At 42.7% G+C, this 72,089-nt stretch overlaps 2 protein-coding genes across 8 annotated transcripts in view; one reads left to right on the forward strand and one right to left on the reverse strand.

Moving 5' to 3' along the window:
- HCFC2 (host cell factor C2) overlaps nt 1-688 on the forward strand; it is a 30,621-nt gene extending 29,933 nt beyond the window's left edge. Inside the window, exon 16 of the mRNA XM_036761434.1 lies at nt 1-688. This exon is cut by the window's left edge and continues 605 nt beyond it. The gene's annotated coding sequence lies outside the window, so the exon portion shown is untranslated.
- Nucleotides 689-16,474: 15,786 nt separating this feature from the next.
- NFYB (nuclear transcription factor Y subunit beta) lies at nt 16,475-39,750 on the reverse strand. Of its 7 annotated transcripts, XM_036761262.1 has the most exons (10): nt 39,618-39,729; nt 38,504-38,574; nt 33,723-33,818; nt 31,595-31,714; nt 28,883-28,973; nt 27,624-27,754; nt 24,260-24,457; nt 20,613-20,694; nt 17,855-17,934; nt 16,475-17,747 (listed from the first exon to the last, which is right to left on the reverse strand). In XM_036761262.1, exons 4-10 carry the CDS (start codon nt 31,619-31,621, stop codon nt 17,715-17,717), a joined length of 642 nt encoding a protein of 213 aa, XP_036617157.1. In that variant the 5' UTR covers nt 31,622-31,714; nt 33,723-33,818; nt 38,504-38,574; nt 39,618-39,729; the 3' UTR covers nt 16,475-17,714. The 7 variants fall into 7 exon arrangements, with proteins under 7 accessions (XP_036617157.1, XP_036617154.1, XP_036617155.1 ...); XM_036761259.1 differs by lacking the exon at nt 33,723-33,818; XM_036761260.1 differs by lacking the exons at nt 33,723-33,818; nt 39,618-39,729 and adding an exon at nt 39,005-39,142.
- Nucleotides 39,751-72,089: the final 32,339 nt, after the last annotated feature.

The following is a 72,089-nucleotide window of genomic DNA, read 5'->3' on the forward strand; positions in this document are numbered from 1 at the left end:
CTAAAGGCAAAATAAATGCACTACTCTTGTGTTTAGGTTACCTTGGCTTTTTTTTTTGGTAGGTGAGATGTATGAATTTTTAAATATGTATCTTAAAAACAATGTTTACAATGAGCTTCTCTGGCCTGCCAGCTCTGCCCCTCTTGGTGAGAGCTGCAGCCACATTTATTTAACCTGTATGCATTGCTTTGGGCATATGCTTGCTTTTTGCACTGGTAGAATTTTAACTTACCTCATTATTATGTTCGTAATCATTTTTGTATGGCTTCCATAACGTGTCTGAAATACTTAGCCTAAATAAATATTTAACCAAAGTTTGAAATAAATGGTAAGCAATTTTGCACATATTAAATGCCAAGGGATCCCATATGTGTATTTTCATGGCTTTTTTTTAAGTTGGGGGATTGGTTATCAAACTGTAAGCAAGTGTTTCAGGCATGGCTAGCTTTAATGGCTCACTTGGATCATTTCAATAATTCTCAGTTAATATCTGCTGTTTTTTTTTTAAAAAAACAACCCTTTTAGTCTGTATAATTATCTGTTAGGTTTATAAAACACCTCTCGCTGATAGGAATTGATTCCTAGCTTAGAATATTTGTTTGACAGCTGTATGTATTTAGTAGCTAACTTCTCTGTTCTAGGCCTAGTGGTGAATTTGAACCTTGATTCTAAAAAAAACAAAAAAACAGGGCTTGGAGATTGGACAAGGAGAGGCAGGCCTTCTGTGCCAAGAGTGCAATATGTGGAATAAGCCTGCTAAATTTTTAAAACATCTAGATAGTCATACTTTCTCTATGATGACCTCAGATGTTCTGGTGATATGACAGCTGCAGAGGGGAAACTTGTAGCTTTGCTATTTTTTTTCATGACAGATCATAGGGCTCTGTTGATAAGCAACTGGGGTGGGGTGATGGGGTAACAGTGGAAAGAGCCCTGGGCCTAGAGTCAGGAAGACCTGAGTTTAAATCCAGCCTCACACACTTACTAGCTGTGTGACTCTGGTCAAATCATTTAACCCTGTTTGCCTCCCTTTCCTCAACTCTCAAATGGGAATACTAGTAGTCCTACCTCCCAGGATTGTTCTGAGGATCAGATGAGATCAGATTTGAAAAGGGCTTAGCACAGTGCCTGGCACATATTGGTGCTATAGAAACATGTACTGTCTTCCGCCTCAACACCTGCGGCTCCTCTCCAATGGAACAGTTCTTGGAAGAAACCCCATGTGTTCCCTTTCAGGGTAACACGAAGACAGAATTTTTTCTAACCATATCTACAGTGAGTTGAGTTGCCTCTTTTTCCCCCTTCCCAGCTCTGTAAGCAAATTTCAGTATGGAGAGCATCACCCCCGTCTTCTCGCCTGGTAATCTCGGCCTGCTGGATTAGGTGGTGAACTCCTGGTGCCATGTGCTCTCAGAGAATACTTTCAGAATACCCCAGTCTTTATGTTGAGGACAATTAGTTTTACAGGGAGTTGTGAAAGGGGCAAATAGAAACTCTGTCTCCATTTTTTAAAAACATAATTCTAGCTTCACATAGGGAATCTCCCATTATTCATTCATTAAACACCTGGAAAAAGAGAAAGCCTAAATCTATTTTTTCAGGTATTGTTAAGAATCTTCTTACGAAGTCATAGGCTCTTCAATGCTGAGGTTCATTTTAATCATTGCAGAATTTTAAATTAAAAGCTATTTATGCCATTAGAAATGGTCTCATTGTTGCTATTGAAAATAACTTATACTCCGGTCATAAACAGCTTTATTTTACTAGTCTCCATCTGTGACTTAATTGACTAGTGGAATTTCCAAGACTATTTTAGGCCATTCCCATGTAATGTGTACTATTGATCTGTAAAATAAAGCACTTTTTTTAAACCATTAAATATTTTAAAACAAACGGTTGCATCATCATTATTTTTATCATCATATGGAATAAACAAGACTCTCCTACCTTTCCGCAAGTGATCATCCAGCTTCTGCTTGAAGACCTCCACATGGGTGGAGCCCATACCTTGTTTAGACATCTTTGCTTACACTTGACTGCTACCTGTGTCGACAGTTCTCCCATTTCTGCCCTCTAAGGCTTTAAAGCAGTTCTAATCCCTTTTTCCCTCTTGCCAGGCATTCACATACTTGTAGAAGGACCATGACTCTAGTCTCGGTCTCCCCACCAAACCTTATGGTATGACCTTGAGACCCTTCACCATTCTTCTTGTCTTCTCATAGATGCCATCCTTAAAATATGGTATTCAGAACTAACCCCACTCTTTCAGATGTGATGAGACTACCAGGGAATATAAGAAGTGCCATCATCTGCCCCTGCTTCTCCCCATACAGCCTCATTTTGAGTTGGCCTCTGGGGCTGCCATAACAGTGTCTCATCAACTGTGCAGTCCAGTTGAAACCTTCACATTCTCCCCCAGATAGACTGATTAGCTATAATTTCCCCTAAGGGTAACACTTTACACTTATCAGATTCAGCTTAACCTTCTGCCCTGGCACAAGCTCTGGATCCTGACTCCTCCAGCTATGTTAGTTATCCCTCTCTCAGCTTTGTGATCTCTGCAAATTTGATAAACATACCATTTATTCAGATCATTTTAAAAATTGCTGAACACAGAATCAAGCCACAGGTCTTAGAGATTATCCCCTCGATGCCTTCTGAGTCGACATTGAATGGTTATTGATGATTCTTTGTGAATGTTCGCTCAACCAGTTCCCACTCCACCTAATGGTACTATGGTACCCATTGGAATGTGACCTCCTTGAGGACAGAGACCATCTTTTTGTCTTCACTTGTATCTCCAGAGCTTATCTTAGTTCCTGGAATGTTATGCTTTTTAAAAAATGCTTGTTAATTGACTATGATCTAGCTCATATCTTTCTATAATTTGCACAAGATTGGCTTGAGATGCTCTGTCAAATGCTTTGCTAACTTCTAGGTATACTTTGGCATTCCCTTGATCTCCCTCAGTAAATCTATAATGTCATCCACATGAGAATTCATTGAGATGGTATACATTGCTACCCACCCGTACCTTCCCATTCCTAGTGACTCCTGTCTGTGTCCTCATGGAACCCATCACCCATCTCTGCTCCCCAGGAGTGCCACCTGGTGTGTTCCTCTTGGCTTCTCATTGCATGGACACCAGTGGCTGTTACCCAGTTAACTAATGCTTTCACTATGATTAGTTCACCTCCTTTTCTACTCGTACATCTCTGATTTTCTTTATAATACTTCCCCCACACAAAGTTCTTCACTGATAATGTACTACAGCTTATCTGTGCCCATCGTGAACCCTTAAGCCTTTTGGATGATATCTACCTTTATTTGGAGATTATGGTATTCTGAACTGAAATGGTAATGCATCAGAAGACTGTTAAAGTTAGCAAGATGTGTGGTTCAGGGAGAACCATGGGGGAATTCAAAGCTCTGTGTAATTTCCCCACGGATAGTCCAGGCTGCTCTTCAATTCTGAGCCTAACTCATTGTACATCTGTCAGTCAATAAACAGTTATGAAGCTCTTACTATGTACTAGGCTCTGCACTAAGTGCTGGGGATACAAAGAAAGGTAAGAGTTTTCGCCCTTGAGGATCTCATAGTCTAATGATGGACAAAACACGTGGTGTCTTTCCAGTATATTTTTGGAATACCCCGTATATTTCTTCCAAAACAGTTACTCCAAAATCTAAGACTGTTAGGATATGCTGTGTAAAAATTGTTGGACCAGTGCTATAGGGTTTCCAACTACATATCATACTCTGGACAATAGATATTCTTTATCCAGTTGACTTTTTTATGCATGGACAAACTTGGAAGTAATTAAAATCTTATTCAGGAGACTGTGCTTTCCTGAGGTTTGATACAGTCAACACAATGTCATTGATAAAACAGGAGCAACTGGAATACCTCACCATTGAAGAGGAAATCTCTCTTGGACTTGGACTTGGACTTGATGCTGGATATTTTCAAAAATGGCAGCTAGTGCCTTTGGTGAACATATGACCCTGTTTTATGTTTTATGGGCAACATTATCCAATTTGTTTTCAAGAAATTTTGTATGGTTTTAAACATACATGATTGGTACTGACTAGAGAACTCAGCAAGGAGGTATTTTCTCTACCAAACACATTGCTTTTTTTTTATAGTTTAGAAAAACCCAATGGGATATTATACTCTATACATCGTTCAGTCAAGTATATGACTTAAAATGTGGCCTGCTATAGGGTACCGTTTGAGAAAGCCTGTTACCTTGTCATACCATCATTAAAGATGCTTTCAGTATAGGTGATATACTTACCCAGAAAAATCGTGATGCAAGAGAACTACACGGTCCACGAAATCCCTTGTTTTCTTGCCTTTGGATGCATGATAAAATCAATGCTGTCACATTCTTTATTTGCCTGTCTCCAAGGGAAACTTATAGTCATCTTCCTATTTAGATCCAATTTCTTTTTGGCTCACAGTACCATATAGAGCAAGACTATCAAGGTGGATTCCATTCCTCCACCAATAGGTGTGCTCATTGATTGCTAGACAGGGTCCTCAAATTTCGAGTGTCAGCAGCCGAGATAATGTTTACACACAGCATAAGAGCTGACCTGCCTTCGTTTCTGCCATTATTTCTGCATAAGTGGAAGGCCAGTCCCACAGGACTGAATGTCACTTTATACATTTCTTTGTGTCATGGGTTGCCATGGCTAGAGACTTCATCAAGTGATTAGACAACTGGGAATGAACCTTTCTGTCCTTCTAGGCTCCTAGGACCATACCCAAAGCTTTCCCAGCATGGTAGAATCTTCCAGATCTTACATGCCACTGGCATACTCTTTGAGACGAGAGTCACTTGCATAGAAGAGGGATTTTCTGAAAGATGTCTAACAACCCAATCAAGAGAAAGAAAGAAGGAAATGAGATTAGTCTATCAGGGCCTATTAGTAAAACCATCCTTTTGTTTACTGCTTCCTTTTCTAAATAGTCACTAACCATACCCTCAATAGTATGTTTTGTCGTTGTAGCAGGAATCAAAATTAAGCAAACTCCAATCTCTTCATTTCTTTTGAAAATTGGGATATTGACCTTTCTCCAGTTCTACTGTACCTTCCCCATTCTCTGTCTTTCCCTAATCACTGAAAATGATCTGGCCATCACGTTTATCAGGCCTCTCAGACTCTGGTCTTGGAGGCACAGATGCACCATGGATGCATCTTCTCTTGGGTATCACCTCTCCATTAGTTATTTTGGTTGTGTACTTTTCAGCCCCACAATTGTTTTTTGTTGGCAGAGTTAAATGATTTTGTCTTTTTTTGGGGGGGGAGGGGAAGGCAGGGCAATTGGGGCTAAGTGACTTGCCCAAGGTCACACAGCTAGTAAATGTGTCAAGTGTCTGAGGTCATATTTGAACTCAGGTCCTCCTGACTCCAGGACCAGTGCTCTATTCACCGCACCACCTAGCTGCTCCCATGATTTTGTCTTTGTCCATTATCATTGTCTCATAGACCCTCTTCCCTGTGTCCTTTGTCTTCATCACCCACTAGGTGTCTTCTTGAGCTTTTATACTCCCATACTCCTCTTGCTAGATCATGCCATGCTTTATAGTCATACCTTGCCTTCATTTTAGACTCACTGGAGATTGGAGAGGCATTCCTCAAGTCCCTTTACCCTCCCCTCTGGAAAGGGGACCAGCTTACCTTTAAATATAGATAAATCACTTGACCATGGCAGAAATACAAACTTTATGCTTGCTATAAAATTCTTCCTGCTTGCCATACGTATTGAAAGTGAGATCCACAGACCACTGCTAGTCATGTTAATAGCTCTATTGGAGAAATACTGTGGCAAATTGCAGCTGGTGGGGAGGGGCAAAGTCTTTAGCTCTGGAATTGTTTTCCCCCACTCAGGCAGCTGGTGGTACAGTGGAGAGTGCATCAGGGAGACCTGAATTCCAATTCAGCCTCAGACCCTAGTTGTGTAACCCTGGGCAAGGCACTTAACTCCTGTTGGCCAAACTATAAAATACAGATGATAATAGCACCTATCTCCCAGCCAATGAAATATTAGTAAAAACCAAAACCCCTAAGTGCCATATGAATGCGTATTCCCCAGCCCTTCTCGTGCTGTTAATATCTCATGCCCTCATTAGCAGTTTGAAAGCCAAACCCAACTCCCTGGGCCTTGGCTGATTGCCTCTGACATTGCTGCATCACTGGTCGTACCCGGTCTTAGTAACTTCCCTGTCCTCCATGCTCTCCTCCTTTCGTGTGAGTTCTTTATGTGGGTGTCTCTTGTTCCTTCTGCTCTTTGCTCTCCTTTGGCTTACGTTCCAGGTCTTTCTTGAGTCTTTCGCTTCTCCCCTCAGCTTCTCAAGTTTTCCCCAATTCAGTCTTGCCTTCTTCATAATTCCCAAGCTAGCCACACAGCCCTTACAATTCTTCTCTCTTTTGCTCATAGTGAATAAGACTGTAATCTAGGAGTTCTTCACCTTTTTTAATGCCATAGATCCCTTTGGCAGTCCAGAGCCTTCTCAGAGTCAGATAGATTACAAAGAAAACAAGTTAGGTTGAAATAAAGAAATAATTGTTTTCCTGCCCACAACTTCACGTACACCTTGCAGGGGTCTGGTTCAGAATCCCTGCCAGAGACAATCCCCAAACTTTGTGTGGTACATATTTAGAGCTTTGGAATTTTCTCTAGAAACAGTGTTTTAAAAGTATGGTGACTCTGGAAGTCTGCCTAAGCCAAAGTAAGAACTATTGAACTGCTCTGGGGGCAACAGGGAAGTGGTAGCAGTGGCCTTTTTTCTAGGTACTTCAGTGACAATTTAAAATACTCCACTAGGCTAAACCATGTGGAGGGTAACCGGCAGGCCTCGAACCCATCAGTGATTTAGGTGGATGCCTACCCCAAGTATGTGTAATGGGTGCATGAGAACAGTTTGTTCCAGTGGCTACGAAGGGGGCTGAAGCAGACACTGTGGAGTGCTTAGAGCTTGGTCAGACACGGTCATCCAATTCATCTGTAGCCATCTCCTGCCATCCTGACTTTTGTCTTGCCACTGGACTTCAATGACTGGAAGAGTGAGGCTTTGTGCAACTCAGTCTCACTTAAATCTGATTCACATGCAAGTCAAGATATCACCCCGTGATGTTGCTGGTCCTCTTCAAAAAATGAAGGATGAACAACAAACTACTCTGCTGATGGAGATTACTATAGCCCCAGAACCCAACTGAAAAGTAGATACCCGATGAAAGTTTAGAGCCATTTCTAGTGGTAGGGGGGAGGTGGTAGGAGAAAGACCCATCTCTACTCGCTTTCAGCTAACATTAACAGCAGACCAGTGGAGCACACATGTTGCCCACCAGTGGCCTGTCACTCTTGTCATGCAACCGAGGCATTTTTGAAATTAAATTTTTAAATTGAAAAGCAAATCATGATCTGGACAACACAGATTTTCATCTACTTGGCTTTTCCTGTGTGGATGGTTAGGTCATGATCTTTGGAGTGGCAACAGATCTCTTCTAGGAGACTCTTCAATATCCTTAGGTCTGATCTGTAAAAAGGAGCATCTGGAGGACAAAAAGCAAAATGAAATCCAGTCCCTGCCTTCAAGGAGTTTATGTTGTATTATGAGTCATATCATGTAAAGTAGATAAATATATACAAGGTGATTTGAGTGCTCTTTCCCTATGGAGCATGAACAACTAGGGGATTAAGAAAGGAGTTGGCCCCTGAGCTGAGCTTTGAAGGAAACTAAAGATCCTGGAAGTTTTATGTGAGGAGAAATTGCTTTCCAGGCACAGAAGATGGCTTCTGCAAAGCTGAACAGAGAGGGGAGAGAGAATGCTGAGTTTGAAGAATAGCAAGTGAGTCATTTTGCCTAAGAAGGAGAGTAGATGAAAGAGATGAGGCTGAAGCCAGCTTATGAAGGAAGAGCCTCTAAAACCAGGCTAAGGAGTTTGGTTTTTACCTAGAGGCAACAGAGAACCATCTGGTTGACTTCAGAAAAGTCACTTAACCTCTCTGGGCCTCAGTTGGACAAGATAATCTCTGAGGTCCCTTTCCAGCTCTTCTGATCCTAAGACATTTGAGCTGGAGAGCGACGTTATTATTAGGACTACTGGTTAAAGCCTTGCTTGTCTGTCCCAAGGCACTGCATGACATATGCCGGACTCAAAGTTTCCTAGGAAAGATTGGAACATGTTTACTTAGGGGAAGGGTGGATTGGAATATTACACCGTTGCCTTGAACAAACTGCATTAAATTCCTACTCCTTGTGAAGCCCCAACTCCTTCCCTCCACCAAAGCCTTATCTACTTCTGCTGACTTCCCTATTTCTCTTGAGGGCAGCATGGGCTTTCTAACTGCCCAGAATGAGAAACTGAGTCATCTTTGACTTTTTCCTTCTTCCTCATCCAACCCATGGATGGCCAAGTGTTGTAGATTCTACCGAGATACGTCTTCTTCTCTCCGCCCACTACCACCACCCTATTAGGTCTCTGGACTAAATTTTATGAATAGCCTCCTGACTGGTCTACTTAACTCTTTTCCCTCTTCATTCCAGTCCCTCCTTCATCTAGCTGCCAAAATAAAATATGTGTGTAATTTTGTCACTCTGCTCAGAGACCTTCAGATTTCTAGGAAATAGGAGGACCAAGCCAGAAAATTCAGATGCCTCTCCTACTTATTAAGGTAAAGGCAAGTCCATATGGCATCCCTATGAGTCAACAGAGTGATAAAGGCAGTTCTCACCCTCCCCTTCCCCTGCCTTCCCCCATGATCTCAGGTAGAACTCAGTCATAGTGTTCAGAATGAGGTGGTGATATTCTGCCTGAACTAGGCTTTGTTCAGATCACACCTATGAGGATTGTGTTAGCTCCAGGGGCCTGCCACATTTTAGGGAGGATTTTGACAAGCCTTGGAGTGAGTCCAGAGGAAGTCAGCCAAGAGGGATGAGATGCCTCAAAACCATGCTGAGAACTGGTTCCCCAACCTGAGGGTATTTAGATTTCAGACTTGGAGGGGGTTGGAACTAGCTGAGGTCAAGTGTTCAGTCATTCAGCTTATTCTGCCTGGCTCCAATCGACAAAACAATGAGCAGTGAGTGGGGGTGGGGGAGGGGGGTAAAAATCCCAATAACCATGTGTTATTAGGTATTTCCCATGCTCCTCCAGATATCTAGACTTGGCATGGGCTGCCTCTGGAAGGACTGGGTCCCCCCTCATTAAAGGTCATCAGAGTAAAGGTGGATGACCACAGATGGTCTGCAGGGTTTTTTGACAGTGCTGAGAATCTAATTCTGGAATAGGCCAGCCTATCCCAGTCCCAGGGTAGAAAGACCTTAAAGTGGAAAGTCATGGTTGCCAATAAGATGAACAGAGCTGCCAGACTGGAATTTCTAACCCTGGGTGGTCAGGAAAAAGAGTTTAAAAAGTCCTCCTCCCCAAGGTTAATATTCATCAGGGCTTTCAGATTTCCACAGCTTTCTAACCCCAGATTACACAAGTGCAATTATCACAGACAGACTGAGCATTTCAGTGTACAAGTCACTCCATGGATGACCAGCATTAACACTGTCCTGGATGTAAAAGTCAAGTCCAATGTCATCGCCTCTGAGTTTGCCATGTGGAAATCTAGGGAGTATAGTATGCTTTAGCTAGACACTGTTGACAAACATTGGAGAAGAGCCAAGGAAACCAGTTGGGAGGGGAAGTCACCATGGAGACGAATTCCTTTAGAACTCCAGAAATGCTTGTTTTGTCTATGCCTAGAACTTCATGTTTCTAGAAAAAAAAAAAGCTAGATATCTTATATAGTGAGGGTTCTCAGCCTGTCTGGTGTCCTAACTCCCTTGGGCAGTGGGTCTGGGGAAGCAGGTTTTGAAACACATGGAATAAAATACAGCCCCACATTTAGTCTGGGGAAATAAAATGACTCGTCCAGTTAAACCAGGTATTAAGTAGTAAAGCCAAGATTCAAACCCACATCCTCTGGCCTCTCCTGCTTCATCCTCTGCTCCTTCTCCAGCTTGCCACCCTGCCACCACCACCCCTTTTAAGGATTCACCCTCTTCCCTTGGTTTTGCTGCCAACATCTCCCATACTGGGGTTCTCTCATGCAGCTCTTACTCTGGGGAAAGGGAGGATGTTCTTGTCCAACAATCCCCCTGGGGTCTCTGTTCTGCACACACAGTATAGAAAAAAAAAGAACATTGATAGGTTTTAGCCCTGGCATTCTAGCTACATTTACAGCGGAGGCAACTGAGAGGCTCAGAGAGGTTAGTCAAGCTGCTGATGGTCACACCGCTAATTGTATCAGAGGTGGTATTTGAACCCAGGCTGGTCTTTCTGATTCCAGAATGCTGTAGGTTTAGATTTCTCTCTTTTATTGTCTAGCACAATTTTTTTTTGGTGGGGAGTGGGAGGAAACAACCTTTCACAGCTAAAGCCAGGGTTTGTTCACAGCTTCCACACAGCTGAAGGGAATATCAGAGCATTCTCCAAGTCTGCCTATGGGGTGGCCAAGGCAGGCAACAGCCTCAAAGGGGTGAGGAGAGCAGATGGAGAGTGGAGCAGGTAGGCTCAGTAGTGGTTTGGTGTGGAGTGAACATGTTGAGTTTGGCAGTGGGGCTCCTACTGGCCAGTGTCTCCTACAGCTGCTGGCTCCTGTTATCAATCAGTCATCGAGACTGAAGAGGGCAACAGCTGGCCTGCACAACAGAGATAACTTCTGAGGAGTCTCATCTGGAATTCTCGATTTGTAAAAGTTTCACTGGGCAACTGTTCCAAAATGAATTGGGGCATTTATCCCCACCCCCAAGTTAACAAATGGCAGCCCAAACTCCTTTCTGTAGAGGCAGCATCTTCCTAACCCAAATTTGCACATCTTCCCCTTTAGTCCTTGCTTTATCCAAGTTATTGTTTGCATGAGGCCCTTGGAGACTTGGAACCAACTTGGAGGAGTTGAAATGTTTGCTTGTTCTGAGCTGCCACTCCTCAACCAAATAATTTGCATGGCACTGTATGGGGAAGTGTTGGCAAGGGATCTCCTTCCTTCTGAGGGACACAGATGTTAATGGCTGTTAAAGAATAAATTTTAAATGAAAGGTTGCCTTTGAAATGACATAACGAACAAATACAGGGTTAGCTCCATTTAGGTACAAGATTCAGAGAGATGGGTGGTACAGTGGACAGAGGGCTGGACATATGAAGACCTAGATTATTTAAGATCTTTCTCTGGTATTTCCTGAGCTATGTGATCCTAGGCAAATTACATAACCCCTTGTACTCAACTGCCAAATGAGATCTGTACCGTCTTGCCTTCCTCACAGGGCTGGGGACTTAAACCTGATGACGTTTGTAAAGTCCCTTGCAAACTCAACAGGGCCATGTCAATAAAATCACAATGATTGGTATTTCTTCATTTTTACCTTCTACTTATCCTGAAGGGTAACTTTTGCAAGGCTTAGAGAATACAGCTGTAAGGGTTGGGAGCCTGGATGAAAAACATTTAAAATGTATTTTACTGACAATTTTGTAAGACTTGAGAACTCGGATCAACACAATAACCAAAAAAGCTTCTAGAGTGCTGGGGAGAGGTAGTGGGCTCAGGCCTCAGAATGAAACATATATGGTTTGGATGTGACTGATAGAGAAATAGAGAGATATTTGTAAAAAGGGCTTAGGATGGAGCCTGGCACACAGCAAGTGATAAAAATGCATATGCCCATCCCTTTGGTGATGCATCTTTTACAAAGACTTTTTTCTTTCTTTTCCCAATTGTGGGCGTGGAGGTGAGAGGGAGAGAAAATCAATTTTTGATCATTGAAAAATTTTTTTTTAAATATAAGCAGGTTAAATATATATGCTTATGATGTGTGTGTGTGTGTGTGTTTGGGGAGAGAGACAGACAGACAGAGACAGAGAGACAGAGAGAGACAGACAGAGAGAGATATTCACAATGTCTAGATACGGGGATGGCAGTTTTACTGTTGCCTACTGTTTGCATATTACCGGGATCTGTGAAATGTCTTGGGTTCAGTTTCTTATAAAGGTAACCCTGGGGATTCTAAGTGCATGATTGCCATCTTTGGTCTGCCTGCCTGACCCAGAAACCATCCTGCTCTAACTCACCTGAGCCCAGGTATCTCTTTGGAACCAAACGTCTGGTGACCCAACCATGACATTTTAGAGAAATAAACCTTTCACTTAGTGCCTCGGTCTTTGGAGAAGGCTGACCTCAAAAAGCACAGTAAGGAAAAGCATCAGTGCTCATCCTTGGGTGTTGGCATGGTTGGAGAAAGTGCCAATAGCATAAAATGCGGCATTCAGGATGTTGCCTCGTTTTCCACCTACAGGACCAGGGCTCCTTCCACTATACCTCATTACTTCATGTGGGGTTTGAAATCAAGGGCACCTGGGTTTGAATCCCAGCTCTGTTACTTACTCCTTTTGTGTGATGCTGAATAAGACTTATTTCCCTCTCAGTGGGCCCGCTTCCTCCTCTGTAAAACAAGGGGGTTGGTCCCTTCCAGCTCTGCTTTTCAAACATCCATACAGGCTGGTATGGTGCAAGGGAAAAAATACTGGATGTAGGAGTTAGAAGGCCTGGGTTCTAGGAATCCTGGCTCTGTCATTTACTAGCTACATGACCTGGGGCCAAGAAGTCACCTAATCTCTCTGACTAATCAAAATTTACATCATGCCCACAATAATCTAAAGTGAAAGACCTTAAGATTCTGACTAATGAAATGACCAATCCTAGTTTCATAGTACTGATGGTGAAGCACACCTCCTACCTCTCAACCAAAAGATGGTGGACTAGTGGTGAGGAATGTGAAATAAGAGGACAGTTAGGAAGCATAGTGGATAAAGCCCTGGAGATGGAGTCAGGAATACCCGAATTCAGTTCCAGCCTCCAACACTTCCTAGCTGTGTGCCCCTGGGCAAGTCACTTCACCCTGCTTGCCTCAGTTTCCTCACCTGTAAAACGAGCTGGAGACGGAAATGGCAAACCGCTCCAGGATCTCTACCAAGAAAACTCCACATGGGGTCTTAGAGTCAGACACGACTGAAAAAGCAACTAAACAGCAGAATCTCTCTGAGTCTGTCTCCTCATCTGGAAAGTGGGAATCATTGTGCACTGCTTCTGTCATCACATGGTTATTGATCATCAAAATAATCCACATGAAGTGATTTGGAAGCCCCTAAAACACTGTCATCAGTACTGCTATCCATAGCATTTACTGAACAAATACTAGGTACTTAAGATAGATTCAGAACTTCAGTCTGAAAAATTATCAAAGCATTTTTGGTTAATGAATACACACTATCTACAGGGTAGAAAACTCTGACTGTTCAGTGAGTCAGTGAATTCTGAGGGAGGTGGGTGTGCCCATCCAAATCCGAGTGCCCACCCAAAAAGTGTCCATGGCCATAACCCCCAAGGGCAGGGCCAATCGATGGCCATGCGTGGGCACAGCACTGAAGACACAGCCACAGCAACGAGAGGACCTTTAAGGCCTGCCTCAGGCACAGCTATTTGGCCTTCCAGCTTTTCTCAATCTCAAGTTTCCTCATCTGTAAAAACAGGATGAACAGGGGCCCTTAGCCCCCAGGACTGGTGTGAGCATCGTTGAGGTGCTTTCCTGACTTTTAAAGCACTAGATCGACACTGGCCCGTCATTAGTAGCCAAGCTTGGGACGGCGGCTGATACTGGACAAGGAAGGCAGGTTGAAAGGGGATGGCCAGAAGCCAGGTGGGGGAATCCAATCTCACCACTGTCTCTACTGTGTATCATATGGAAGGACTGAGGTGGGGAAAAGAAGGGAGGGGAGGCCCTTATATAGGATTAATGCAGCGCCTCTTCCTCAATCTGACTCCGGTCTTAACCTAAGCTTGTCGGGTAGATTGGGGCCAGAACCACTGAACACTACACCTCCCTCCAAGAGAAATAAGTCTAGCTTGGACTGGTGAAAGGCATTTTTCTTGTGCTTTAACAGGCTCACAAAGTGCATTCCTTGCAACAATCCTGTCAGGTCATCTTGAATTCCCAACCCAGGCCGACTCTAAGGCACGTGGGGCTGACCTGCCCGGGGGAGGTCATAAGGATTGTATCTGAGGTGGAATTCAAACCCAGGTCTTCCCAACTCCGAGGCCAGCATTCTATTTACTATGCCATGGTGTCCCTACATACATTGTTACTTGAGGTAACTCTCGATTTCATTCAGATTCCTAATTGGCTCTGGAAGGAAAAAGATTAGAGGGATCAAGCCATTTATTAGGGCAATGGTAGAAACTATGTAGTCTATAATTAAAATGTAAATTGTTTTAATAACTCCTAATGTTAACCCCCAGATCTTCCCTTCACCCACTGGACTGTTCATATATATGAACTTAACTGTACTCGATATATGTAGAACATATTAAGAGCAGTCCTATTATCTATTCGTCAGTCTATCAATCATCTCTCATTATCCATCAATTCATCTATTAATCTAGTCACCTATTATCTATCTACTGATACTTCTGAACAGCATTATCTGCAGCCATCACGGTACTCTAAGACTGCCACTTTTATTTCCCAAAAGAGCAGAAAATTATATCCTGAAAACTGGATTATCATGGCAGTCCCTAAATCTAGTGTGTCATCCAAGCTGACACAACCATCATGTTATTCCCATTTAATATCCTGCATTTAGCAGAAAGCAGTAATGACGCCTTGATTTTAGTCTGTATATAAAATAATAATGGTCAAATATAACCAGCTACACCCCACTGGAATGTATTGGCTAAGGTTCAGTCCGTGGCAAGTGGTGATTTGACATTGGATTTTATATATACGCATATGTTTTCATTATATATAATGCATATTCCTAAAGATTGAATTCCAAATTTTCATGCTAATTTTGCTTAGACATTGTCCCACTAACTTATCCTGGTTTCTGTTGCATATACATGTATATGTGTGTGTGTGTACGCACAAATCTAAAACTTTTAAATATAAATATGAACATACATACATATATATGTATATATGTGTATATATATACATATATATATATATAAAACACGTTTATATTTAAGAGCTATTTACGTGGAAATATTTCTAGTTGGGAGCTTGCTTATTTTCCAAAAGAATAACTATAAAAGCTGTCTCTAATGTCTTTTTAATGTAGTTTTGAGATGGAATAAAAAAATCAAATCACCCATAAGGCAGGGCTGAGAAGATTCAACATAACATTTGTGTACAGGCAGCATGATGTAGTGGCTAGAATGCTGGAAATCTTCCTGACCTGGATTCAAATGCTGTATCAGAAAGACACTTACTACCCTTGTGACCTTCAAGTCATTTTCCTTCCTGGGTCTGTTTCCTCATCTGTAAAATGAGGGGAGCTGGGTAGACTGGATGTTAGCAACTCCAAGGCTGACAGTGGTCACGGGTAAATGACCTTTGGTCAAATAACAAGGCAATGGTGGCTACTTTTCAATGAAGATTTTGCTTTGGGGAGGATTATGCGATTGTCACAGATCAGGTGGCAATTCCCACCACAGATGGACATAGATCCTCTGTTACTGGCTAGGTGACCCTGGACAAGTCACCTAACTTTCCCAAAGCTCTTGTCAGTATCTGAGCTCCAAACATTAATGAAATCCCAGCCATACCCCAGTGTTAAGGAGGCAACCAGTTCCCTAGGACTGACGTTAGAGAGAGGGCACCAGTCTGCACTGAGAGGAGGCTATCAGTGACCTACCCTAAGGTTACAAGCACTCCCACCCAGGTTTTCTCCTGCCACTGTGGCCAAGGACAAAAAGGGGGAAAAGTCTCTGTTCAACAAGAATGAGGCACCGTAGCTAGCTTTTAATGATCATCTACCATCTTACAATCAAGTGGTGGCCATGTGGGCCATTTCCTTACATTAAGAGATGAGGACCCAGGCCCAGAAGTTAGTGCTCTGACCAGGGATGAGAACCTAGTCTCCTGGCACGGGTCAGTGATCCATGTCACCCCATGGAGAGTAAGTCGAGATGCCTCACAAGTTTCATTTTGGGGATGTCATGAGATGGAATGGGCACACGTGTAGAGCACACACAAAGATGGTGACCACAGATAGATTGAAATGGTAAACATGACTCAAAGGGCACTGTGAACCACGGGTAAGCAAACCATTCCCTGCAGGCTCCCAAGCAGGGCAGGTGGTGTGAAATCCCTTCTCCCACATGTGTGAATCCCCTTCTTCAAAGATCTGTTAACTTGTGAAACATCCATTAGCCAGAGTAAATGCCTGCTCTGTTCTAATAAAAGCAGTTCTGCTGACACCATGAAAACAGGAGCTACAATTAATCCCTATCAAATAAAACAAGGCAGAAAATAGAAATCCCCATTAGAAACACATAGTCATTGTCCCAGATGCCAACACCCCTCCCCCACCCCAAAAGAAAAGAAAGCTAAGACCAAGCAGTTGGCTAAGTTGTACCAAGTTCCGTTATCTGATGAGAGTTTATTGCAAAGACAGAGACAACAAACCCAAGCCTGAGCCTTCTCTTTCCCACTTGGCACTCACCTGCCACCAGTACATTCATTCATCCATTCACTTGCTCGCTCACTCACACGTGCACCAAATATATCTGTACACAGGGTGTGGGTTAACAGTTCTTAAAGTTCCCCTCGTATAACAGGAAACTTGAACATTTCAATTGAAAAGTAAAAAAGAGCTCATTGGCCATCAGATTATAAAACTTCTCTTCTTGAAGAGGACATAGTTGTATTTTAAGATTTTGCTTTGAAAAAAACCACACACAAAACGAAAAGGATGTCACTTCAAATAGCACTACGACCAAATTAAATTCCACATATTAATGAGATTAAAATAATATTCATAAATTAAGGAAACTCAAAGATAAGGCTGGCCAAATGAAGGCTTTCAATAACTAACTCAAAATAACATATTCTATTAACAGGCACAATAAACAGTGTTGCTCATAGTGGTAAACACTGTTAATGGGCACAGGAGATCTTTAAATTTAATAGGTTGGACAACGCTTGGTTAGAGATTAACATTTAGTTTTCAGAATTACACAAAAAGGCTCTCAACTCCCTCCCCGCAAACATCTGTAGCCACTTAAGTTGTAAATGGCTTACACCTCCCCCCCAAAAAAGAGAAAAAAATCCTTTAAAAATTTAGTTTCAATAAATATGTCAACAGCTAAAAGCCTTGCTAAGGTTACCATGCAGGACATTACATAACCAAGACTAACTCAATTTTATAATAAAGGCAACTTGCATTCAAAACGAACTCTACCCTCATATTTTATTAAAAGGGCAAACATCATGAATTAACCCAGCTGTTTACTTGAATTATACAAAAGTAACATGATTCAATATGAAAATAAGAAACTGTCTACAAATCTCCGACAGTAATAAATCGCAATATACAATGCATACAGGAGTCATACAGAGCAACAAACTCTTGTACAAAACAAAAATATTTTAATACCTTTAAAATTCAAATTTTTTTTTCATTGAAATCATTCATGAAAAAAGAGTCTCCAGTCGGAATTCACACCTCAATTAGTCAAGCATCAGGGAAGCTACATTACAGCTATTTAATATACAAAGAGACATTTCTCTTCCCCAAGGTGTTGTGTGTAATGTCTCCACTTTAGAACTATCCGCTTCTCTCCCATCTTTTTATATTCTCAGTTCCAACTTTTCTTAAAATCATGAGAATTGAATCTGCTGAACACCAGAAATCTAAAAAAGAGAATTCATTTTTTTAAATAATCTCCTTTCATAGCAAGGCCTTTTTTTTTGCCAAAAAGGATCAATAAAATATAAAGTTTTAGAAAGAGATACTACACCTGTTGATACGATGTTGTATAGACCATCACATTCTGTTGCTGGCCATCTGTGGTTATTAAACCGGCTGGTAACTGATTGGCTATGAAAGACAAAACACATTCTCTCAGGTGGTTTTCTAGTCAAGTTCCAAGATCCCACAAGGTTCTACTTCCAATCCCGTCAATGGTTAGCTATGTAATCTTCAACAAGAAAATGAACCCCCCATTCGAGATGCTTGACCCCTCCTTTCTTCCTATCTCAGATCAGGTAATCCATCAACAAACACTCATTAAGCACCTACCATGTACCTAATGAAAAGTGTCTGCACTTTGCAAGGATCTAGGCAGAGAAAGCTGAAAATGAAATGTCCTAAAAGTGCTGACATTCTTTCAGAGAAGACAACAAATACATAGATATGGAAATATAAGTGCCATCAGCCCCCCACAATATAAGCTCCTTGAGGACAGGGACTGTTTTGCTAAAGAAGGACTTTATATTCCAAATAAGCATTTGTATTTTTTCCTAGGGGTATACCAGTAAACCTATTACCCTTAGAATAAAATACAATTGCCTCTAGAGATGCTTAATCTGAGGTCTCTAAGCGATTTTAAAAATATTTTGATAACTATTTTGATATAAGTGGTTTCCTGCACAACCCTATGTACTTTATTCTATACATTTAAAAACATTAATCTGAGGAGCGATCCATAGGCCTCAGACTGTCAAAAGGGTCCAAAGTCCTCATACCTGCATTAAGGTAGCAAGTAGAAAACATGATCCAAAATGCTGAGAACCCCTGCTCTAGACTTCTTTTGGAGGGTGGGGGATGGTGACACGGTCTGGCATATACTTTGGCAGTAAGTATAGATGGCTGGAGAGGAAGCCTTGAGCCAGGGAGCCCAAGCAAGAGGCTGTGTCTAGAGAGGAGGAAGACCTTCACCAGGCAGGTGAGAGAGGAAGGAATGGATGCCCAAGGTGGTGTGGGGAAGAACTCAACAGCTGTGGTAGGGAGCAACCGGACCCATGGGGGAAGGAGAACGAGGAGGGGAAAAGATGCCAAGGCCGAGGCCGCCAACATGAACGACCAGAGGAGCAGCAGTACCCTGGCAGATAGAAACAAAGAGAGGAGGAGGTGGGGTGGGGGAAGGGGAGAGAGAGATGAGTTTTCTTTTGTTTAGATGGAGTTTGAGACGTCCAGTTCAAAGTGATCAGGCTGCTGTTGACATGAGACTGGAGCTCAGGAGAGAGATGAGGACTAGATATGTGGTTCATTAAACCCATGAGAACAGAAAAAGCTGCTGAGAGAGAAAGAGGGCCCAGGACAGAATCCTGAGGTACAGCCCACACACAGTGCTCACAGACACATATATGATGATCCAGAAAAGGAAACTGAGGAATCATCAGAGGTAGGGGAGGACCAAGAGAGCACAGAGAAGCCTTGGGAGGGATGCAGAGGACTCCGCCAGGCCAAATGATGCCAGGTGAGAGGGTCCGGCCTAAAAGAGCCATCAGACATGGCAACAAAAGATCCCCTTATCTCTGGAGAGGATAGTTTCATTTGATTAATGAGGCAGGAGGCAAGGTAGCAAGGATAAAAACACACTTTACTTTACAAACACTAAAGTATTAGATAAATATCAGGGGTTTTTATTCTCTTTCATTCTAAGGAAATTATGATCCTAGTTTGGAGGGTGGGCAGTTTTTCTCCCTAAAATTTTCTTTAAGAAAAATGCCACCGCTAAGTCTTCAGCCCTGTTTCTGCAGGTCCAGTTTGAAGGCACTGCATTCAGACTCCAAGCTTCACTCACTGCAGGATGCATAGCGCAACATGTGGTGGGGAAGAATTAGCTATGCAGCATCTTTATAACAGAGCCATCACAACAAACTTTAAGATACAAAAAATGTGCCCTCAAATTACACATGATGGGCACGTTAAAACATCTCAGTTCCATTTACTACGCTCAAACTTGAGGGATGATGAAGTGAGCTTTAAATCTCCCAGTAAAGATAGATTAAGAGCAGATTAGATTAGCCAATTAGATGAAATTTTCTTATGCCAAGGGTCATGTGGCAACCTAGTAAAGTTTTGGGCTGCTAGGTGGCGCCACAGTGCATAAAGCGCTGGGCCTGGAGTCAGGAAGGCTTATCTCCCCAAGTTCAAATCTGGCCTCAGACTCTTCCTAGTTGTATGACCTTGGGCAAGTCCCTTAATGCATTTGCCTCAGTTTCCTCATCTGTACAGTGAGTGGAGATGGATTTGGCAACCACTCCAGTATCTTTGCCAAGAAAACCCCAAATGGGGTCACAGAGGGTTGGACACAACTGAAACAAGCTCAACGATGGGAAAGTCTGGTAAATCCTTCTTAGAACGTTATTAAATGTCTGTTATTAAATACGTTAAGATTAGATAGGAAACCAATTAACGTTGAAATACAATTGACAAAATATTTTTTAAGTTGAAAAAAAAGTTCTTAGCCCCAGGTAAAGAACCCCTGGGTGAGGGTCTATGTGACTGAATATCCACAGAGCCAGCACGTGAAATGCCAGGCATACAGCTAGTGCTCAAAAAGGAATGTTCCCCATCAACACCCTTCTCAAGGTTTCCCCAAGGACCGGGGCATACATGATGCGCTGACTGAATAAGGCCATGTGAGAACATGCATTCAAAATGACTTAGTTCCATCCAGTTCTGTCTGAACAAGAGCCTCTGGCACTTTCCACTGTCTCAAGAGCAGGGCTCCAATAACCACCATCAGACCAAGCCCTGCGGGCACTTACTAAAAGCTTCTTCAGTGAGTTCCTCACTCAGTCCATCTGTGGTCGTGACTGCTCCTCCAATGCCCTTCTCTCCTTTCATCGCCTGGGAGAAAAGCCAAATGTAATTAGAAGAAAAGACCCTTTCCAAAGGCACTCCTCCCCTGACTTCTTCCTTAAAACTGGGGACGCTGTGGTTTCACCAGGATAGAGCATGGAACATTTCCTGGTAACCGACTGATTACAAGACTTAGGCCATTTTTAACGCAAGCATATAATCATTAAAAGATCATTCTAACAATACTTTGTGGCTTTTTCAGTTACTTTTGAAAATGACAAAATTTTGCTTCCAGACCAGGCCATAAATATTGACTTTATTCAATAATCAAGAAGCTCTTTAATTCATTCACTATCACCCAGAGGCTAAATGTGAGCCTTGGAATGTGTTCCCTATGTCCACATGCTACGGTGATCCACGTCAGAAACAGAAAATTCAAAGTGTGAGTTCCTGATTCTCTCTCCAGAAACAGAAAAGCTGGAAGCTTGGGCAGTTACTGGCAGTTTCATTTCTCAATCAACCAGCAGCACAGCAACAAGCTGCAAGTCCCAGCTCCGCATTCTAAATGGTGGGCTGAGCACCACATGCCTCTCTAAGGGCCCTGCCAGGTCCGATGGGTGCTCCTCAAGCGCTGGGGAATCTCTTTTTCTCTTTACATTTAATAACAAGGACCTATTTCTGTGCCCAAGTAGCGTAAAAGTCATCAGCAATTTCTAACCAAAAGGTCACTGGAATCATGCATGAAGCTAGAATGAAAGGCAGCGGGGTATCTCTGCCAAGGAAGACTAATGGGCAGAGGGGGCCAGGAGTCCTGTAGGATGGGAAGGCTGTGAGCAGCGCTTGGAGGGGAGCACGCCCCACTAAGAAGTCAATCACTGTCCCTACGACTCATCAGCTCCTGGCTGCCTTAAACAGGAGGGACTGAGGAGGGTGCCGAGGGATTGCTACATTAGAGATAACCAAACATTTGGGGTTTTTTCCCTTCTCAATTTTTAATGATTAACTTTAACCTCCAGGGACAAATACCAGTAACCAAAACAAAAGCATGAGAAAATTACACAAATTCAAACCACAAAGACTGCTAATGATCATTTGTCTTTTCTTCTCTCAACTCCCAAGATGCCTCCACTACACTGTGGAGGAATATCAATGCTTGCTACTCCCAGGTCCCGCCAAAGATCCTTCCTTGTTTTCTGAGGATTAACTAATTGGGCTATTTTGTGGCAAAAGTTGGTCAATCTTGGCATTTTTCACTTTTTCTGAGCTTTGGTGCAACTGATCCTGTTACACTGTGGACCTGAATGTTCTTCTTGAAACACCTGGGTCCTCCCTACTCTCCAGGAGCTGCTGCAATACTTCTAACAGTCACTGAAGGGTGCTCCTCTTTAATGGCTACAACTTTTGCATGTATCTATTCTTTAAAATCCACAGAATTTAAAATAAAACAAAAAAGAGCAAGGAAATATGTAAGGCGTATGGCACTCGACAGACAGAACTAACTTTACTCCACCTGGCTTCACCTGGTCGAGGTCAGATGTTTGGAGTCAGTCAACTGTCAGAAGACATAGAGCCACCCGAACACGCTGTCATAAAATGAAACCTCAGTGAACTTCAATTTGTTTATACCACTGAGGCTGGCCAGCGAAGGTCACATGACTTACACAAGATCCCAGAGGCTTGGCATTCAACTCTGGTCCCGTGGCTCCAAATCCGGCACACTTCCATGGCCTACACTGTTAATAACCTTCTGGGGCAAAGGGCAGGTGCACATTGTTGAAGCTCTGAAAGCATAATTATTCTAAGGAACTTTCTAAAAGGAAAGACTAACACAGTGCCACTGGAAGCATCACAGAGGGCATGCCTATTTTATCATGGCTACATCTTGACTGAATTTTGTTCTCTTTTATCTTTGCAAATTTGATGGGTGCCAAGTGGATCTCAGAGTTGTTTTAATTTCCGTTTGTCTGATTCAATAAGGTTCCTTCCTTTGAGACTTGCTTATTCATATCCTTTTCATCACTTAACCTCTGGTGAATGGCTCTTCTAAAAGTGTATTCTTTATAAACTCCGTATATAAGACTTTTATTGAAAGTTTAATGCAAAGATTTTCTCCTTTCCTCCCAACACCCAAGTGTTTTGAGACCAGATTTATTCTACATTAGGCAGTTATTGTATATGCAAATGGTTTTAGCTCACAATCTAGTTCACTGATCTCCATCTTTTTATCCAGTATCAAGAGTTTTTATAATTATTGCTTCATATTATGATTTGAGACTCTACTATAAAGGTATACAAAGTCCTTTCCTCTTTTCTTTTTCCTACTCGCCCTTTCTATTCTTGACCTTTTAAAAGTTCTTCTGTATCAATTTTGTAATTACTTTATCTAATTCTGCAAAGCATATCCAGACAATGTTTTGATCATGCAGCATTAAATTTATAGATTAATTTGGGAAGGATGATGTCATGTGTACATACACATATACAGAAGTATACATTATGCCAAATCTCTCAAATTATCTGGTAATTATTTTAGTAGTACTTATTTGAAAGTTGATTTTATTTATGAATCCTATGTTTACACAAGGTAAGTTTAATTTGTAGGTACTTACAGTCATGATTTTAAATAGTATGTCCCTATCTTTTTAAAATATGTTTTGGTGATATGGAAATACTGATACTGACACTAGGCTCTTTCTTTCCTCCTACGGCACCTAATTCAAAGACCTCCAATTTTCTCTCTGAATATTTAGCCCTTCTAAGTATGTGGTCTTTGATCTTTGCCTGTAAAGAGCTTTTCAAGTCTTATTTTGGGTCATTTCACTTTGTGGCACATTCAGTTGTTCCTGCCAGGCTGTTTCCAGCACCTTTGACTGATCCCACCCTTCTATTTAAATTTACTACCACTCTCTCCATCATGCTTTTTTGTTGTCAATGTGTCTCTTGTCCCACTTTTACTAATGCAGATCTCTCATAGCAAACATGATGTCTCCTGACCAGAAGCCAGGCCTCCTCTCTTTCATTTCCTCTAAAGCATTTTAAAAATCTGACTGTGCTGTCTCCGGCTAAATCCAGCTTCATTTCTGGAATCAGTTGAAATCTGTCGTCTTTTTCTGTCAGACATTCTCTTTAAATCTCACTCTGCCACCTTGTCAGAACCACACAAATACATTTTCACATAAAAGATAATGTTGTAAGAGAAGAGACTACCCTCAAGGGAAAACCTGAAGCATCCGACTCCCTTTCTAGAGCTGGAGAAAGGTACACAATCTCTGTCTTGAGTCAGGCTTATTCTCACCAGTCCAACTGTGTGTATTGTTAACGAAAACTACTCACAGGACAAGCAACACAAAAACTCAACTTGCAAGGCAGACCATATCTAGGTTACAACTTCCCTTTCTTCCTGTCACAGAAAGAAATGAATGACCAGAGGCAGACGCTGTGCCTGAACAAGTGAAGATAAGAGGAAACCTCAATGAAAAGACCATGTCCAAAAAAATGCTATGTATCCTTTTGATTATGCAAATTGGACTTCTTGATACGCATGTGATAAACAGAAATGTCAAGGCTGTACTAACTTTCTTTGATGGCAACATTTAGGAAACACTTTACCCACCTCTCTGAATTTCTGAAGGTAAAGCTTCAAAGGTTCCACGTAACTGTCAAAACCCAAAGTGGACATTGCAAACAGAATGTCTTCTCCATTAATGGTCTTCCGCTTCTCCTGGTGACACCTTTCACTGGCTTCCGACGTGATAAAGCTGATGAACTCACTCACACACTCCTGTACGCACTCTTTCGCATCCTTAGCAATCTGACAACAAGAGAAATCTGGAGTAAATCCCTGAATAGATCCCAATCTGCAAAAATAAAAGGCTATGTAGTACACAGACACATTATTCAAATTACAGCTATTGCCCTTTGAATTCAATTTTATTAATGTGTGCTCCCTGCTATTTTCAAGGCCAGGGGTATATAACATCTAAATGCAAACGGGGAGAGAGTCTTAACAGTCCTATTTACAGAAACAGCTGTGAACACAAGAATTTACTATCAGATAGCAATGATAACACGTCACCAACTGCCCCTCTAGGAGGTAAACCTATTTTCTAAAGAGGCAAAAAGAGTCCCACTTATCTTAGGAGTAGAACCATTCTTTCACGTACCCTATAATTCAAAATGTTGGGTGCTGGAATCTAAAATCTCTTTAAAAACCTAAATCTCTTCTTTTTACCAGTTTTATGAGAAATAGAGACTAAAATGTGAATTCACTGACATTTATGGTAAAATTACCTCCTTTGACATTAGTGAATTCACATTTTGGTCAGTGTTAATGATAATCTAGAGAGATTCATCTATCTAGAGATGAGTTTAACTTGAGGTTCATGAACTTGAGTGGGGAAAAAAAAATCACTTTTATTTCCACTAACCTCTAACTGAAATTTAGCATTATTTAAGGTCACAACAATCCCCAAAGGGCTTATAAAACCATGTATAGTCTGTATTCCAAAAAGATAAAGAAACAAAAAGAAAAAAGACTCATACTTCTAGCAGCTCTTTTTGTGGTGGCAAAGAATTAGATTGGCTGAGCAAGTTGTGGCATGTGATTGTGATGAAATACTAGTATGCTGTGAGGCATGATGAGCAGACGCTCTCAGAAAAACCTGGAAAGATATGCACTGATCCAAAGTGAAGTGAACAGAACCAGAACATCGCTCACAATTCAAAGCAATACTGTAGGATGACCAACTGCAAAGAACTCAGTTCTTCTCAACAACACGATGAGCCAGGACAATTCCAAATCCCCTGAGGAAAAAGGCTCTCCATCCCCAGAGAAAGAACTGTGGAATCTGAATGCAAATCGAAGCATAGGTTTTTTAATAGTATTTTTTTCCCAATTACATGTAAAGACCATATGAAACACTAATTTAAAAAAAATTTTGAGTTCCAAAGTTTCTCCTTCCCCTCCCCAAAATGGTGAGCAATTTCACATAGGTTATAAATTGCAATCAGAAGCGTACTGTTTTTGTTAAACTTTATTTTCTTGGGGGTTTTTTACTCTGTGTTCTCTTTCACAACATGACTAACATGGAAATATGTTTTGCATGACTACACATGTACAACTTATATGCAAATCGCTTGCCTTCTCAATGAGGGGGGAGGGGAAGGAAAGAGAATTTGGAACTCAAGATCTTAAAGAACAAATGTTAAAAATTGTCTTTACATGTAATTAGGAAAAAATTAAATATTAAATTTTTTTTAAAAAGCACGTAAGTCGTCGACATTATGCTGAGAAGGGGTTCACAGGTTTGAACGGCCAGAGTGTACAATGCTAAAAAAGTTACGAGTCCTTGATTTGGAGCCAGAAGGGCATCAGAGGTCATTTAGAGTCTGACAGATGAGCAAGCTGATCCAGAAACCTTAAGTGGTTTTGCCCAATGTTACACAAGTAAGGCACCAGGGGTAGGATTTGAACCAGGTCCTCTGACTTTAGCAACAATGCACTCTCATTCCCCTCCCCTCTGCATTGCTAGCCGCCCAGCCCAAGGGAGACATTTCTGAGTACAAATACAGAGGCACGGTTAGATATGGGGTTTTCGAATTTAAAGCACAACCAAAATGAAATGCCCTGCTTCTCCTACCAGACACATACACATGCTAGTAAAAGAAAAAAAAAAACCTAAACCACACAAGGAAAAGAGCTGGTACTATCTCACGACCTATTTAAAACTGGAGCTTTTCTCTCTTTTTCAGGGCTCACCAAGTGACTGAAGGATGCACTTTAAGAGAAGAGAATTTTCTGCATGGATCAGGGATGATAAGAGGCAAGCTGGTGATTGGGAATAGATGAGCTGAACTTGACACGATTCTTCTAGGAAGCCCTGGGCTCTGCCATGGGCAGCATTGCTCATGGGTCCTCACCTGGCTTGGCTCTGAATGGTGAAGGGTGGTCCTCCATGAACAGATCACAAGGGGTCCTCAACACATACCTATCTGACCACAAATGACAAGAACTCTTGCCCACATACAACTTTTTCAAGTGTACACCTCTATATGCGACTGAGAGCTTCTCTTTAATAAAGTAAATAAGCATTGCATAAGCACAGAATTGGCAAAAGAAAATCCCAGGAAAAATGGAGGTTTGGAAAACAAACCACCAAATCAAAGACTGGAACCACCTGAGTCTCCCCCCCCTCCCCCAACACACACACATAACATAACCAAGTGTATTCAAAACTTGGGATGCTCTGGCTCGCAACAGCAGCTGAGCACTCATGTAAGATGGGTTGTAGCATAAGCATGAGACATGTTCTTTCAAGTAGGGACCTGCAACCACAGGCTTCATGCTCCCTTTTCAATCAGGAGAGACGTTCTTTGAAATTTATTAATCTCACACAAAAGCAGTAGAACAAAATTACTGAGCCATAATTTGGCAACTGTATGAAAAAAATGTATGCAGTCAGAATCGTGGGTAGCTGCTACTGGGAGTTCAGAGAGGTAAGCTTTTTGACAAAGAAAAGCCAGTTCAAAGACATCCTCCCCACTGTAGATAAGCAAGGTCTGTCTCAAAGTTTAGTCCTGTCAGAATCAGAAGTACATCTCTGTCCACACTACAGTCTACCAAACAAGACTCAGAACTGTGTCACTGATGTCATGACCATTCGCTGTACTCAAGGTACTGAAATTGTATCAGGCCTTCCCATTTTCCTAGCAACTCACCTATTTTTTAGAATACTTTTTATTTCAAAAAAGAACTTTGCTGGGTTTGAAAAAAAATCTCTTCCCAATACTTGAACCAAAAGCACTTAAGGGAAAAAAGCATAACTAGAACAGAATAAAACAAAAGGATATAGTGTGCTGTTTCAGGGAGACCAAGTAATCCTAGCTTTAAAAAATGGTTTTGTTCCACATAGGGCTGAGTAACTAAACAAGTGACTGCAGCTCTAACAAGGCAAAGCCAGGTCCCCTGCCTCGATTACCTTCCCCGTCTGAGGGATGGCGTTCTTCATTATCCTTGCGACGTTGGCGATGGGAAGATAGATATCTTGTTCTCGAAAGCTCTCTTTGGAACCATTGGTGTCTTCGTGATCATTCATACTGTCTTCTGTATCTAAAAAATAAGATGATTTAGAACCAAAGGTCATTTCAGTGTCTGATACAGCAGAAAAAGAAAGTCTTTGAAGGGTTTCAATAACTAAGTCAGGAACTGTGGTGGGTTAGTTCTTGACCCTTGGGGTAGAGCTAAAGATAAGTAACCATCCATTCCATTTTCTCAGCCACACAAAGTTCATGCCATTTTCCTTCCCCAGAATCCCTGCCTCCCTCCACTGCCATCTCTGCCTATTCAAAGTCCAGGCAACCTTGCAAACCCAGCTCAAGCATCAAGTGCCCTAACACCACACTCCCTCTTCATACCAATTGGCAGTAATCTCCCTCAACTCTGAACTGTCGTGGTGCCTACTGACCATACCATTTCTAGAGTGGACAGAATAATACTTGCATTGTCTACCTCACTAGGTTGTCATGAGGGATGTGCTCTGTGAATTGCCAAGTGTTGTATAAAGCTGAGTTCTCATTATCACTCCCTTGGACTGGACTCATTTTTAAAGGTCTCCCTCACCCCTCTTCAACTGCAGCACCTTGACTCGTGCCTTTACATATCCATTCAATTCTTATTTTTGGAAAGGATCCGTTAGCTAATGCCACATGCAAATAATCCCATCACAAGATGACTTGGACATTAAAACTAACAGATTAGGGGCTTACAGATCTGTCTGAGGGCAGATACCAGATCTAATGGTAAAGATGCAGGACAATGGCTTGAGATGTTACTGATTCAGTCTTCCATCTTTTCTCAATGTACCAGCCTGATTTGGGGGCAGAGAATGAATTTTACAACAATAAGATCAACCATTTTCACAAAGAAGACACACAAGTCAGAAAGGAAGAGTATTTCAGTGGGTTTGGGTTCTCCCCGCTCCTTGGCAGCAGGGACTGTTTGATCATCTTTGCACACCCAGTGCTTAGCACACAGGAGGCGCTTCATTCTAACTGACTAGAGGAAACTTGATAAAGTGCTACTGAGGCTGTAAAGAGCCTGTGACAGACACCACACGGGCAGCTGCCAGAGATCCCTGGGTTTTGTTAACTAGAAAGAAAAAATAAAGAAAAAGCAAGGCAGAAGAGAGAGGACAACATCATGTCAATGAAATGGGATTTGAACCGGCAGTCTTCTTACCATCATGAGGCTGTATCACATAGTGGCTGCTACCAATGTAGTCTGAAATTCCTAATTGCGATGCATCTGTGGTCGAACTATCTCCATCCATCTATTTGAAAAAAGCAGCAACAAAAAGCCCTTTCAATACTCTACAGAAGGAGAGATTACTTTCCAAAGCACAAGGTGGGGGCCGTGCTCTTAAACTGGACAAGTTCACGGCTTTAAGCCTAACTAAACAGAAATAGTGGTGGTTTTCCACCGGGAGGCCTTTTATTTATTTCCTTACCAACTAGAGACTTTCTGATATTGGGAAGTAAGTGACAGGAATGAGATCGAGAGAACAAGTAACCTCTTTGGTCCTCTGTACTGCCACACCTGCCTCCCCCCCTCCCCAATGTGAATACCCCACTAAGGTGATGTGCTAGTAGGCACATCTGGGGCAGCTAGGTGGTAACCTTGAATAAGAACTCTATGCCTGGAGTCAGGACAGCCTGGGTTCAAATCCAGTCTCAGACACTTAGTAGCTGTGTGGCCCTGGGCAAGCCTGTCTGCCTCAGTTTCCTCAATCATAAAACAGGGATAATAACAGCAGTTGTGAGGATCAGATGAACTATCTATAAAGTGCTTAGGACAGTGCCTGGCACAGGCACACAATAGGAACTTAATAAATGCTCATTCCCTTCCCTGCTGCCTTCCCCCCTCCCCCCACCCTGCCCCCAGTACCTTTTCACTTAAGACAAAATGATTCCCTTTATGCAGACTCACAAGTGCTACTAGAGGCAAACATTCTCAGCAGATTTTGCCCCTCCGGCTCTAACACCGTCAATAGGCACCTACTTTTGATTTCTTTCCTGGGGGTGACCCCTGACATGATCAACAGCTAAGCAGAAATTTAGTGAAAGATAGAATATCAGTATCTAAAGTTTTTAAATAAAGGATTTCTATAGAAACAAGGTTTTGTGAGCCATTAAGAGGCTCTATGCATTTTGCAAAGGGCCTTCCAGATCAGCATAGCCTAGTTCTAAGCTTCTTGAGAGCAAGAACAATGTCTGATTTGGCTTTCTATTTCCTCCAGAACCTTATAAAGAATCAATGTTTATTGAAGGAATCAAGGTTATGGAAAATGCTTCCGAGGTGAGCCTAAGACCTGGGTCACAGAACTATCTGTCTCCCAGGATTCACAGTGCATTTTATTGCCTTCTATTTCCTAATCAAAAGTGAATTTCTCCTGGGAAGCAAGGGCTAACAAAATTAAGGACCAGAAAGAAAACTATTTGTAGAGATTACAGGAAACTGAATTACTTAGCTATTTCCGCTCTACCTTTAAATACTGCTCACCCCTATCATCAGTATGTCTCAAACAGACATTTAGTTGAATAGTATGATTCCACGGAAAAAAATACCATCAAGAAAACTGGGAGAAACCTTTCAAAGTCATCTAGTTTAAGCCCATCATTTTGGAGATGAAGAAAGTGAGTCCCAGAAGGGAAAAGGCTATACAAGTGGTACTGAGCAGAGCAAGAATTCAAACTCAGTACTCAGTCAAAACAGTACTGCCTGGAGTTTAAAACAAACCAACCAACCAACCTCCAAAACAACCAGAAAAAAACAACCTCATAGCCTAGAAGGAAAAAAATAACTGCTAGAGACAAATCTACTAAAAAGAGAGAAGCCTCTTTAATTTGGTTTTTGGCTAACTTCAGTCAGAAAGTAGATTATTTCCTGGTCTTGTGGTCTCATACAAGAGAGCCCCCTAAATTCACTTTCAAGGGACACCCTTAACGTAAGTCAACAGATATGTGACGTCTGCCACAGCTACAGCATTCGAGAACCCTACCAACATCTTTGTACCTTACCTGCTCAGCTGTTTAAAATAATATTAACAATAACGATGCCTACTACACTGGATTGCTATGATGATTAATGAAAAAGTCTGGGAAACACTTTCACCTTATTAAAAGGCCCCTTTAAGTTAGGCAAATCACTGGTGGTTCAGGTCTAGCTCTTCCACTAGCCCAGTGTAGGGCCCTATGTCACCCAATAAATATATCACCAAAGAACCATAGATTTGCAGCTGAAAAGGGACCTTAGAGTTCTTCAGTTAGTCTGATACTTTCATTTTACAAATGAGGAAACAGGAGGCCCAGAGAGATAAACTAATTTGCCCACAGTCATACCAGTGATAAGTGGCAGGACAGGATTTGAATCCGGGTCCTGATTCCCAAGCCAGTCCTCCCAGTCTCCTTATCCTAGTTCCAATTTCTTTATCAGAAAAATCACCATGGTGAAATGACACAAAAGTCAAAACTCTTTGGGACTAAAATATTAATGCTTTTGGACATGTCTAACAAATACACATAAAGAAACAAAGTAACATACAGTAACATGATACACAGGATTACATTTTAAAGCTATGGGCATCAGAACCTTAAACTGGTTTTATTGGAGTAGTCAAAGGAATGATGATGACAAGGCGATCCTTTTCGTATATTTGTATATTTCCCCATATTTCATTAAATGCAGATTCTTTAAAGAAATGGTAGAGAGTACTGTACTTTACTGAAGCCTTCCCAAAGGCTTGAACTATGCAAGCATGATGATTTTATTACTTCACTCCTTTGTTAAATATGTGGCCTGGGTCTCAGAACTGTACCAATAACCCAAGGCCGGCACTGTTTCCTTCGTTAACTCCAAATGCTTGATGGAAGGTATAATCAAAAACAAACTGACCTTTAACACAGGCATAAATGAGCTCATCTGTGATCTACACAGTGACCGGAGCAATCTTCTAGGTGTTCCTAGCTGGAAAGGCTGCAGCTGGCAGCTCACTTAGAGGGATAAAAGGCAAACCTGCAGGTATGCAGCAAAGTAAAGAATTACTTCAGACAACAGAAAAAGAAAGTCAAACTCTTCCTCGTTCTAGGAGGAGGCTTTCTTGAACAAGGAGCCGCCTGAGTGTCCCCCTTCGGCCACCATGGGGCCCTTCCAGCTGCCCTAATTGAGTGATTCCTTCCATCTCTAATAAATCCATCCACAGGGACATTAAAGGTGTAACTCTTCGAGGATCTCAAGGATATTTTTCAGGATCTGAAATTAGTATTTTAAACTGGAAACACACTTTACAAATTATTAATTATTCCTTGGAATTGTTCTACAACATACACTTGAATCACTGCTATTTCTATTTGGTAAACCTCATCCAAAAGGTCCCCAACCTTACACAGCTTCAAAGATCCCAGTGGTAAAGTCAGAATTGAGACTCAGTGACCTTTCTTGGTTTTGTTGTTTATCCGCAACCACCACTGGAATGTGCCAACGCCTGGCAGAACTGCTGTACCCCCAGAGTCTAGCACCGTGCCTGGCATCCAGCAGACACCGAAGAAGTACAAACTGAACAGAATCTTCGAGGCAACGCTGAAAAGTGTCATTACACCTTCCAGTATCAAATGTGAACTTAAAGGTCAAGATTACTCCTTGTACCAGCTCATAACTTCAGGGAAAATTAAGCTGAGTATCAGAAAACCTTCTTTAATTGCCTAATCTATCTATTCTTTCTACAGTCATTAACTGTTTATCAAAGCTCACTAAAACTATTTAAGAAATGTCATTTATGGACATTAGAGGTTTGAAATGTAGCCAGCTTTAAAAGATAAAAAGCCTTATAGATAATAATAGAAGATATGTGCTGCACACAGTAGAATAAAACATTAATATGAGAAATAACATTAGGCACCATGCTGGGTCTAGAGCCTTAAGCCTTATGTCTTCATGAAAATATTTTCTGATTCTCATTTACTCCATCATCTCCCTCAGCCTAAAGCAGTCTATATTCTTTGTGAAGGGCACAGAGGCTTATTACATCAGGGACTTTAGGCCCTTTTTGTGTCAGGGACCCCTTCAGAATAAGGTTTTAAATGCATGGGATTATAAAAGAAACTGATTACAGTTACCAACGTTTTTCAAAAGTGCACAGACCCCAAGTGGGGAAGGTAAGAAGGTAAGCTCCTCCTCTGGATCGCTGACACATGGCTTTGCTCATAGTAGACACCTAACAAAAACGTGTCACATTACTCAGGGAATGATGGGTTAAAAATCTGAAGTTAATGAAAAGATAATTCATATAGATCTACTACTTTGAAAAAATGTACAAAACAGGCTGTGCTGAATCTTTACTCCGATCAATTTAAATCACTAAATCTTATTCAAATTTTCATTCAAATGATTTTTTTGCTAAAAAAAATCCCTTCAAATAAACAGATCACAAGCTGAGGCTGGAAAAATCTCTTTAGTTCTGTGGCAACAACATTTAATCTGTTATAGAAATAACTTCTTTGAGGACTTCAAATTTCCTCCTAGACTGTGGGGTAGCATAACTCCTGGTTCTCTCTCCTTTAGTCAGCATATGGAAAACAAGTTGAATACTAGGACATGTTCCATTTTAGCCTCATTCATCCATCACTTGCTCCAACCTCTCTCCTCTCATCCTTTCCTCCACTCATAGAGGAAGAGTTCTCAAATCTGGCCTCAGACACTTGACACACTTACTAGCTGTGTGACCTTGGGCAAGTCACTTAACCCTTCTCCCCTGCAAAAAAAAAAAGAGTTCTCTTATCCTACCCACCTGAACCTACCAACAGGACAACTGCACCTCTTCTCCTTCAGGGCCTCAGCTCCACAATAACCTGCCCTTTCTATGTTCTTAATAATAGCTGAGATTCCTATAACTCTTTAGAGTTTGCAAAATTTCTCTCCTAAGGCTCCAGCCTTTCTTCCTTCAAATGTGTGATTCTAGTGGAAAGACCACTGTTCTCAGAGGCAGACAACCTTCATGTGAAGGTCAGACATAACTAATGCTTACCACAAGCAAGAAAGTCATTTCACTGCTGAGTTCTTCAAATTCCTTATCAGTAAAATGGGGATAGGAAGACTTCACTGGGTTGTCTGAAGAACAGCACTTGGTAAAAAAACAAAACAAAACACAAACCAAGCTCAAGTAGTGGATGAACATAAATTGTTTCTTTTTTCTAAGTAAGTTCTTTCTGCTGTTCTTATGACTCCTTCCTGTCCCCTGGAACATGAAGGCTCACTCCCTGCCCCACTTCTGACCTTCATCCTGGCTCAATTCAGTGGACAGTAGCCACAGTGCTCATCCTCAAGGTCTTCTGCAAAACCTCCCTGGCCTGCCATGAGGCTCTCCCTGGCCAGCACCTTTCCTGTTTGTCCCTAAACGTGGCCATTCCTTCCCTTCTTCCCTTCTCACCTTGACCTTCCTTGGCGGATTCATCCAATTTCATGGCCTCAGCAATACTAAATCTACAATGCCCTCCCCAGTCGCTGCAAACTCACAAGCTCAAATTGAATTCATCGTCCCTAACAAAACCAGCTTCTTTTGTTCCACTGTCCTTTCTGTGAGTTGCACATGATACAGCTTTCTCTAGTCTCCATCTTGACATCAAGCTTTTTTTGTGTGTGTCCTTTGAAATTTCTCTTGGTTTCAAGGGAGGATTCAACTGGGAGAGTGATCAAACAAGTGGGATGTACAAACAAAAGGCATCCAAAAGAGGCTGTTGGCTTTTCCTCTTCATTCCTGAGAATCGCATCAACGTTGCCCTGCATCACTATGGCCAACGTTATTTCGATGTTCTTCTAGCTGGTCTTAGCCGTTCTAGTCACTTCCTCCTGCAATCCACCTTCCTTACCATTGAGAGGCACCTTCCTACAACTACTCATCATGTCACTTCCTGGTTCTCAAGAACCTGTAGCAGCCCTGCTGTTGCTCTCCTCTGTCCCCCATCCTGTGCCCCCACCCTAGCCAGCCATCAGCATTCCCCAATCCAGAGCTGTTCTAGTGAAGAAGATCTATTCATTAACTTCCCACCCTTCCCCCCCAAACAAAACAGCATCTCCTTCCCTACCTTTGCTTACAGCCTCACAATTACCTGGTGAAGTAGGTGGCTTAAGCTTTGTACTAGATTAGGGGGTCAGGGAGTTGACAGTGCTGTTAAGTGTGGAAGTGGGGATTGGAACCCAGATCTCACCCTTCTGTCTGCTTCGACTCTGAGCCTCTAGCTAGCAAATACTTATATAGATTTACATGAAAACAAAATCTTTTATGAACTAACCTTATCTTCATAAACAACTTTAGGAACCAAGGATGGTGAGCTCAAGAGTAGCTGGGCCTTGAGCCAGATATGAACCAAAGTTTCTCCAGCATCTATTAATAACAAAAAGCATGAAGCCATACTAAGGATGGATTTTATTTTTGCTTTCTGTTCTTCCTCAACTGTGCTGCATGTTGAGAATGCTACCAGTGCCCAGATCAGTATTCAAATGTTTGCTGAATAAAGACACTTTCAGAAAAAATGACACCCATAAACTTGTACCACTGTGCCAATAAACCTCTGGATGTTCTTCTTGTCCTCACCAGCGGCAAAGAGCAAACAGTGAGAGGGCAATGACACAAAGTCATAAGGGAACCTGGAGAGGCAGAAAGATACCCAGCCTGAGACACAGGAGTTCTAGGCCCCTTCTCTTCTCTGGGCTTCAGTTTCATCAAATGAAAAATGAGGTGGTTGGCACAACTTTCTCTTAGGCCCTTTCCATCTCTTAAGATTCTGCTTGGACTGCAGCTGTTTACAAATAACATTGAAGACATCAATTCTTCAACATTCAGAGGGTCTAGTAATTTTCTTTATACCCTTCAAGTGAGACTCAGTGCAAGAAAACTTAAAAAGAAAAAACTGTTTTTAACCTCAGAATGTGAAGATTTGAAGTTAGATAAACTCTTACAAATGAGAAGATTATTTTGCTCAAAGAATAAAACAAAATAACAGAAAAGGAAATTAAGCTTATAATTTAAACGTAACACTTTACTGTACTACGGACAGAAGCGAAATCACCAGCCCCTTGATCTCAGTTAGCACAAAGAGCAGAAAGATTAGAATTAGAACTGGATCTTCTCCACTTTTCACTCCCACTTCAAATGTAAAACTAGCTGCAAACTCCCTTCTCTCCAACACACAAAGCTTCAAGCTACATCTCTTACTGTAATATGGAATTCTTCAGTCTCTATTTTTTTTTAGCATGCATTCATCAAAGAAGCAAAAATCAGACAATTTTTCTCTTACCAAATGATCTAACAAAGGGCTAGGCAGCAACGCGTGGCATTTTGAAATGTGCTACATAGGCAAAGGTAATTTCCTAATTGCTTCTAGAGTAATGCTCTTTTCATACCTAATTGACCAGTAAAGATCGTTCCCCTTACTCTCCCCCTCACCCCCAACTTCATCTGCTTGCCAAAACATTCCCAGAACAAAGACCTTCAAACTAGTGGAAAGGGTCTGAAATTTAAAATCAAAAGACTTGGGTTCAAATTATGGCTGATTCCACTTGCTAGCTTGTGACCTTGGGCAAGTCATGCTACTTTTTCTGGGCCTGTTTCCTCCACTGTAAAATGTGGGGGCTGGATTCTTTGACCATTAGAAGTCCCCTTTTTCTCTATACTTGAATAAAAAGGCCAAACCACACCAAGTTCTCCTGCCTTATACAGTAGTTTGCATTAAAACACACACACACACACACACACACACACACACATACACAAATGTATATTTTTGTGAAACTATATTTTGTCCTTTTTTAAAAAGGAAGCTATGAGTTCTATATAAAGGAATTCACACATCTGTTTGATGTTTGAAGAAATGCAAATTTTTATCTAAGAAAAGCACTAGCCTAGCAACCTTCCTTGGCACCAACAACTAGGATTTTGCAACAAGATAATCCTTAAATTAAGGTACAAGGGCTACAGGGAAGGCATAACTGCCTCTTATGACATTTGGATCAAAGTTTCAGCACCACAAAGAGGCAACAATCTAGCTCAGGACTCCTTGATGATTGTTACTTTCCACATTAGGATGCTGGTCATACCACAGTGTCAGTGGGCTAGACTTTCAACAGCATTTGCATTTTGAAAATTTCTGGGAATATTCTTATTGTCTGCTGGGCTTCTGGGTCTGCCCCCCTTCTCATTTTTCTTTTAAATGGTCAGATGTTGCCAAACCCTTTCCCAGCAACTGGTTTTTCTTCCAACAATATTTTATTTGAAAGTACCATTTGTAGATAGTAGGGATTGCTCTGTTCTCTCCTGCCCAGAGCCTCAACTAAGTCTACTTGTTTGTCAAAGTCCATCTCTAAAACCTTTCACATTCTAGGGACCACAGCAGGGCCCTCCAGCCAGGATTTCTTCTTCACAGTAAGAGAGGGGGAAAGGGGTATCCAACCAGTGTATAAATGGAAGAGTGTATACATGGCCACAAGTGGAACACGCTGACACTCTGTCCTTGGGAAGAATTTTAGGAGTGTTGGAGGCAATTCCTGCCTGGCTAGATACAAACCAGCACCTGAAGGGCTGGACAGTAGTAAGAGCTAAAGCGAAGTAAATGAAAGAATATGGGGGGAGACATGGAGAAAGAGAGGGAAAGTGTCCTGACTGCACAGACCACCAAGCAATGGGCTCATCCTTTTAACCCCTCTCTCCTAGAGGCACCGGAAAAGGAAAGGAAGGATCTACTTCCTGCCCCGCTCTATCCAAGACCTCCCTTTCCCCTTTCTCTAGCACTCTAGGTTTGGGGAGCAGGTAAGAGCTCTCCTGCTCCCCGCTCACACAGCAGGGCTGTCCAATGCCAGAAGAGCAGGATTTGGGGAAATCCAAGTTCTCATTACAAGCACTTTAGTCAAGAGACCTCTTTGGCCTGTATTCCTTCTCTGTAAAATGGGGTGGGGGTGGGCTTCTATGATCCTATGTCCCCAGTCTCTCTCAGTGTATTTTCACCCCCTTGACCCTGGCTGCCCTCAGTAACCACATCCTAAACGCTAAGAGTACTTTGCACATATTAAAGCATCCAATAAATGCTTATTGGATCGATGTGGGAGGCAGAGAAGGCAGTGCTGGTCTCTATCACCACCCTCCAAAAGGACTCATCCTTTTAACCCCAATTTCTCACCAAGTGTTCTTAACCTAAGTCTGATAAGGCCTATGGATTCCTCAGAATAATGTGTTTAAAGGTGTAAATTAAAATACACAGGATTACAAAGGAAGCCAATTATACTGAAATACCTAACCAATTCCAGACCTCCAGGTTAAAAACTCCTAATCAGAACTCACTCTCAGCACAGGGCTAACACTGGGTTAGGAAGCATCCTGAACATTAGTAGGAAAAGGAGGGAGTGGCTCTCCCCAACAGCACCCCCAACCAGAACACTCCTCTCTTTGATCCTGCTTCTCCTAAAGCACCCTCCCCACCTCCTGCAGTAGAGGTCCCTCACTTCCTCTGGCAGTCTGGTGAAGCTTATGGAACTCTCCTCGGAATGTTACAACCAGGAAAGCATAAAATAAAACCCACAGGATTACAAAGGAAACAAATTATGTAATTTCTTTCCCATCTAAATTCACCGATTCTTGAAATCTTGGGGGTCCGTGAACCCCAGGTTCCTGGAGAGTTAAGAAATTGGGAATGCCTTTCACAGAGCCCCCGATTAATGGTTTGGCAAAGTGGGTAAGAGGCTGCTCCCTCGGGCTGGCTCCCTAATCTCACCCAAGCAGACGCTCAGCGCCTTCAACCCCGACTCCCTGAAACTTACCCAAACACCCTAGAAAGCTGACAAAGGAGTGCTCTGCAAACAGGAGGCACTGGATGACTTGCTGGACTGGACTGGAGATGAGTTAAGAAAAGGAGAGAAAGGTTTCTCTCCCACCCCCCCTCACCCCCCAATATTCTAAGCTACCCAAACCTACCCCACCCCCAAAAGGTTAAAGAAATGTCCTGGGAGGAGAGGGAGTCGGCAAATTCGGGGAGGGGGCGGACGAGGAAGGAGCTTACAACACTTACGACCCCCCCCAATATTCTAAGGTACCCAAACCTACCCCTCCCCCAAAGGGAGGTTAAAGAAATGTCCCGGGGGGTGAGGGAGCTGGCAAATTCCGGGAAGGAGCTTACAACACTTAAAGACTCCCCCCCAATATTCCAAGCTACCCAAACCTACCCGTCACCCAAGAGTATGTCAAAAAGGAGTCCTGGGGGGAGAGGGAGCGGGCAAATTCCGGGGTGGGGGTGGACGGGGGAAGGAACTCACAACACTTACTACCCCCCTCCATGACAAGGAGCAAGGGCTTCCTGAGGTCCCCACCGGCAGACAAGCACTGATTAAGCTATTACTGTGTGCCAGGCACTGTGCCAAGGTTGGGAATCCAGATGCAAGCAGACTGGGCGGTGGGCAAGGAAGGGGGCGGGCGGGGGCGGTGGGAGCCTCCCCCGCCGGAGCCCCCTTCCCACATTGGCCGGGGTCCTCGGGGTAGGAGGAGGCGCTGCTTCTCTGACCCCCACCTAAGAGGACAGGGGTCTGGCCCGGGCTGTTGCCCCCTCCCACCAGAGCCGCCGGGCCCCTCCCCCATTCCTCCCCCCCGCTCCCCGCGCTCATCCCTTTAACCCCGCAGACAAAGCTGCCCCTCCCCCCCGGCCCGGTAGCGCCGCGGGGGGTCGCTCCCCGTTGGGCGGGGGAGGGGCGGCCGGCCCGCGCCCCCTCCCCCCCGGGCCGCGCCAGGCCCCGCCAGGCCCCGGCGCCCGGGCCTCTCCGGCGGGCGGCCGGCACAAAGGGCGGCCCCGGCGCTGTGAGGGGCCCGCGGCGGGCGGACAGCTCATTCGAGCGGCGGCGGAGTGGCTCGAGCCGCGATCATTGGCCGAAGGCAGGCACCAACCTCCGCTGCAGCCCTGGTTGGCTCCCGTCTCCAATCGGCTGTTTGGTTGGACGGAAAATGGCTGCGAAGGAACCAGTCCCAGCGCGGAGCCCCGCTTCCAGGGCCCGGCCTCCCCTCCCGCCGCCGTCGCGCCGCCGCGCCGCCGCCGCCGCCGCCGCCGCCTCCGCCGCGCCCGCGCCCGCGCTCTTCCCGGGGCCCGGCCACCCGCCCTCCGCGCGCGCGGGCGCGAAGCCGCGGGGGCGCGCGCGGGCCCCGCTGCAGGCCCCGCCCCCTGCCCGGCCTGGGCTGCGCGCGCCGCCGTGCCGGAGCGCGAGTCGGAGCTGAAGGCTGAGCAGAGCCTGCTTCCTCCGCTGCCGCTGCTACCGCTGCTGCCGCTGAGCCTCTCCGCTCCCGCCTCCAAGCCATCCTGCTGCAGGACGGAGGAAGTCCCGCGGAGACTCTCTGCCCTGGGCTCGCGAGGGCTGCGTGTGTGCCCTGCGGCGAGTCCTGGGATGGAGTCTCCCCTGTTTCCTTCCTTCTACCGGACCAAAGAAAGCACGGGCGGGCTCGCGGGCATCCCTTCTGTGCCCTCTGTGTCAAGCGCTTTGGGCACCTGCTGCTAATGCCCCCATTGTACACTCGGGAGACGAGGCAGACGAGTCAAATGACTCGTGCAAGCTCGCATAACTACTAAGTGTTTGAAGCCAGTTTCGAACTTAGGTCTGGCTATGTTTATACTTTCTGACTCTCCTTTCGTCCAGCCCTTTGTGAAATACCTTGGAAGCCGGACACTTTTATTTATCTCTTAGACATAGTAGGTATGTAATGAAGGCTTTTTGATGGATACGTCCCGTTTCCTGCTTCCCGGCCTTTGCACAGGCCGTGTACCCCCAAACCCGGCTCGCCTCTCCATTTCTTCAAAGCTCACCAAGTTGGGCCACTTTCTGCAGAAGGCCTTTCCGAAGTGCCTCCTCTCCTTTGCTAGAAATTACCTTGTTTGGCCAGGGACCAACAGGGTTAGGGAGCCTAGATAAGTAAATAGACACCTTCTGCAGGTACATTTGTGTGACCTAAGTCCTGCGCTTGCACAGAGTATCCTGAGACTCGTCCATGGTCACATAGACTTGAACCCTGGTCTACCTGACTCGAAGACCAGCTTTCTATCCACACACTGACTATGTTTTATATCTATTTATCTATGTATATGTTGGTGCACTAACCATTAGGCTTTCACCGTGCCTACCACACAGAAGACCCTTCATGTCTGTTGATTGTTGTTATATCTACCTTAGGTTGTTGTGAGACTCAAAATGAGATAATGTCACTTTTTTCAAAAGCTTCAAAGTCAGTTATTCCTGCAGACTTGAAGCGATCTGTCCACTACTAAGTAGCAGAGGAGAGATCTGAAGTAATTTTGCCTGATTCAAAATTCAGCACAATCTCTGGGCTCTTCCACACTTCCACAGTTGCTTGAACTTGTCACTTCAGGGTCCTGACCTTCCCGTTTGTGTCTCCTTCTTGTTCAATTGTATCCGACTCTTCATGACCACATTTGGGGTTGTCTTGGCAAAGATACTGGAGTGGTTCACCATTTTCTTGTCCAGCTCCTTTTACAGATGAGGAAACTGAGGCAAACAAGGTGAAGTGCCCAGGGTCACACAGCTAGTTAGTGTTTGAGGCCACATTTGAACTCAGAAACTGAGTCTTCCTGATTCTAGGTTGGGCACTTCTGCCCCCAATAGCCCAAATGTGTCTTATATACACCTAAATGTAAATACCTTCTCCCATCCTTTGAAATGGAAGCTCCTTGAGGGAAAGAACCCATTTTGTCTCTGTCTCAGTAGGTCCAGCAGCTAGTCTGTCAGTCAATAAACATTTATTAAGCACCTACTATGTATGTACCAGGCACTATGGATACAAAGAAAGGCAAAAAAGAAACTCAAAGTTTATCGGAGGAGATAGCATGTTAACAATTGTACAAACAAGATACAGGCAATAAAGATTTATTAAGCACCTACAATGTACCAGGCACTGCAGATACAAAGAAAGGCAAAAAAGGAACTCAAAGTCTGTTGGGGGAGACAGTATGTCAACAATTGTGCACACAAGATACAGGCATAAAGGACAAACTGGAGGTAATTAATGGAGAGAGCCCTAGAATTAAAGGGTGTCGGGGAAAGGCTTCTCGTAGAAGATAGGAGGTTAGCTTGGACTTCAAGGAAGCCAGGGAAGCTGGCAGACCCATAAGCAAAGATGAGAAGGCAGAGAATTCCCCGTCAGTGAAAATGCCCAGAGTCGGGAAATGGGAATATCTTGTTCTGGGAGGCCTGTATACCTGGGTTGCAGAGTGATGAGGGCCTGCACCAGGGTGGTGGCAGTGTCAGAGGCCTTGGGCTCATTCGTCATGGAGAGGTGTGAGATAGTGAGGAGTTGAGGATGACATTTAGGTTTCCAGCCTAGGTAATATAGAGAAGTTAGGAAGGGGGGAGGTTTTGGGAGGAAGATGAGTTCCGTTTAAAATGTCTATGAGACATAGGGCAGTATCATGAAAAGCTAGAGAGAAGAAAGAAACCCAATAGGCAGTGTCAGGGACTTCAGAGAGACCAAGGAGGCTGACGACTGAGAAAAAGTTAGTAGAATTGGCGATTCATTGGTAACTTTGGAAAGACGTTCTTCAGTTGAATGGTGGGGTTCAGATGCCAGACTACAAAGGGCTAAGAAGAAAATGGGAGGAAGGAAAGGGGAGACAGATACAGAACAAATAGTTAGTGAGGAAAGACAGAGGAAGTGAGGGTTGGGGAGGGAAGGGGGGGACACAGGTAGGTTGGTAGACAGTAGGGAAGTAGCCATCAGAAAGGGAGAGACTGAAGATAAGTGAGAGAAAGGGGGTGGGAGAGGGGGGCAACCTGCTGAGGAAGAGAATAGAATGGGACCACTTGTGCAGGTAGAGACGTTTGCCTTGGTCATCTCTTCATGTGAGACAGGGGCAAAGGAGGACACAGTTGTGGAAGGCATCTGAGTGATTGGAGGAGGAGGAAGAAGGGGAGGAGGAGGAGGAAAGAAGAGGAAACTCTTCCCAATCAGAGACCAATGAGGCAATGTTCTCAGCCGAAAGGATGGCAGAGTGGAAAGAACTCAACTCTGTGGAGTCCTTGGGGGTTTCAAGCAGAATTCCTGGGTTTAGCACTTTATTAACTGTGTGGTAACCCACAAAGGATGATAATTAAGTGTGCCTTTGTTTTTTCGTCCGTAAAATAGGGATAAAAATAGTGCTTACCTTCCAGAGCCACAGTGAAGAGAGTACTTGGTAAACCTCAAAGTGTTATACAAATGGGAACTGGTCCCCTCCACCTTTGTTTAGGACCCTGATTTCATCAGAATAGGGAGCTCCAAGTATAGACAGATACTTCCCCCACTGATTCAAGTATAGACACTCCCCCCCACACTCCCACTGATTAATGTCTGTTCAATTTGATTCTACAAGCATATATTAAGCAACTACAGAGGCAGAATTGTAAGTGGAAATTGGCTTTTGAGTTGGAGGACACAATTTCGAGTTTTTTCTCTGACATTACCTGTGTGAATTTGAGTGGGTCTGAGTGCCTCAGTTTCCACATCAGTAAAATGATGAGGTTGGACCAAATGACTTCTAAAGGACCTATCAACTTGATCCTACGATCATACTCACTATAAGTCCATCACTTAAGTCTCAAAGAGATGCTCAGGCCAATGAGAAATCAAGTTGATTTGTCCAAGGGCATACTGTCAGCAAGAGGCCAAGGAAGAATTGGAGCCTAGATTTTCCTGACTCCAAGGCCACTCCTCTTTACATTTACATCAGATGGCAAGTTTCACTAATGAAAACTATCAAAACAAACCCAGTCTCAAATCTAATCTTATCAGTTCTGCTCACTTTAAGAAGCCAGATTTGGAGGCTTCTGACCTCTACTGTTCTTTCTTCTTTCAGTAAAAACTCAAATCCCAGTAACTGCTGCTCCTCCCCCTTCCTTCCCTTCTACCAGGTGAGCATAGGTAAAACTCTTTTCTTCTTATCTAAACTAAGAGGGGGGAGGAGTAAGGAATGCAGACTGCAATTTCTAACCTCCTTACTCAAAAATCCAGAATAAGACATTGAATGGGCCTTTAACCACCCTCTGCCAAGGCTTCTATAGATAAGCATTAATTCCCCAAGTAAAAGGTTCTCACCCAGAAACTCCAAAAACTCATAGTAGGTTAGAACTGCAACCAATTAGCTCACAAGTGGAAATTCAGCAGGCCTTCTAAGAATTATACAAAAAGATTTTACAGAACATTTTTCAAAAGTATTTTTCCTTCTTTAAAACAGTTTAAAATTGATCCTGATATAAACAGGGATTGTCATTAAACTTTCATGAAGAAAAATTATTTGGACAGCTCTAAAATGAGATGTATCTCCTTCTTAAATCAAAATAACCTTTAAACATTGGGATTCGTTCACAAATTCCCAAAGTGCCATCACAAATTAGTCCATAAACCTCCAGATTAACACACATAAATACATCTTTAGATGATACAAGCCTGAAAATCACACCCCTATACCTTTCAAAGTATTATAACAACTCAGTTCTTTGTTATTACAGAATTTCTGGATATCACAAAAATTCTTTAGTCAAAAAGGTGTTGTAATTGGGAGAACATTTAGTTTCTGTACATTACATACCCAATTAAATTAGCTTTATCCCAATAACAAAGTCTACCAGGACTTTAAAAGTTTTGTCCATAGGAATCCCTCTACCCTGAAAACTTTTACACAAGACTGAATATCCAAACATCCTTGGTTCAGTTAACAACCTCAATTTCTTAATTAAGTACAATTCTTAATCTAACAACATCTAGATTACGAGAGGAATTATTTTAATCACTAGTGGTAACATTTTAATTTTTAAGGCCCAATACTTTTAGCATTGTAAAAGAAAAGATTACTGTTTATAAAACCATATTTTTAACAGTTCACAATGTATCCTGAATTGACAGAGATTACAAGAGGACCCAACAAGGCCTTTGTATAAATACTTGATTTATAGCAAAAACAATTTCAACTGAACTTCCAGACAAAACTTGGAAGTTATGATTTCTTAGGTTACAGCCAATTGTCCAACTTCTTTAACCTAATGCAACTCTAACAAAATTTATACTGTAGAAATGTAATAATATTATGTATGTGAAATTTGAACTACTGATTTCAGTCTAGGTACATACATTTCTAAACCAAATATGACAGTTTAAAATTATCAAATTTTCATCACATCCTTTAAAAACGCCCAATTCACATATATCAAACTCAGATTAAAATCACATAATGGTCTTCTCAAATTTCACAATCTAAGAGAATTTTAGAAATACAGAAACAATAAATTTCAGATGACATCAATTGCATTTCCAGATTACCACATATAGGAAGTGTTGATCCTATTACTTCTGGTATATATAAAAATTGAGCAAAAATCTGTTAATCCTTCCAATAGATAGGGGTCCATTCTAAGATCGGTACCCGGAAATCCTCACACTTAACTCCCGTAACCTTTAGGGTTTGTTTTTCTCCCAATTTTTACCCCAATGGGTAGTGTACAAAGGGAAGATCTCTCTGCCCCTCTGTCTACCAAGAATATTATGTCTTCTTTATGATCCCCAAACTTTAGGTTTACCAGGGGGTCTCAGCTGGGTCTAGAGAGAAAGAACCCCAGACCCCAATAGTCTTCTTCCTCAAAAGTGAGGAGGGGAGTTACCTGTTCTTCCTTTCTTAACTCAGGACACTCCCTCTACCTGCCCATTTACCCACGTCTCTCTTATGTCCTGAAGCCCTGTGCCCTTTGAGATTCTCCCTTAAGGATTGTTTATGATCGCCTCTTCCTTCTTGCTTCCTTATAACTTCCCTCGTAGTATTGGCCATGACCTGAGCTTTCTGTTTCTGTCTTTCATCCTCCAACCTTACATATACTTTCTGAGCCTCTCAATAATTTATCTATTGGTCTCTCTAATTTTTGCAATTTCTTATTTATATCTGGCCATGCCCTAGTGACAAAGTTTACTTTTAGCATCCCTTGGGCCACAGTGATGAGGGCACAGTCTCTGGGAACCCCCTTCAATCTGGAATACAGTCTCTAGGAGCCCCCTTGAACTGTCCTTGAATCTTCCAACTAGATTTGGCCTTCCCCTAAGGCCATAAGCCTTACATTATCATTAGACCCAAATCTCTACCTAGCCTTGCTCTTTATTGTCCAGCTACTTCCCACCCTTGATACTATCAATATCCATGCCTTCAGCTACTTCCCACCCTTAATTCCATTCTCTTGGTTGCTGGAGTCTGACCTCATCTTGTCCTCCTTAGACTCCTCCTCAAGACCCTTCCTAAAGCCCTCCTCTAGTCACCCCAGACAACCCCTCAATCCCTCCTACAATCTTTGTGTATATAATCTCCATCTTGCCTCCATGAAGGTGCTCCGATTCAATCTAGCTCAGCCCAGACTAAATCTGGCCCTCCTGTGAAAACAGGGGTCACAAAGGGTAAGACCTCCCAAGACAACCCATCATGGTGAACCCCCAACAAACCCCATCCCTTCCCTTAGCTGAAAAGGCCTGAGTCGAACTCCTTTGGCAGGACCCAGCATGTAGGCACCTTGGGGTCTTGAGCACCCCCAGAAACTGATGGTTCACTAACAGCCATCATTTTGATTTAACCTCTTCGACAGGATCCTGAATATCTCCTCATCTTTTCTAGGAACTGAGAAGAAGATTCATTTTTTTTTCTGATTTCAAAAGCCTTATATTCTGTGATTTTGGCACAGCTACCCTTTTTTTCCTTTAGAATCTAACCAACCTTTAATTCAGAGCCCCCAGTCCTCCCAGCTGGCAGCTTCAGCTCTGATTCCTTATCTAACTATTTTCATACCAAAGGAGCCCATTTCAGTCTCCCTAGACTTAAACATTTTTACCTGAACATAGAACAAAAACACAGACAAAACATTAGACAGACATTTCACATGAACAATTTAGAATTTGACTCACTTCCAACATTAAAACAAATCACTTCCCCTGGGTCTACCCATGAGTGCTTTTCTTCCAAGCACTAGGAGAAATCCATTCTCCCTACCTAGGTGCACTTTCCCCGGGTTGGCTTATTGTCTTCCCAGAGAGCCAACATTCTTCCTAACAGGCGGAGGAATGTTAAGAGGATCCCTTCCATCCTCCCCAGGTACCCTTTTCTTAGAGCTCTTATTTCCCGTTCTAGACAAACCTTACTTCTCAACCTAGAACCCCCAGACTTGACAAGGCAGTACTACCCGTTTGTTCCTACCTTGCTCAGGTGATCTGAATTGCGCAGTCTCCGGTCATTCCCTTTTGCGTTCATCTGCACACTCTTCTTGTTCAAACAAGGTCTCTGGTCCTTCAGAGCATCCAGGGGGTTTTCAGCTTGGACAGTGGGACCACTCTAACAGTGAGCGGGAGCGCTCGTCCCTCTGCCCTAACTTACTCACTCTTCCTGGTGTCTTCAGAATCCCGGACAAGCCCACAAACTGTGAGAAACATGGTTTTGGGGATCACTGGACTTACCCAAATTGTGAGAACACGTGGCTTTGGGGATCACTGGACTTCCTAGGCAGGGCCAAAGTCCTGAGGAAGAACCCTGTGATAATCCCTAGGGAAGGCTGTACAGACCACAGGACTCCCAGAGGAAGACCAGGTGGTAGCTCCCCCCCCCTTAATCTGTGGGGATCACAGGGCCTTCTAGGGGTCAGACCCTAAGGAGGACCCAAGCGATGGCCCCTTAGGATGGTGGTAAGATCATAAGGCTCCCAAGACAGGGCTGGAAGTCCCAAGTGATGTCCCCTTAAGAAGGCTGTGAAGACCACAGGGTTCCCCAAGGGAATTCAGAGTGGTAGCCCTCTTAACACCGCAGTGGGGATCACAGGACACCCCAAGGCAAGATCTGGGAGTAAGCCCAGAACGAGCTTCCGCTGCCCATTTCTTCCCTTCACTTGACCCACGTGATTTGCCCATTCTCACCCAAAGAACTCAAGACCAGCGTGGGCAGGGGAAGGCATTTTATTACACTCCTCAAGAGAGCGGGTGTAGTGCTTACTGGAACACTCACCTATGGAAGATTTTTTTAAGTTGACCACCATCCATTTGAGTCTTACAGGATTTATTGTAAAATAAAGAGAAAAATTAAGAAAAGAAGGCCCCCATTGAGTGTAGAAGTTGTCTCTGCCTTCCCAACTCAAGGGTTTTGGGTCAGGTTTTTCCTCTGGTTGAAATCAGAAAAGCTTCCTTGGGCTTTATTTTTGGAAAGTTGGTCAGCCTTTTCATTTCCTGATTTTTTTTTTGCATATGGCCATTTGGCAGGTGGTTTTCAAATACTAGGAGTGAATGAAGTGATAACAAAATCTCAACAATAATTTCCTAAGAGTCTTTGTGTCTTTTGTCACTTGCTAACAGGCTGGTGAAAGCCATGGCTGCTGTTAACAAGATCTTCTTTTCATAAATATTTCTATTCAATGAACACAAATGAAGCAACTTTTATTTAAAGCTCTTCACGACCTGGCTCCTTCAGTCTTTCTTCAAGACTCAGCCCTGACATTACCTCCTTCTGGGGACCTTTCCTAATTTTCCCCAGCCTTCCCATCCAAAATTACTTGTTTTTGTATGTGGTTTTGTATGTGTCCTGTATGCCTAATTGTACACATTTTGTCTTCTCCCAACCCTTAGGATATAAGCTCCTTGAGGGCAGGAACTGGGTTTTTATTTTTCTTCTGTTCTGTCTCTTTAACCCTGACAATTAGCACAGGGCTGAGTATGTAGTGAGAACAATGAAACATGCTCACCTGATGGATTCAGACCTGAGTGAGTATTTTATTTCCTCTCAAGGGCAATCAATCAATTAGCATTTATTATAGTATCAGGTGCTTTGCTGGTTGCTACAGCTACATTGTTACCAATGATCTTTTAAATCACTAGAAGGATCAGGCTATCAATTAACAGAATTTTAAAATAACTCAAAAAAATAATTTTACTATACAATAATTTCTGCCATCTGCGCAAATACATTTTGAATAAAAATAATTAAGGCAAATACCGTGAAATAAACATTTTTATCCTATCTCTGATATGTTGCAAATGTACTGTACCAATTGATGCAACTTGGTCCTTCTGGATATTCTTGAATTTCTTCTATTATTTGCCAAATCTAATCCTCATTCTTCTTGACCTCTGCAAAGACTTTAATCTTGTTATCTCCCCCTTCTTGATACTTCCCTCCTCTTTCTACATTTTTTTTTCCTCATCACTGCTCTCTCCCCAGAATCTCTTCCTACATGCCTGACTTCTTCCTCCCGGTCTTTGCTGGATCTTCACCCAGGTCATGCCACATAACCATGAGTATCTCCCGAGGCTCTTTCCTGGGCCCTCTTCTGTCCTCCCTCTACGCTATCTCTATCCGGCTTCCATGGATTCAATGATCATCTCTCTGAAGATGTTGCTTGGATCTGTTTGTCCTGCCCTAACTTCTCTCCTGACCTCTGGTCTCACATCTCTAACTGCAAAGAGAATATCTTGGATCGGATGTCCCACAGGCATCTTCAACAGCTCTCATCCAAACCTTCCCCTCTTTTGAACTTTCATATTTTTGTCAAGGCACCACCATCTCAATCACCTAGACTGGCGGCCTATTCCTCACTCTCTCTTACCTCCCCCCCCTCCACCCCACTCTATAGTCTAGAAACCCTTGACTTTCTTGCTGTTCCATGGATATAGTGTTCCATCTCCTCACTCCATGTCTTTTTGATGGTTGCTCCCCATGCTAGGAATGGGGTGCTTCTTCATCTCTGCCTCCTGGCTTTCATGGCCTCCAAGTCTCAGCTCACATTTTACTTTCTGCAAGATGCCTTTGTACCTCCCTTAATGCTTGTGCTTTCCTTTGGAGATTACTTCCCATTTACCATCTATCCATCCATCCATCCATCCATCCATCCATCCATCCATCCATCCATCCATTCAACCATCCATTCAACCATCTATCCATTCATCAACATCTATCCATCCATCATCTATCTTTCTATCTCTTTGTCTGTCTGATTATCCATCCATCCATCTTTCTGTCTCTCTGTCTATCCATCCATTCATCTATTTATGACTATCTACCTATCCATCCATCCATCTATTTATGTCTATCTACCTATCCATCCATCCATCTATTTATGTCTATCTACCTATCCATCCATCCATCCATCTATCCATCCATCTATCTCTGCCAAGAAAACCCCAAATGGTGTCTTGAGGAGTTAGACACAACTGAAAATGACTAAACAAAATCTTCCAAATTCCAAGTCTTGTGTTCTTAACCACCACATCCAACTGCCTCTCATAAGATCATAGGAACATAGATAGAAGGAAACCTAGAGATCAACTAGTCTAACTATCCCACTTTGCAGATGAAGAAACTGAGGCTTAGAGACGTCATAGGATCATTGTGTTGCCGTTTCGTGGTGTGTTGTGGTGGCACTGTATCAGAGATTCTGCTCCATGTGAAATGGAGGGTCAGATTCAGAGACTTGGCCCACCCAGGGATGCCAAAACCTCTTGTAGTTTCATGGTGTGTTGTGGTGGCACCACCTCAAAGAATTCAGAGTCAAACCATATCTAATCCCAGTATAGGCATTTATTGAGACTGACACCTCTGATGAGATGGTCTAGGTTCCAAGAGGAACCAGCAACTTCAGAGAAAGAAAGATGGATTTTTATAGGGTTAAGGTGCTGATTACACAAGAGAAATTATGAGTATTAAAAAGGCAGGAGGAATTTGTTGAGGGATTAGGTAATAGGAGAGGGGTCCCTTCTATGGTTCAGTGGTCAAACATCCTGGTTGTGCTGCCCTCCGATTGGCTAGCTATTGTGTTCTTGCCTGGTCAAGATGGATAGTTAGGCATTGTGGTCCTGTCTTGGGCTAAATGGATGATGTGATTATGGTTGAGTACAGGAACACACCTGTTCAAATATGTGAATTGGATCTGGGGGCAGTGGTTGGCTAGGAGCAGTGGCTGTATTAAGTCTGGGGGCATGTGGTGTGGTTAAAGCCTGCTTATGTGGTTAAATCAGGACCTGCCTGCTGTTCAATGAAGCTCATAAGGAAGTTAGAATATTCCATCAATTGGATCATAGATGTAGAACTAGAAGGAGATTTAAAGGCCAGCTAGTCCTACCCTTTCATATTACAGATGAGGAAACAGAGGCCAAGAGGGAAATTGACTTAACCAAGGTCACACAGGTAGGAAAATCAAAATTCGGTTCTATGACTCCCAATTCAGTGATCTTTCCTGTACTGTCACCTATGAAGAGTATTATGCCAGAGGTTGAAGGGAAACAATCAGGATCCTGTTAGGATCCTATTGAAACAGTCCCAAGCAGGTAACATTAAGAGCCTTTGGGTGAATAAGGTCAGCAAGGTGTGGGAGGAGGGAGAAGAGGTGGGGAGAGAAGAGACTGGCTAAGAGAGGAAGAAGGAAGGGTCAAAGCTGGCCACTCCCAGCGTTAGAAAGCTGGAGAGTCAATGCAACACTGTCAGACTTAGCAAAGTCAAAAGGAAGGATGGGTCGAGGGGAGAGTCAGCACATTTAGTTTGGTGGATATCCTGAAGACAATTAAAAGTGAAAGTCTGGACCTCAGAAGAGAAGTCAGGGCTAGAAATACAGATCTGGGAGTCACCTATGGATATTTCTCTTTTTCCAACCTCCTTTCAATCTTTATTTAGAACTTACTGTTGTTAGTCATTGTGGGAGAAAGAAGGTTAGTTGCCTTCCCACCTACTTCCCACATACTTCGTTCGTATCTAAGTTATTTACAGATTTTTCCCCAAATAAAATATAAGTCCTTCCAGGGCAGGGCCTGGTTTTTTTTTTTTCCTTTCTTCTCCAGCACTGAGCACAGAGCTTGGCACTTAATAAAATGCTTATTGGCTTGTTGACTGATTGGCTGTTGAAGACACTCCTTGACCTCATCTGACAGAAGAAAGTAATTCTGGTGATACAATCAGAAAACAATTGAATACAAAATGATGTAAAAACTATAAATGCAGCTAGAACTCCTGGAGGAACAGCATGGGCTGGATTTCACAGAGGGGGCTGGGCTCAATCTTGTCCTGGAATATAAATAAAATTTAGGAGAAGAGGTAGCATCGTTTAACTGAAAAAGAGCAGAATAGGAGAGGTGAAACCAGGTAAAATGCATGAAATGGAAATTTAGAGGGGGAAGGAGCTTAGGGATTATCTTGGCCAACCTGCCATTTCTCTGTACCTGTCATATATGGGTCCCCAGAAAGCTGCCCCAAACCTGAGGCCAGTTAGAGCTTCAGACCATACAAAACCAGTGTTTGGAAGTCATAGAAGAGATGCTCCTTGAGGGCATGGGCAGTGGTTGTGTAAGCTGATAGAGAGCTGACCCCGAATTGTGGAAGACAAAACTCAAGTCAGCTTGGACAAATCCTGGCTGAGTCACCCTGGGCTAATCACTTACCTTCTTAATGTCCTAGGCAGTTCTGTAGGTTTCAGAGAAAATGCTGACCTGCACTGGTAATGGAGTTCCCTCATCAGAGAGTTCCCTTAAACCAAGGCCTAGAACAGGGCTGTCCAACCTTAGGATTTAATTGAAACAATAGACAATATATTTTGATTTGCCATTTTAGTGAGAGCTCTGCAGTAGCTTGGCTTCCTTTACTAAATCATTTGTGTAAATTTCTATGCTTGTAGGTTGGCCGCATTTTGGACAGCGCTGGCCTAGAAAATAATAGATACTTAAATGCTTATAGATCGATGTACTAATATAGAGGTGGGAACCTGGGGCCTCGAGGCCACATGTAGCCTTCTAGGTCCTCAAGTGCGGCCCTTTGACTGAATTCAAACTTCACTGAACAAATCCCCTTAATTGTTCTGGATTTGTTCTGTAAAACTTGGACTCAGTCAAAAGGCCACACCCAAGGACCTATGTGGCCTCAAGGCCACAGGTTCCCCAGTTCTTGCGTTCCCTTTTACCCGTCAATCAAAATTAATAAATGAAAAGAATTTGTTAAGGAATTATTATACTCCAGACATCATGCTGAGTGCTGGGGACACAAATACAAAAAGGGGACAAGGTCCTGACCTCAAGAAGCTTACATTCTAATGGGAAAGTGAGAGGGAGGAAAGAGAGAATGAGCATTTATATAATGCTACTGTATGCCACATACTGAACATTTTACAAATACTGTCTCATCTGATTCTCATAAAAACCCTGAGAAATAGGTTCTATTATTATCCCCATTTTACAGTTGTGGAAACTGAGGCCAACAATGGTGATGTGACTTACCCAGAGTCACAAAACTACTAAGTATCTAAAGTCAGGTTTGAACTCCTGTCTTCTTGACTCTAAGCCCGGATCTCTATCCACTGCTTCACCAGATGGCTCTAAAAACAACAGTAGGGCAGTGATGGCAAGGGAAGGGAACTATGGTCTGAAAAGTCATAAAGATAGTAAGTGGAGCAGTCAATCAATCAATTAATACCCTCCCTGCCCCCAGGCTATGTTAATAGTGATTTGATTAGAGGTGGAGAGGGTTGGGGAAGGGAGGTAGTCTGACTAGTACATTTAAAATTAGGTGGGGGGGGGGCAGTGTAGAGCTGAGTAAATGGATTATCCTCTGACAAGCTTGGCCCTTGGTGGCCCAGTTTGTAAGACACATTTTATTTTTTTTATATATGTATATATGTGTATGTGTATATGTGTATGTATACATGTATATTCCAATTACATATAAAAACAATTTTAACATTCATTTTTTTTAAATTTTGAGTTCCAAATTCTCTCTCCCCCCCTGCTCTACCCTCATTGAGAAGGCAAGCAAATTTGATATAAATTATACATGTGCAGTCATGCAAAACACATTTCCATATTAGCCATGTCGCAGAAGAAACCCAAACAACCCCTTCCCCCTAAATAAATAAAGAAGGTTTAAAAAAAAGTGTGCTTCAATCTCCAAAAGAGTATGTTCAGACTCCATCAGTTCTTTCTCTGGAGATGGGTAGCATTTTTTATTATAAGTCTTTCAGAATTGTCTTGGATCATTGTATTGCTGAGATAAACCACATTTGATCATCATACGATATGACTGTTACTGTGTACCGTGTTCTCCTGATTCTGCTTATTTCACTTTGTATCAGTTCATATAAGTCTTCTCAGGTTTTTCTGAAACTGTTTTGCTCATCATTTCTTTAGCACAACTTGTTCAGCCATTCCCCAATTGATGAGCATCCCCTCAATTTCCAATTCTTTGCCACCACAAAAAGAGCTGCTATAAATATTTTTGTACATTTGGGTCCTTCTTGCCTTTTTTTTAAAAAACATCTCTTTAGTACCACCTAGTAGTGGTACTGCTGGGTCAATGGCTATGCACAGTTTTATAGCCCTTTGGGCATAGTTCCAAATTATTCTCCAGAATGGTTGAATCAGTTCCCAATTTCTCCACTAGTACATTAGTGTCCCAATTTTCCCTCATACCCTCCAATATTTGTCATTTTCCTTTTCTGTCATATTAGCCAATCTGATAGGTATGAAGTGGTACCTGAGAGGGGTCTTAATTTGCATTTCTCTAATCAGTAGTAATTTAAAGCATTTTTTCATGTGGAGCTTTGATTTCTTCATCTGAAAATTGCCTATTCATATCCTTTGACCATTTATCATTTGGGGAATGACTCATATTCTCAATTCTCTATATACTTGAGAAATGAGGCCTTTATTAGAGAAATTTGCTATAAATTTTTTTCCACAATTTTTGGCTTTTCTTCTAATCTTGGTTGCATCGATTTTGTTTATGAAAAAACTTTTAAATTTAATGTAATCAGAATTATCCCTTTTACATCCCATAATGCTCTCTACCTTTTCTTTTGTTATAAATTCTTTCCATAGATCTGACAGGTAAAATATCCCATGTTACCCAAATTTGCTTATGATATCACCTTTTATATCTAAATCATGTACCCATTTTTACCTTATCTTGATATATAGCGTGAGATGATAGTCTATTCTTAATATCTGCCAAATTGCTTTCCAGTTTTCCAAGCAGTTTTTGTCAAATAGTGAGTTCTTGTCCTAAAAGCTTGGAACTTTGGGTTTGTTAAATACTAGGTTACTATGGTCATTTACTACTGAGTTTTGTGTACCTAAGCTATTCCACTGATGCACCACTTATTTCTTACCCAGTACTGTATTGTTTTGATGATTACTGTTTTGTAATATAGTTTGAGATCCGGTACTATTAGGCAACCTTCCTTCACATTTTTTTTCATTGATTTTCTTGATATTCTTGATCTTTTGTTCTTCCAGATGAATTTTGTTATTCTTTTTCTAGCTCTAGAAAATAATTTTTTGCTAGTTTAACTGGCATGGCACTGAATAACTAAATTAATTTAGGTAGAATTGTTATTTTTATTATATTCTCTTGGCCTACCCATGAGCAATGAATATTTCTCTAATTGTTTAGATATGACTTTATTTGTGTGAAAAGTGTTTTGTAATTGTGTTCATATAGTTCCTGGATTTGTCTTGGCAGATAGACTCCCAAATATTTTATATTGTCTACAGGTATATTAAATGGAATTTCTCTTTCTATCTCTTCCTGCTGGGTTTCATTGGTAATATATAGAAATACTGATGATTTTCGTGGGTTTACTTTATATCCTGCAACTTTGCTGGTTTTAAATTATTTCAAGTAGCTTTCTAGTTGATTTTCTAGAATTCTCTAAGTCTAACATCACATCTTCAAAGAGTGATCGTTTTGTTTCCTTAATGCCTATCCTGTTTCCTTCCATTTACTTATTGCTATTTCTAGCACAATATGGAATAACAGTGGTGATATTGGACATCCTTGTTTCACCCCTGATCTTATTGGGAAGACTTCTAGCTTATCCCCATTATAGATAATGCCTATAGATGGTTTTAGATAGATACTACTTATCATCTTAAGGAAAGCTCCATTTATTTCTATACTTTCTAGTCTCTTTAATAGGAATGAGCACTGTATTTTGTCAAGAGTTTTTTCTGTATCTTTTGAGGTAATCATATGGTTTTTTTTTTTGTTTTGTTATTGATAGCTTCCTAATATTGAATGAGCCCTGTATTCCTAGTATCAACCTCACCTGGTCATAGTATATAACCTTTTTGATATATTGCTGTAACTTCCTTGCTAGTGTTTTATTTAAAATTTTAGCATTAATATTCACTGGGGCAATTGGTCTATAGTTTTCTTTCTCTGTTTTAGGTATTGATGCCATGTTTGTGTCATAAAAGGAATTTGATAAAACTCCTTTCTGGCCTATTTTTCCAAATAGTTTATATAGTATTGGAATTAATTATTCTTTAAATGTTTGGTAGAATTCATTTGTTTCTGGTCCTAGGGATTTTTTCTTAGGGAGCTCATTTATGGCTTGTTCAATTTCTTTTTCTAAGATAGGGTTATTTAAGTATTCTATTTCCTCTTTTGCTAATCTGGGCAATTTATATTTTTGTAACTATTCATCCATTTCACTTAGATTGTTAGATTTATTGGCATATAATTGGGCAAAATAGCTCCTAACAATTGCTTTAATTTCCTCTTCATTGGTGGTGAATTCACCCTTTTCATTTTGGTTACTGGTAATTTGGTTTTCTTCTTTCTTTTTAAAAATCAAATTAGTCACTGGTTTATCTGTTTTACTGGCAGAGGACACATTTTGAAAAACATTTAATTAAATAGCATAGCAAATATAGTGATAGGAAGTGATCCACCCACATCCAAATGGGCTGTCTCCTCACCAGTTACCATATGACCCAGTGGAGAAGGCACACATGTAGACAATGCATGTAAACAGGGAACATTTGTGTAGACACCATCAATCCATGTGCCCAGGGCATATCCAGAGAGGGCATGTGCATAGGGAGATAGTTTTTATACAATGGGGAAAAAAAGCATGAATTTAGTTTTAGCACCTGAGTTTAAATCCTACCTCTGCCAAGCATTCCTTGTGTGGTGTTGGACAAATTCCTTAATCTCTCTGGGCCTCAGTTTCCTCACCTGAAAAAGGAATTAATTAGACTAGATGACTTCCAAGGTCCTTTCCAGCTTTATGTCTTTGGTCCTATGATGCTATGACTTGAGTGACCAGGGTATCTCAGCGCTGTGAATGCTCAAGAATTAATTAATTGATTGATTAATTAATTATTCATGTCCATTATCTGCCTCCTTCCCATTCTCAACTGGAAAGCTGGGCATCTTGACAGATGTGACTTACTGTCTCTGCTGGCCTCTGTGATCATAAATAAACATTTATTAAGTGCCTACTATGTGCCAGGTACTATAAGAAGAGCTAGGGTTCCAAGAAAAGTAGAAGACAGTCTCTGCCCTTGAGGAGTTTACAATCTGTCTGTTATTATCATCTTAATGTATTTTTTCTGCCTTTCCTTGCCCACAAATTGGGATTTTTGTAGTAAAACACTCACTAGGCAGAGTTGTTGTTGTTAGTGTTCAGTCGTGTACAACTTTTCATGACCCCATTTGGGGTTTTCTTGGCAGAGATACTGGAATAGTTTGCCATTTCCTTCTCTAACTCATTTGAGGTAAACAAGGTGAAATGATTTGCCCAGGATCACATAGCTATTACATGTCTGAGGTTGAATTTGAACTCAGGTCCTCCTGACTCCAGAGCCAGTGCCCTATTCACTGTGCCACCTAGCTGCTAGGAAGGGAGACAAAGGTGATTCAGGAATTTTGGATAATGTACAAACTGACCAGTCAAAAGATAACAACTCTGTCCATAAAATCTCAAGCTAGTAAACAAATATAACAGCTATCAGTCCATGGAGCATTAACTAACAGTTGAGTCTGGTCAAGTTAATAAGCAAATACTTATTAAGTGCCTACTATGTGCCAGGGACTGTGCCAAGCATATTAGAGGCTGTTGGTGACATGTCACAGCCATTCAGAAGACCTGGCTGTTATTGGTCTATATCACTTATGTGATTTGCTTTTTACAGACCATCTGGGTGTCTTGACAACCCACCTTCACTCATGAGTTCCCATTTCCAACTCCTAGAATTGTTCCTTCCTTGTTTTTTCCATCTTACATCTGGTCCAGATAAGATTCCCCCACTTCCCCCCACTCCCACTCTCTACCCCGGCCCTCATCACCTCACACCTGGACCATTACAGGAGCTGCTGGTGGGTCTGCCCACTTCAGGTCTCTCTCCACTCAGACCCACCCTGGAGTTGGCCACCAAGTTAATTTTCTTAAAGCTCAGGTATGACCATGTCATCGTTCCCCACTTAGCAAACTCCAGCAGCTCATTATCGCCTCCAGGATGAAAAACAAAACCCTCCGATGTTCAAAGCCCTTCATAACATAGTTCCTGCTTACCTTTCCAGTCTTCTGACACCTGACACATACTCTTTGATCCAGTGACACCAGCCTCCTGGCTGTTTCATGAACAAGACACTCCATTTCTCTGCTCCAGGCATTCTCTCTGGCTCTTCCCCCATTCCCAGAATGCTCTCCCTCCTCATCTCCACCCACTTGTTTCCCTGGCTTCCTCAGGAAGTCTTCTCTATCCTTCTTAAATCTAGTGCCTTCCCTCTCTTGAACCCAGGACCTCTGCACTCCTGTGACAATTTGGAATTGCACCCACCATGCTGTATGGAGAAGGAAATGTCAAACCATTCCAGCATCTTTGCTGAGAAAATCCCAAATGGGGTAGTGAAGATTCTAATGGGACTGAAAACCAACAATAATCCTTCTCTTAATTATTTCCTATTTTTCCTGTATATAGTTTGTTTAAACATATTTGTTTATTTCTTGTCTCCCCCCATTAGATTGTGAGCTCCCTGAAGGCAAGGATTGTCTTTTGCTTCTTTTTGTATCTCGGGTGCTTAGCCTAGCGCCTGGCACATAACAGGCACTTAATAAATGTTGATTTACTGGCATGTAGTAGGTGCTATATAAATGCTTATTCTCTTCCCCTTTCCCTCCTTGACATAATAGCTTGAGTTTTATGCCCTAACTGGCTTGTGACATGTTTCCCTATTATTGGAACACTGAAATTCGTTGCCTGGTTTGAGGTTACTTTGTCATGACGAAGGCTGTTAGTCTCAGGGCTCTGACTATTTCCAGTTTGTGTTTCTGGAAATGATATAAAAATCTTGAACAAAAGTCCATTGTTCTCTTCACTGTGCCCACTACTGCCCAATATATGACAAGTGACTGGGAAGCATTTGATAATGGGGTTCTGTCTTGTTTATTTAATGAAGCCTCCTAGCATCCCCATGCACCAGACATAACAGCAAAGTGGTTTGGAAAGGGTACTATATTTGGAGTCAAATGATTCGGTTTATAATTCCATTTACTGCCTCTGTGACCTTGGCAAGTCATATCACAAAATGGGTCTCAATTTTTCTCATCTATAAGATGCAAGGTTTGAAATTTGTTTCCTTCCAGTTTAGAATCTATTATTTTATGATTATTATCTGTGAAAAGGGGTGCTCCAGTTAGATTTTAGCAAAGGTAGAGATTCCTTACATAGCCTTAATCACTGGATAGGTGCTGCCTCAGACAAACTGAGACCTGGGAAAGACCTTAGCCTAAAGAGGGCAAGGTCTCCCACTGAATCCAGGGCCATCTTCAGTTACCCTGATTGATATCTGGCCACTGGACCCAGATGGCTCTGGAGAAGAAAGTGAGGCCAATGACTTTGCACAACCCTCCCTCACTTAAATCCAATTCATTTGCAAGTCATGACGTCTCCTTCCTGATGTTATTGTCCTCTTCAGGAATGAAGGACAAACAACACAAGTCTTTCAGATATAAATGAACCATTTCACACCTTGGGAGGGTGTAAGCAGAGTGGCCTTTGTTTTCTTTGAGTGACTCAGTTTATCTCATTGAGCCTTGCTGGGTGCTGGGGCCCAGACCCAGAGCTCTGTTAGGTGTGGAACCTTGGTGCTAACTCCAGGGAGGGCCTAGTTTACATGTCTGGGACAGCGGAGGCTTTTAGACCACATGGGTTTAGGTCCGCCTCTTTGTGACGATTCATGGGGCTGGCTAAGGGGAGGTGTTAACACCAGAGCCATGCCCTATTGGGTGTTAACCTAGCCTACGTGGATGTAAACCTCCCAGGGTCCTAGGGGGAGGGGCCAACTCAAGAACCAATCGGCTCTGGTCATTCAGGCAATGCTTGATGATGTCAAAAACTCTGTAAGAGGAGAGAAGACAGCTTGAAGATCCCTTTTCAGTTGGAGCAGCAGTGGTGGCGAGCATGACTCTGGGCCAGCCCTTGTTCTGAGCTCTTGGGCTGAACCTAGATGTTGGTAACTATGAATTGTATTGGGTCTGTCTGTTGATATTTGTAATTTGTTTGTATCTTGTTCTGAAGTTCAGGGTGCTGGCTATTTTTCCCCTGAACTAACTGAATGCTGTCTGTAGACTCCCCTGAACTAATTGAATGCTGTCTGTATGCTGGATTAAAGTAAGCTGGTCAACCGCTTCACCTTGCTTTCCTTGGTTAAGCAGATCAAAAGAACCTGTGCTTTCCCGGTGGGCCAGCAGAAGCTGTGGGTGGATCTTACACCCCCACAGAAGCTGCTAGCCGGATTGTTTAAACAGAGGGATTATGTGGCTTTGAGTAACTCAATTCCAAATGAATGTCCTGGAAAAGACAGTGAACTTGCCCTAGGGTACAGAGTCCAGCAACTCATTTTATATAAGACCCAATAAGAATCTGGGAAGAGTGACAAGATTATCGCCATTAGGTAAAGTGGAGTCCCTCATTAAAGAAATCCAGCTCTCAACTGAGAAGAATTGGTACACAGGAGAGCCTATGCCTCAACTCCTCCAAGTGTGTGTGTGCGTGTGTGTGTGTGTGTGTGTGTGTGTGTGTGTGTTTGACTCTTGAAAGATACTGGAGTGGTTTGCCATTTCCTTTTCCAGATCATTTTACAGTTGAGGAAACTGAAGCAATCAGGGTGAAGTGACTTGCCCAGAGTTATATAGCTAGTAAGTGTGTGAGGCCAGATTTGAACTCAGGAAGAAAGTCTTCCTGACTTCAGGCATAGCATTCTATCCACTGGGCCACCTAGCTGGCCTAATCCATTGTCTATTGGTTGATTGTTAACGGTAAGTACACCAGTGGGGGCTCATGAGCTAAAAGTGTTAGTATTAGTCACCTACAGGTTTATCTTTAGAACTAGAGAGTGTTACTTTTCTGGAGACTAACATGAGTTAGACTTGGAGGAGTAAGCCTGGATCATGGGACTTGGCCTTGAAGGAGACCTTAGAAATCATCAAGTCCAACCCCTTCATTTTACAAAGCAAGAAACTAAGGCCCAGAAAGAAGATAAGTGGCAGAACCAAGATGTAAACCCAGGTCTGATGAAATCAGAAACATCAAGATTTCGAGCTCCTCACACATAGCTGCTATAAACGGTCCAGGAAATATCTGCCCCAAATGGATATTTCACCTTCTCCACAGAGGCACATCATTAATGAGCTCATTGAAGATTGTTGAAATATTAACAAAGCAATCTTTAAAAATGTCTCTTTGTCCCCTCTGTGGGTGAATAAATGCACAGAACTGATTGAGAATTCTGAAGAAGCAACTTGATGATTTTTGTAATGTGGCCAGGCCCAGTCCTTTGGAGAGACTCGGCCTTAAAGAGGAGAGAAGAACATCTTCTCCTCTCCTCTCTCTCATTCATAGTAACAGATTTGAATTATATCGAGGACTCAAAAGAAAGGAAGCCTGTGATTAATGGAGAACAACGACTGATTGTTTTATTTCATTATATTGAGGGCTAATAAATATTTCTTCATTATAGAAACATGTAAAACAGCTGCAATGAGTCATTTCAAAGTTGCTTGGAATTAGCACCCACTGTTGAAGGATTGCATAGGGATTAGCACAGCCCCAAGGGACGGAAATTGAAGAAGGGCAAATTTTGCTGGAGATTTGGGGAAGGGAAGGATCAGAGCATGCCAAACCACTTGGGAGGTGACACAGAATGAAGGAAACATGAGCAATAGAACAGCAGACACTGTGGTCACAATATTATATAGGAAACCAATGCTGGAAAAACATCGATCAATTGAAAAAAATCATTAAGCACCTACTATGGGCCAAACCTTTGGGCCATGAGGCTGTGAAGCTGTAACAGTCGCTGCCCTCTAGTAGCTTCTCAGATCAATTTTGACTCCAGATAACTGTTGATGAAATTTACCTCTCTCCTCTAGCTAGGATGTGGTGGGCTATAGGTGTGGAATAAAGCATACTCTCTCAGACATGATCGGTGTGTCATTTTGCCAGTGGAGAATGGTTTTGGGGAAAATGACAATGTTGTAAAGTGAAGCATCAGTAAGATACCAAAGGAAAAGGTCAAGAGAAGATTTAAGGAAGGCCATGAAAATTGACTTCAATGTGTAAAGGGCTGTCCCCTGGAAGAAGGACACACTTGGTATCAAAGGATGGATGGAGGCTGCTGAGGTAAGTCAAGGTGTCATGTAAGAAAAAGTATCTTAGTTACTAGAACTTTCTGACTTAATTTGGTACAAGGAGAAGGGGTGGCAGGGGGAGTCAATGGGAAGATACTTATATAAAAAAAGGGAAAAAAAAGCATCACTAAAGCATTTTAACATGAAAAACAAAATAGAGTTGTCATGACAGTGAAGAGATTGCTGTATTTGGAGTCAGGAAGTTGTTGTTCAGTTGTGTCTGACTCTTTGTGACCCCATCTGGGGTTTTCTTGGCAAAAATACTGGAGTGGTTTGCAATTTTCTTTTCCAGATCATTTTACAGATGAAGAAACTGAGACAAACAGGATTAAGTAACTTGCCCAGTGTCCAAGGGTTCTTGGATGCATCTTTCTGATTCCAAGCCCAATAGTCTATTCACTGCAATACCTAGCCACCCGGAGACCTGGGTTCAAAATCCGCCTCAGACATTACCAGTTGTGTGACTCTGGGCAAATTACATAACATCTCTAGGCCTCAGCTTCTCCTCTGTAATATGAGGAGGTTGGACCAGCTGTCCTCCGAGGTCCCTGTTTGCTCTAGATCTATGACCTTCTATCTGAAAGTGGAATGAGCTATGTCAGAGGGTGTTGGGTTCCCCTCTGGTGGCCTTCAAGCAGAGGTGCAATGATCCACTGCCCAGGATATTTCAAATAGAACTGCTGGTTGACTTCAGGTTGGTCTGGATGACCTCTGACTTCCCTTCCATCCCTGCAAAGATACAGCTCACAAGTCCATGGGGTTGTGAGGTCAGAAAAGTTCTTTTCCTTATAGATGTTATCTCCACTTAATAGATTAAGAAACCAAGGCTCTCAGAGGTTGATTGATTTACTCAAGATCACACAGCTCAAAAATGTCAAAGGAACAATAAGTTAATACTTATGTAGTGCTTATTATGGGTAGCTAGGTGGCAGCATAGTGCATAAAGCACTGAGCTTGATGTCGGGAAGACTCACCTTTCATGAGTTCCAATCCAGCCTCAGACACTTACTAGCTGTGTGAACCTGGACAAGTCACTTCACTCTGTTTGCCTCAGTTTCCTATCTGTAGAGTGAGCTGGAGAAGGAAATGTCAAACCACTCCAACTCAGCTAAGAAGTCCCCAAAAGGGGTCATGAAGGGTCAGACAGGACTAAACAACAATGTTCCAGGCACCCTGCTAAATGCTTTTCAATGATTATCTATTTGTTCCTCACAACAACCTTGGGAGATAGATGCTATTCTTATCTTCATTTTACAGATAAGGAAAAACTGAGGTTAAGTGACTTGCCCAGGGTGACACAGCCAGTAAAATGTCTGAGGCTGGATTTGAACTCAGGTCCTCCTTACTCCACGTTGGGCTTTCTATTCACTGCACCACCTAGCCACCTAGACTCCCTGCATCTTACTGCTTCTTGGCAGGGGGGGACACATGCTCATATGACAGAAGTTTACTATAGAGGAATTAATCTAAAATTAGAAGCCACTTGGATAGTGTGACATAATAGATACAGATTTGTTCAGAAAGACATGGGCTCCAGATTCATCTCTGATACATATTGAATATGTGACCCTGGGCAATTTACTTAGCCCCTCAGTTACTTCTAATTGCCTCTTGGTACTGTAGACAAGTCTCTGACATCCTAAATTGCGGAGTTGGTACCAATCTACTTTGCTAAAGTTTCCCCCCCAAGAACTCCTTCTGCCAATGAAATTACAGGTCTGGTCTGGTCTTAGAATGAGAACCAAGAAAAGGTATCAAAAAGATATAAATCCCTTCAAGATCTCCAAGGTGACAATATTGCAATTTGTATCACACACACACATAAATGGATGTGTTTGTATATATCTCCCCTTTCCCCTTAGCTAACACTCTTTTATTTGTGCCCCTTTCCCCCAGCATCTAATACACACAGCAGGCAAATAGTAAATGTGTATTGAATATTATTTATTGTAAAATCTACATAAAAAAGTGAATTCCCTATCCCCTAAAAATTCCGCCCAGTTTCAGTGATGAGACGCATGGCTCAGATCATCAATAGAATTAGCAACGTTCTCTACTGGGCATTGCTGCCTGGAGTGTTGATTCCTTTAGTGAAATTTAAATCCTGAAATATTGCCAGATATTGCTGGTGAACTCCCACGCAAAGTCACCTTTTATGTCTCTATGATGTGGAAATGACCCCGGGGTCTCAATAGCTATTCTACCAGAGTACAAGCTCTAGCAGGTCCTACCAGTCAGGAAAGACATTGAGTCAGACCACAGTCTTATGTGTCTTTTGTTCATGGATCAGACTAGGTAAGTCCCCATCAACAGAAGGCTGGCCACCTGGTGATGGTTTTGTTATTCACAGAAATTCATAAATGCTATCTAATTAGGCAAAGAATTATGGAATGAATCAACCACCCACGTTGAATCCAAATACATTTTTAGGCACCTTCTATAAGCAAGACATCATGGCAAAAAAATAAATTGCAGGAGAAAATGACGTTTTCAATCATCTCACAAGCTTGTCACATATTTTGGTTTAAAAAAGCAAGGGATGTGGGAGACCTTGTCTGGCATGTGACCAGGCTCCAGAGCTCTCTTATTTGCTGATACGCTTGGGTTCTAAAATAATACATGATAAAGGGAGCTAGGTGGCTCAGTGAATGGCACACTGGACTTGGAATCAGGAAGACTCATCTTCATGAGTGTAAATCCAGCCTCAGATACTACCTGTGTGACCCTGGGTGAGTCACTTCACCCTGTTTGCCTCCGTTTCCTCATCTATAAAATGAGCTGGAGAAGGAAATGGCAAACCACTCCAGGATCTTTGCCAAGAAAACCCAAAATGAAGTCAAGAAGAGTTGGACACAACTAAAAATGACTAAACAGCAAGAATGGTAGATTTCTGCGTGAGAATCCCAGGAAAGGGGCTAGATAACACTGAATACTTCAATATCCCCTAAATCAGCCATATCAGGGCAGCTAGGTGGCACAGTGGATAGAGCACCAGCCTTGGAATCAGGGGAACCTGAGTTCAAATGCAGCCTCAGACATATCCAAAAAATCAAAATCAGCCATATCAAACATGGCTTCTCAGGTTCATGGAATCTACTGATTTGGTACAAGCCTGTATACATCGTTTAATGATAGTTCTTGGCACGTTTTCTCTTTCATTAAACTCTAAGCAACTAAGAGGGCAGGTACTATTGTTTGCCTTTGTTTCCTCAGTGTTTAATACGATGCCCAGCATTGTACAACAAATGCTTGTTGACCTGACTTGACTTTCAGAAGGTGTTTTAATCCTTGTCACCAGAATAAGTCTTCTATCGAGAGCTGAACAAGCCTTCACCTGTGATTGAATTTAATCCAGGGAATCATAGCAGGTCAAGGGGAAAATCTTAAATCTCTAAAATCAAATCTCTAAAAAACTGAAAAGAAATAATAATGATGATGATAATATAGCCACGGTGCTACCATGCCAGGTACGGACGCTTGCTTGTTGTTTTTGTCCTTTGTTCTCGAAGAGGACTAGTGACATCAGGAGGGTGATGTCTTGACTTTCGAGTGAATTGGATTTAAGTGAGGTGGGGCTGTGCAAAGTCACCAGCCTCACTTTCTCCTCCAGAGGTCTAGTGGGAAGACGTAAGTCTAGATGACCGGCAATGGCCCAGTCAGGTATGGATGCAGATAGTGGCACAAAGTATCTGAGAGTCATTGAAATGGATAAAGCTCTGGGCTTAGGAAGACTGAGGTCTGAATCCGGCTTTAGGCTTTTACTGAAGTGGGGCATTTATTAAGTACCTACTATGTGCCAGGCACTGTGCTAAGCACTTTACAAATATTGTCTCACTTGATCCTTACAAGAACCCTGGGAGGTGGGTGCAGTTATCATCCCCGCTTCACATTTGTGGAAACTGAGGCAGACGTTAAGTGACTTGCCCAGGGTTACACAACTAATACGTGTTTAACTCAAGTCTTCCTGACTTGAGGAATAGCACTCTATCCATTGTACCGCTTAGCTCTGTGACCTTGGATGAGTCACTTACACTTTTGCAGGCTTCAATTTTCTTCTCAGTAAAATTAGGAGTTGGACTGGTGACCTCTAATTTTGCTATCCCTCTGATCCTATCTTCACTTTCTCAGGGGCCCTTCATTGAGCAGCACCTGCTAATTTGCATGAGTTAGTTAAATGAGCCTAGAGCAGTGAAGTGAAGAAAAGCAGTTGTAGAGAGTGAGCTTCCTGAGAAAGTGAGAGTCAATGATGTTGGCTATAAGCCCTCCTCACTGCCTGGCACTTTGGGTAGCCCAACACCATCTAAATAAATCAACCTCAGTGCATGCGATCAGTGTGTGGCTCACTGCTCCCGGGGAAGTAGGATCTGGGACCAGCTAGATTCTATGGATTAAGGAAGTTTACACTCACCCCATCACCACTGAGGATAGTTGAGTTCCCTGGTGAAGGTACAGAGCCTTATGGGAGCCAGGGAGTACAGAGCCAGGGAGAGGTGCAGGGTTCCTGGACACCTGGTCCTGAGAGTGTTTTTCCAGATGTTGAGAAAGGTGCAGCTGCATATCAGGTGGCAAGGTGCCCCAGTACACCTGGGTTTCCTGGTTATTGGATAATTGAGTGGGATTGGAAGCATGGTCTTTGGCTAGCTTGTTTTCCACATTTGTTAAGACTCAGAAGTCTCTACTAATTTAAGTCACCTCCTTAAGGACTTCCCCAAGTCTCCCCTCTTCCTGAAGCCTTCTCCCACTCACTTAACCCCCTGAGTGCTCCTCTTTTGAACTCCTGGGTCATACAGTCTTCACTGGGCACTTGGCATAGGCTTCCTGGGATGGTAATTCACTTTTATAATACTAGTAATACTTGTAACCCTTGTTTGAAATGTTCTTCTAGGATGTGAAGGTCTCAGGTCAGAGCTATAACTAGGAATATTTTTAATATTTTCCTCTGGGGAAAAAACCAGTAAAATGGGGAGGTAGTAAGCTGGTAGAAGATCATAAGAGCCTAAACTAAGATCCAGAATGGTTTGCTATTTCCTTTTCCAGCTCATTTTACAGATGAGGAAACTGAGGCAAGCAGAGGTAAATGACTTGTCCGGGGTCACCCAGCTAATAAGTGTCTGAGGCTGGATTTGAACTCAGGGAGATGAGTCTTCCTGACTCCAGGCCCAGAACTCCATCCACTGTGCCACCTAGGATGGTGGTGATGGTGGTGATGGTGGTGACAGAGGTGACAGAGGTGACTGACGATGATGATAGCAGTTAGCATTTATATATTTAAGGTTTGCCAGGTGCTTTACAAATATCATTTTATCCTCACAACAACCTTGGGATATAGGGGCTGTTCTAATCCCCATTTACAACTGAGGAGACTGAGGCAATCAGAACATAAATGATTTGCCCAGATTCTTCTCGACTCTATCTGCCACACCAGCTAGCTGCCTTAGAGCACTATATAAATGCTAGCCCAAGGACATATCTATAGGTAGTAAGTGCCAGAAGCAGGATCTGAACCCAGGTCATGGGATCACGGGTTTAAAGCTGGAATAAACCCCAGCGGTGAGAAATACAGGTGAGAAAACTGAGACCCAGAGAATGTAAGCCTCTCGTCTGAGGTCTAACAGGCAGAAATAGTGGGGAGGTGAACTCAGAACTTCCAACTCCAAATTAAGCCCTTCAAGGTAAGTTAGGAGGTCGCCCAGGGTTGTAAATCCGCCCTCCCCCATGTCTACATTCCTTGGCAAAGGCTAATTTGCCCCGTGCTAGTTGTAGCTCCGGCCCAGGCATCTTTTGAGACTATCCTCAGAGAGCTGCTCGGGACACTGACAGCAGTGACTGGGGTCACACAGCCAGTCTGTGGCAGAGGCAGACTTGAACCCAGGTTTTCCTGGGATTGAGGCCAGCTTTCTGTCCACTAAGCTATGCCACCTTTAACCATTCTGGCCCAAGTGTCCTTTGCTTGGGGTCTTTCTCACTAATTTCGTTCATAACCCCCACCCAGGAAACCTGGGAAAACAGAGGTGTGTGTACCCCCGTCAGCACTGGGACCCTCACCCTAAGTGCATACACATCATTTGCAATAATCCAGAGCCCTAAGTTTTATCAAAGGGAGGTTAACGAAGGAGAAGTGAAAGGAGGACTCACATTCCTTATCTGTGCAGTTCAGAATTCGTTTGAGGCTAGTGTCTATCAGCCTCTATCAGACTCTGATCCACCAAATCACTTGTAGACCAGAGCAGGAGGACTGGGCTGGGGGTGTGCTCTGCCCTCCGAGCCTGGTCTGGCCTTGGCCTTGGCTCCCTACCTACCACAGTGAGAGGGGATATCAGCGAGTTTCTCACTCCCCTCCTCCTTCCTTTAAAAATCTACGCACCCCTGTAATTCATAATCCACTAGTTTCTCAACAATGAGTCTCTACAAAGGCCCCCCGCCCCCCCAATGCAGATAGAAGGTGGAAAACCCAGCTTATCATTCCTTCTCCAGTTTCTCCTGTTCTTTTACCCCAGGTATTTCTTCCTTTCTGGCCATGTTCAGTCATCTAGAGCACTGAGAGAAGTTAATTGACTCACCCAGGGTGACACAGTCTGTGTCAGAGGTAGGACTTGAACCCAGGCCATCCTGAGATCGAGGCTGGCTCTCTAGCCACTAAGCCATCCTACCTTTTAGCATTCAATAAACATTTGTGAAAGATAATGATGTTTTCACTGTGTTCTCCTCTCTGTGCCTTAGTAATGGGAATGATAATGATACCTGTCATGACCACTTTGCAGGACTATTGTGAAGCTCTAATAACAATGTATGCCGTGTTCAGTTGTTTCAATTGTCTTTTGTGACCCCATTTGGGGTTTTCTTGGCCAAGATCCTAGAGTGGTTTGCCATTTCCTTCTCCAGCTCATTTTACAAATGAGGAAACTGAGGCAAACAGGTTAAATGCCTTGTCCAGGGTCACACAGTAAGTATGTGTCCGAGGTCGGATTTGAACTCAGGGAGATGAGTCTTCCTGACTCCATTCTGGGTGCTCTGTGCATTATGGCACCATCCAGCAGCCCAATGTATGCAACAGATTGCATTTAAAAATTATTGACACCTTTTGTGGTTACAGAAGTTGTTGAATGGCTATGTAGCATAGGAGATTGAACACTGGACTTAAAATCAGGAAGATCTGAGTTTGGTGGAGACAGAGAGGGAAAAAGAGAGAGAGAAAGAGAAGAGAGACAGAGAGGAGAGAGGGAGAGACAGAGAGAAAAACAGAAGAGAGGGAGAGAGGGAAAGGAGAAAGAGACAGAGAGAGAGAGAGAGAGAGACAGAGACAGAGACAGAGAGACAGAGAGACAGAGAGAGAGAGAGAGACAGAGACAGAGACAGAGAGACAGAGAGAGAGATTGAGAGAGAGAGAGAAGAGACAGAGAGAAGAAGAGAGAAAGGAAAGAGAGAGAGAGAGAAAAAGAAGAGACAGAGAGAGAAAAAGAGAGAAAGAAGAGAGAAAGGGAGGGAGGGAAGAGAGAGAGAGAATCAGAGAGAGACAGAGAGAAAAGAAAGAGGGAGAGAGAGACAGCAAAGATGGTGCTGAATACGGAGGGATAAGTGTGAGGGAGAAAGGCCAGTTCCAAAGCACTGATCCTGTTTTGGGTTTTGGGGAAGCAAATCAGGCAAAGGCAGACACCCCCCACCATTATAGCTGACTGAAGAGGTCCTGGGTCCCAACACTGATTCCTAGGAGCAATCTCAGCCCTTTGGGAGCTGTGATGACAAAGACCTGGCCCAGCTATTAGAATGGCTGATTGGTGTGGTTCTGAGTCTCCAGTAGCCTTTGCAAGAAGCAAAACAGTGTTGGAGCTTGGTGAGTAACTGAACCTGAAGTTATGAGACTGTAAGAAAAGAAGACTAATATAGGAAAGCATAGAGATAAAAGGAAGGAAGGAAGGAAGGAAAGAAAGCGGGAAGGAAGGAGGGAAGGAAGGAAGGAAGAAGAAAAGGAAGAAAAAGAAATGAAAATAAGAATAGAGGAAAAAATAAAAATGAAAAGAAGAAAAGAAGAGAAAAGGAAAGAGGGATAAAGAAAGAAAAAAAGCATTAATACAACATTAAAGAATATACAGAAAACCCCCCAAAATATAGCAGGGGACAGGAAAATTTTGTTACTGTCTTGTTAAATACACTTTAATAGAGCAAATGATGTGAGAGAGTTCATGATTTTTCATACAGTCCTCTTCCTTATGTTTCTTTGTATATTAAATGTCTGTGTTTCTCCATGGTTGTTGGGTTCTTAATAACGTAAAAGCAGACTGCCCAGTGAAGACTCCTCCGTCCTGGGAGTAGGGGCAGAAGGTCCAGGTGACTTTGGGGAATGTGCTTCTGGAAGTCTGTGACAAGGTTGCGGGAGGAGTCCAGCTCTCCACATCGGAGCAGGCGTAAGCATTCTCACCGGCATCAAGGTCAGCCATCACACTGATGGTAAATTACTTAACTCGAAAAGGTTACAAGTCAAGACCAAAGTGGAGGGAGAGCTGGTGCATGATTTCTTTGCTCACAGATGATTGTGCCCTCAATGCAGCCTCTGAAGCTGAGATGCAACAAAGTAGGGATTGATTCTCTGCTGCTTGTGCTAATTTTGGCCTAACAATTAACATCAAGAAAACAGAGGTTCTCCACCAGCCAGCACCATGCCATTCATATGTGGAACCATCAGTTACAGCAAATGGAGGAGTTTTGAATGCTGTGGATGAGTTCACTTAGCTTGGTGGTGTAGTTTTCAGGGATGCATACATTGATAATGAGGTTGATGCACACATTGCCAGAGCTAGCTCAATGTTTGGGAGGCTCCAAAGGAAAGTGTGGGAGAGAAGAGGTATTAGACTAAGGTCTACAGAGCTGACCTCATTGTTGTATGCCTGTGAAACCTGGACAGTCTACCAGTGCCATGCCAGGGAACTGAATTGCTTCCATTTAAACTGTCTTAGGAAGATTCTTAAGATCATCTGGCAGGATAAGGTACCAGACACTGAGGTCCTTACTCAACTAAACTGCCAAGCATTCAAACTCTGCTTCAGAGAGTGCAACTCATACGGGCTGGCCACATTGTTCAATTACCAAAAGGACATTTGCCTAAAAGATCATTTTACAGAGAACTCTCACATCATGGTCAGAAGAAGCGCTACAAGGATGCTCTCAAGGCTCTCTGAAGAGCTTTGGAATTGATTGTGTGTCATGGGAGACACTCGCACAAGACTGCCTAGTGTGGTGTGCCTTCATCAAAGAAGGTTCTGTGCTCTGAGCAAAGCAGAATTGCAGTAGCTCAAAAGAAGCATGAGATATACAAAGAGAGACATCTCTACTTCAAATGTTCACGTGGACTATTTGTGCCTGGCCTGTGGTAGAGCCTTCTGAGCTTGTTTGATCAGTCACAGTCGGACACACTGTGCCTTGACTCCAACATAGTGATATAATTTTGATCCTCTTCCAGAACGAAGGACAACAACTAACCAACCAACCAACTGGCTTCCTGGACTTTACCTCATCCTCCAGCAGATGGAGCTTGTTCCCTTTTCCAGGGGACTAGTTTCTCTAGTAACTAGACCTGAGAGGGAGAATTCTCTGGTATTTGACTGGCTTAGGGGAATTTGTAGCATAAAACACACCTCCAGACCAGAGTCCCCCCCTTTTCTGAAACCTTTTATATGCAATTTCCATAGATCCAGGCTTCACATTTAAAAGTTGTCCCTGGTGGACCAGAGGAACCATTGCCCCTGGCACTTTATAAGTGAATCTCTCTCTGTATTTCTCTGTTTGTCTCTCTGTCTCTCCCTCCCCCCAATTCCTTTTATGCTCACAGTGGCTTCTAAGATCTTATTGGAGCCAGGTCACAGAGCTCCAGAGGGTCAGAGAGTCAGTTGTGAAAGTTTTCATGTGAACATTTATACCTTAGAAATCAGAA

Source organism: Trichosurus vulpecula, chromosome 5 (assembly GCF_011100635.1).
Source record: "Trichosurus vulpecula isolate mTriVul1 chromosome 5, mTriVul1.pri, whole genome shotgun sequence".
Taxonomy (NCBI): domain Eukaryota; kingdom Metazoa; phylum Chordata; class Mammalia; order Diprotodontia; family Phalangeridae; genus Trichosurus; species Trichosurus vulpecula.

Excerpts from the sequence above, each read along its gene's own strand:
- NFYB (XM_036761258.1), bottom strand. The coding sequence starts at position 31,621 with ATGAGCTCATTTATGCCTGTGTTAAAG. Across the intron at positions 24,458-27,623 it reads CCATCCCTCAGACGGGGAAG|ATTGCTAAGGATGCGAAAGA; the intron begins GTAATCGAGGCA and ends TCTTGTTGTCAG. Across the intron at positions 17,935-20,612 it reads ACTCACTGAAGAAGCTTTTA|CCAATCAGTTACCAGCCGGT; the intron begins GTAAGTGCCCGC and ends TGTCTTTCATAG.